At 42.6% G+C, this 64,910-nt stretch overlaps 1 protein-coding gene, 2 non-coding genes and 1 pseudogene across 9 annotated transcripts; 2 read left to right on the top strand and 2 right to left on the bottom strand.

Annotated features, from left to right (window-relative positions):
* Positions 1-8,977: 8,977 nt before the first annotated feature.
* On the top strand, positions 8,978-9,050 carry TRNAK-UUU (transfer RNA lysine (anticodon UUU)). The gene has a single exon. It is a non-coding gene; the product is annotated as a tRNA-Lys (tRNA).
* A 430-nt stretch (positions 9,051-9,480) lies between these two features.
* Positions 9,481-9,553, bottom strand: TRNAK-UUU (transfer RNA lysine (anticodon UUU)). The gene has a single exon. It is a non-coding gene; the product is annotated as a tRNA-Lys (tRNA).
* Positions 9,554-19,148: 9,595 nt separating this feature from the next.
* MDM4 (MDM4 regulator of p53) lies at positions 19,149-55,305 on the top strand. Of its 7 annotated transcripts, none has more exons than XM_032136276.2 (12): positions 19,149-19,248; positions 21,190-21,269; positions 31,073-31,185; positions 31,948-32,022; positions 36,268-36,401; positions 37,774-37,829; positions 43,012-43,079; positions 43,791-43,890; positions 48,383-48,543; positions 50,127-50,276; positions 52,381-52,461; positions 54,695-55,305. In XM_032136276.2, exons 3-12 carry the CDS (start codon positions 31,108-31,110, stop codon positions 55,262-55,264), a joined length of 1,473 nt encoding a protein of 490 aa, XP_031992167.1. In that variant the 5' UTR covers positions 19,149-19,248; positions 21,190-21,269; positions 31,073-31,107; the 3' UTR covers positions 55,265-55,305. The 7 variants fall into 7 exon arrangements, with proteins under 7 accessions (XP_031992167.1, XP_031992166.1, XP_031992164.1 ...); XM_032136275.2 differs by having other exon boundaries at positions 19,149-19,358; XM_032136273.2 differs by lacking the exon at positions 21,190-21,269.
* Positions 34,426-35,577, bottom strand: LOC116457255 (peflin-like; annotated as a pseudogene).
* Positions 55,306-64,910: the final 9,605 nt, after the last annotated feature.

Genomic DNA, 64,910 nt, shown 5'->3' with positions numbered 1-64,910 from the left:
TGTGCCAGAGCTGTGGCAGTGGGGATGAAAAAAACCGGGCAGATACAAGAGATACTTATGAAGAGAAATCAATAATATTTGATAAATATATAAAACGTAGGAAATTAGGGAAGAGGAGGACTCTGGAATTACTCCCCATGTGAAGCCTTAGAAATTGTTGGCAGGTGGTACCATTCCCTAAGTTAGGGACAATTAGTAAGACAGGGCCCAGGTGTTGGCAGAGGGATCTTGAGCTTAATTTTGAACATGTTGGGTTTGAGGTATCTGTGGAATGTCTAGATGGGGATGTCTAGTAGACAGCAAACTTATGAAACTAAACTCATATTGGGGTGTGGACAAGTGATAGCAGCTTTGGATTCTGTAGGTTATAGGTAGTCAGTGAAGTTATAAGCCTGTATGAGGTCATCCAGATGGGCATAAAGAGGAAAGAAGAAAAAACCAGAGAGGTAAGAGAAAAACTGGAGGCCACAGAGTGTCAGAAACTAGGGTGGGAGAATCTCAGAAGAGAATGACTGGATAACCAGTGCAGCAGGAACCTCCAGGAGGGTAAGGCTGGAAAATGCCCTTTGGGTGGGCAAGAAAGTCACTGGTGCTCATGGAGTAAGAGTGGTCATAGTTAAACCAGCCTCCAGTGGGTTCTAGGCCTGATTCATTCCCTGATTCAAAGCTGGTGCTCAATAAATTATTGGTCAGTAAGTGAATGAATGAACCTGGATCTAGAATAAAAGGGACATGCTTTTTCTAGAAGCTTGGCAATTTAAGACAAGGAGAAATATAAGGCAGTGGGTAGAGGGGAATGCAGGATCAGAGGAGAGATTTTTTTTTTTTTTCTTTTCAGGATAAGAAAGGCTAGAGCATGTCTATATGCTGAAGAGTAAGACCAAGGAGAGCGAGATCATGAATAGGAAGGAGTTGGGACCCAGGCATATGGGGTGGAGCTGCCTCTGATATCTTTGAGAGGAAGGCTGTACAAAAGCAGAGGCATTTGTAGACTGGTAAAGAGACTAGAACTTGAGACTAGATGTTGAGAGGACTGGTTGCTGCCTGGTAGTCTCTAAGCAATCTGCTGAGAGAGAAAGGCTCAAGATGAGGTTAAAGGCTTAAAGAAAGTGGTTCAGGTTGCTGGGCACGGTGGCTCATGCCTATAATCCCAGAACTTTGGGAGGCTGAGGTGGGTGGATCACCTAAGGTTGGGAGTTCCAGACCAGCCTGACCAACATGGAGAAACCCCGTCTCTACTAAAAATACAAAAATAGCTGGGTGTGGTGGCGCATGCCTGTAATACCAGCTACTCAGGAGGCGAAGGCAGGAGAATCGCTTGAACCAGGGAGGCAGAGGTTGCGGTGAGCCGAGATCACGCCATTGCACTCCAGGCTGGGCAACAAGAGTGAAACTCCATCTCAAAAAAAAAAAAAAGTGGTTAAGGTTAAAATAGAAAGGAATAAGGAATGAGAGTGGTAGCTCCAGAGAGAGGAGAAAGAGAGAAAATTGTCAGCAGAGTTGAAGATACAGCTGGCATTGGATACTCTAATATGTTGTGGCTATGAATAAAAACATCCGAATGTTTTCATCATTTTCTTCTGCAGCACTTGAAAGCCCAGGTGACCTCATGAGGTCAGATTTCCAAGACAGGTACAGTAGAGGCATAAAAGGACAAGAGGGCTCCTGACAAAAGAGGAAGTCCTCAAGGAGGAAAGTGAAGCTCAGCAAAGGCTGTGAATCTTGAAGAAGGGGGAAGAAAGGGACTGGGCTACCTCTAGTCTTATTTCCCTTCCAATCTTTTCTCAAGTAACCCAGCCAGGGTGATGTTTCCAAAGCAAATATCTGCTTCTGCTTAAAATCAACTAACATGTAGGACATGGGATTTTTTGACTTTGGTTTTTAAACATCTGTATTCTCAGAGCCTAGAACCATGCCTGGCACTTGTGCTCACAAAATTTTTGGCAGATGAATTAATGCGTGACTTTCTCTAACTCTTAAAGTCCAATCTCCTAAGGAAACTCTGAATCCTCTCACAATCAGCCCTTGCTTTTCACTCTAGCCTCAGAGAACAAGGACTTTGTCTTGTGCATCCCTGCATCTCCCAAACTGCACCCACCACATAGTATTCAATAAATATGTATTGAATGAATAGCCTCCCACATTCCAATGTAAACTTCATACTTGGGCTTACAAAAGTCCCTACGGTTCCTAGAATGCACAATATTCTCACCTAAGGGCCCTTCCACATAGTTTCCTGGAAAGGGCCTCCTACCTCCAATCCCCACCTCTACCCACTTCCCTTTATGCAGCTGTCTCTCTACATGGTAGGCAGAATAATGGTCTCCCAAAGGAGGAAATGTCCACTTCCTAATCCCTGGAACCTATGGCTGCACTATTTTACTTGGCAAAAGGATTTTACCTATGTGATTAAGTTAAGGCCCTTGGGAGTGGAAGATTAGCCTGGATTATCCAGGTGGGCCCAATCTAATTACGTCAGTCCTTAAAAGCTGGGAACCTTTCCTAGCTGAAGTCAGAGAGAGATGTGATGACGCAAGACTGGTCAGAAAAATGCAACATTGCTGGCTTGAAAGTTGAAGCATGGATGTCCTGAGCCAGAGGGAGTGAATGGCCTCTAGAAACTGGAAAGGTCAAAAAACAGATTCTGCCCTAGAGCCTCCAGGAAGGAACATGACCCTGCAGATACTTGATTTTAGCCCAGTGAACCCCATGTTGGGCTTTTGATCTGCAGAACTGTAGGATAATAAATTTGTGTTCCTTTAATCCACTAAATTTGTGGTCATTTGTTACAGCAGCAATAACAAACTAATACATCCTACAACGAATTCTCTGCAAAGTTTCCCTAGAGTGCCTCCTAAGAGTGTCTAGGCACACCCAATAGCTACTTGGATTATAACACTGATCACTGGTGTTATAATTGCTTGTCCACTTTTTTCTGAATTGCGGAGGGGACAGAAGAGGAGGGCAACGGACTGTAAGCTCCTTAAAGACAAGGAATCTCCATTATTTTTACCTTTGAATTTCTAGGCCTAATTCATTGCCTCATTCAAAGCTGGTGCTCAATAAATTCTTGGTCAATAAGTGAATGGATGAAAACCCGGATCTAGTTTACGGGAAGACAGAGTGACCGAGCCAGAAAATGAAAAGCTTGAGAGTCTAAGATTTCAGTGGTGACTGGGTGTGATGGCTCATGCCTGTAACCCTGGCACTGTGGGAGGCCTAGGCTGGTGGATTGCTTGAGTCCAAGTTCAAGACCAGCCTGGGCAATATGGCAAAACCTCATCTCTACAAAAAACACAAAAAATTAGCTGGGCATAGTGGTGTGTATCTGTACTCTCAGCTACCCAGGAGGCTGAGGTGGGAGGATCACCTGAGTCCAGGAGGTTGAGGCTGCAGTGAGCCATGATGGTACAACTGCATGCCAGCCTGGGCAACAGAGTGAGGTCCTATCTTAAAAAAAAAAAAAAAAAGATTTCAGTGGTAATAATAAGTAGATTACTGGTCAAGGAGCAAATGGCTGAAATCAATGGAAGGAGATGATGATAGTATCTGTTTATCTGTGCTATATTCTCTCATAGCCCTGCTCTAGGCTAGGACTAATCCGTAATAGAACTCCAAACTAATATTTTGAAAGACAGTATTTATAACAATTTTATTTTAAAATCCTTCAGTAGGCTTTCTTCAAAAATATTCAAATATCTTTGAAAGATGAATGGATGTTAGAGATGGGGTGGGGTGCTCTGTAAATATTTTATGGATAGATTGACTTCTTCAATCCTTTGACTCTTACTGGCTTTGAAATCAGTCCTACTTCTTCCCTACACCTTTTCAATGATCCATGACATTTGAGGGCTGCGTTGTTTAGGGAGTATTTATTCCAGTATCTGAGCTCTTGATGCTGCGTAAGATTCTTGGGCTCAGCCAGGCATGGTGGCTCATGCCTATAATTCCAACACTTTGTGAGGCTGAAGCGGGAGGATCCCTTGAGCTAAGGGAGTTCAAAAGTAGCCTGGGCAACATACCAAGACCCCATCTCTACGAAAACATTTTTTTAAAAAATTCACCAGGCATGGTGGTGCATGCCTGTAGTCCCAGCTACTCTGGAGGCAGAGGTGAGAGAATCACCTGAGCCAGGAGATTGAGGTCACAGTAAGCTATGATTGCAACACTGTCTCAAAACAAACAAACAAACAAAAACAACCTGTACTATACATCTTCTTAGTACCTTGTGACGGTGTCAGCTCCAAAGACTCTATGCACTGTACTGTGACGATAGAAGACTGGGCCCCAGAGTAGGTAGCTACGACTTGGTGTTGGTTTGGGGAACTCTGGGAAGGAAGGGTCCACAACTTCCCCCCTCTGTGCCTAGCTCACTGCTGTAGGAACAGTGGGTAATCAGATTGATGGTGATTTTTTTCAAAGGCAGTAAGTCTGATGAGAAGGAGGGTAAAAAACATCCCTTTAAAAATTATTATAGTAGGAATCAACAAAATGAAAAGGCAACATACAGAATGGGAGAAAATATTTGCAAACCATATATCTGATCAGGGATTAACATATAAAATATATAAGGAACTCATACAACTCAATAGCAAAGCAAAACAAAACAAAAACAAATAACCAGAATTTTTTTGAATGCGCAAAGGACCTGGATCAACATTTTCCCAAAGAAGACATACAAATGACCCACAGGTATATGAAAAGGTGCTCGACATCATTAATCATCAGAGAAGTGTAAGGCAAAACCATAACGAGATATCACCTCACACCTAGTAGTGTGGCTACTCTCAAAAAGTCAAAAGATTACAAGTGATGTCAAGGGTGTAGAGAAAAGGGATCCTTGCACACTTTTGGTGGGAATGTAAACTGGTACAGCCATATGGAAAACAGTATGGAGGTTCCTTTAAAATATTAAAAATAGAACTACTGTAAGAACCAGCAATCCCACTTCTGGGAATATATCCAAAGGAAATGAAATCAGTATGTTAAAGAGAGATCTGTGCCTCCATGTTCACTGAAGCATTATTCACAATAGACAAGATGTGGAATCAGCAGAAGTATCTGTCTACAGGTGACTGGATAAAGAAAATGGAGGCCGGGTGTGGTGGCTCATGCCTGTAATCCCAGCACTTTGGGAGGCCCAGGTGGGCAGATCACCTGAGGTCAGGAGTTCACGACCAGCCTGGCCAAAATGATGATGAAACCCTGTCTCATAAAAAATACAAAAATTAGCTGGGCATGGTGGTGGGCACCTGTAGTCCCAGTTGCTTGGGAAGCTGAGGCAGGAAAATCACTTGAAACCAGGAGGCAGAGGATGAGGTTGCAGTGAGCTGAGACCATGCCACTGCACTCTAGCCTGAGCAACAAGAGTGAAACTCCGTCTAAAGGAAAAAAAAAACAGAAAGAAAGAAAATGTGATACATAAGGAAATCCTGCCATTTGCAACAACATGGACAAATCTGGAGGACTTTATGCTGAGTGAAATAAGCTAGAAACAGAAAGACATATACTATATTATTTCACTTATATGTGGAATCCAAAAAAGTTAAACTCATAGAAACAGCAGAATGGTTACCATGGGGCTGGCAGGTGAGGGAAACGAATAGATCTTGATCAAAGAGTACAAATTTTCACTTGTAAGATGAATAAATTTTGGGGATCTAACATACAGTACAGTGACTATAGTTATTAATAATGTATGGTGTACTTGAAATTTGCTAAGAGTGTAATCTCAAGTGTTCTCACCACACACACACACGCACACACTTTAAAAATAGTGGGAGAAATTAAATTTAAGAACTAGGAGAATCACCAAATATATAGAATCTGTGAGTTTAGCCTGCCCTCTAGTGGGAAAGTTAAGTTCAACAGTCTGCATAAAGAAGCTTCAAGAAGCACTCCAGGAAGATTTTATGCTAAAGTACAAGATGGCACTTGTGGTGTTTTTGATGCAACATAAATGAAGCAAACAGATTCATTTCATGCTATCTTGGGTGGACTTTGCAATGTTAACAAGCCAATCTTTCAATAGCTCACCATTGCCTGTAGGATAAAATTGTTTGCCTTAGCCTGACAGAAGTGTAGTCTCCAATGTGACCTTACTCCTCTCTATCTCCTTCTGCTCCAACAAGATTAAGTTATTCCCCATTCTCTGAATACACCTTGCAGTCCCCACATTCCTTCCAGATTTCCTGTTTTTCTCCCTACTGTGCCTAGCTCACTGCTGTGGAAGCAGCGGGTAATCAGTAAGCAAGTTTTTGATTGATTAATCCCATCCAGTTTATTTAATTTTAAACAGCAGGTTTTGTTATCCCGGAAGAAAGGGAGTATGATGTAACAAAGCCTTGGGGAGGAAAACACTTGAAGACCCTTTATCTATTCTTGCCCTTTTAAGGAGGCCTGGATAGACACCATTTCCCTTCCTTAAAACTTAAGTGGTATAATTTATTTCCACATCTCATTCATAGAAATAGTGCTAGCAGTTTTTCTTTATCTAACACAGTGGGTGCTGAAAAAAATATGTCTAAATAAATAAATGTCTGTGTTTTGCTCATTACAATTTCTTCAGTACACCTCTAACAGCTACTTGTTTAAACTGAATTACAATCATGCAGTTTCCCTGCTGAAAACTCAAGGGCCCAGCCACCCTTATTTTATAAACCCTGCTTTCCTGTCCATCTTCATCTGCCGCCACTCCACTTTATATTGAAATTGTTTCTGTGTGTGTCTTCTTTCCTAGACTGTTAGCAGGACCCATGTCCTATTCATCTCAGACTCTAGGGCTAGCACAGAGCCTAACCTGTAATAGACGATCAGTAAATGTTTGTTGAATTAAATCACTCCATTCTGGCACATTTTGAGTCTGTTCCTTCTAATCTTATTCACAATGGAAAAAAGTAGCAGAATGGTTAAACTTTAGATTTACAAGTTATCTCGAGGCCGTCTAATCAATTTCCCTTATTTTATAAATGTGGAAACCCAGGCCTGCTCAGGATCACACAGTTTGTTGGTCTTTGTTCTATAAGAATCAGACAATTGTAGGAAAGAAAAATTCCTCCAACTGAGGCTGAGCTATTTTGTTGTTCATTGTGTTCAGAAGCCACTCGTTCCCAGAAACTAAACTAAATTCCCTTATCAGTATTTGAAATTTCATAATCTTGTGTTCCACACCCCACGTGTCAGGGTTGATGAAATTGATTTTAGGTGGCTGGGCGCAGTGGCTCATGCCTGTAATCTCAGCACTTTGGGAGGCCGAGGCGGGCGGATCACCTGAGGTAAGGAGTTCGAAACCAGCCTGGCTAACATGGTGAAACCCCGTTTCTACTAAAAATACAAAAAATTAGCCAGGCGTAGTGGCTCGCGCCTATAATCCCAGCTACTCGGGAGGCTGAGGCAGGAGAATCGCTTGAACCGAAGAAGTGGAGATTGCAGTGAGCCGAGGTTGCGCCATTGTACTCCAGCTTAGACAACCAGAGCAAGACTCTGTCTCAAAGGAAAAAAAAAAAGAAGAAATTGATTTTAGGAAAAACTAAGCTGATCTGGAGATTTGTATTCTTAATACCCTATGTTGCTCCCACTGGTGCACACTGCTTTGGGAGGATTCATCTTGTGAGACTGTCTTGAAAACTGCAACTTGAGGCCGGTGCGGTGGTTCACACCTGTAATCCCAGCACTTTGGGAGGCAGAGGCAGGCGGATCACCTGAGGTCGGGAGTTTGAGACCAGCCTGGCCAACATGGTGAAACCCCATCTCTACTAAAAAAAAATTCAAAAATATTAGCCGGTCGTGGTGGCAGGCGCCTGTAATCCCAGCTACTCGGGAGGCTGAGGCAGGAGAATTGCTTGAACTTGGGAGGCAGAGGTTGCAGTGAGCCGAGATCCTGCCACTCCGCTCCAGCCTGGGCGACAGAGTAAGACTCCGACTCAAAAAAATAAAGAAAAAAGAAAACTGCAACTTGCCTGAAAGGGGAGGAAAGGCAAAATTCAATCTAAATTTAAATTAAAGGTCTAAACTCCTTTTCCCGCAATCTTAATTCAGACCTTTCCACAATCACGTCTATTTTCTTACAGTATTAGCTCCTCTGTGCATAAATCAAAAGTGTCTTTCCTTCTTTTGTGCTAAGTAATGCTTATCTAACAACTACATCATCTGATGAATAGAAATGTATTTTTCATTAATGGGAGAGATGTTGTAATCTAGTTTGGTAGAATAATTAAAATTAAGAGATCTTATCAGGGAAGTGATAAATAGAAGGCAGAAGTATAATAAAAAGAGGTTGCTTCCTGGCACAGCTGCAAAGATTGAAAGAAAAAAAAAGAAGAAAGGAAGGAAAGAAGGAAGGAAGGAAGGAGAGAGGTTGTAACCCCATGTCTAAATTTTGAATATTCATCTTGGTTGCCCATTTTTCTGTCATTTACTACCATTAATTTCCTTTTAGAAAAAAAATTTTCCTTTTAGAGAGTTTAGTAAATACTGGTAACTTATCAAACACGAAACAGCTGAAGAACACATGTTTTAAGTGAATGGAACAAAAAGAAAAGCAAAGGAAAAGGGGGGCCCCGCTTTAAAAAAAAAAAAAAAAAAAAAAACCTAAATGTAGCTACTTAAAAGGAAGCAGGCCGGGCGCGGTGGCTCACGCCTATAATCCCAGCAGGCGGATCATGGTGGTCAAGAATCAAGGTGGGCGGATCATGAGGTTAAGAAATCGAGACCGTCCTGGCCAACATGATGAAACTCCGTCTTTTCCAAAAATACAAAAATTTTCTGGGCGTGGTGGCGCGCGCCTGTAGTCTCAGCTACTCGGGAGGCTGAAGCAGGAGAATCACTTGAACCCGGGAGGCGGAGGTTGCAGTGAGCCGAGATCACGCTACTGCACTCCAGCCTGGCGACAGAGTAAGACACCATCTCAAACTGGGGGGGGAAAAAAAAAAGGTGGCAACCTATATGAAGTAAACAGAAATAGGCTTTGCTAGGGAGCGCCCGGATAGCTCAGTCGGTAGAGCATCAGACTTTTAATCTGAGGGTCCAGGGTTCAAGTCCCTGTTCGGGCGTCTGTAGTTTTCGTTACTTTAAGCTAATAAATATTATCCCATCAAGTTCCAAGTGTAGACATTGTAAACCCTTACATTTCAAGTTGAACCCAAATCATTTTTCACTGGTTTCAGAGTATGCTAGATAGACATGTTTTCAGGGAGGGAAAAGAAATGACTGAAAAGTCATCTAATTTCTTGGCGAGTATCGAAGTCTGGCACGGTGGTTTCCCAGAAAAATATTTGTTTTTTGATGGCTCATAATTGAGAAAGGAAGAAAAAAATCTTAAAAGCAAGCACCTTGTGCTGTCACCACAACAAAAAGTATGTGAGGTAATGCATACCCTTATCAGTTTGAATTAATCATTCAACAATATATACGTATTTCAGAACATGGTGTTGTACACCATAATGTATACAATTTGTATTTGTCCATTAAGAAAAAAAAAGACGCCCGAACAGGGACTTGAACCCTGGACCCTCAGATTAAAAGTCTGATGCTCTACCGACTGAGCTATCCGGGCTCCCGCCAACACTCACTTCTTCTGCTATTTCTTACATAAGAATAAGGACCCTTGAGTGATTGCATCATCCACACTGTGAGACTGCTTTAACGCCAAGGAAGTTCGTGATTCGTGCGTAAAATGAAAAATAGAAGGCCCAAATTCTGCGCCTTTCACCAGCATCACCAGCTAATTCAGAATTGCGAGATATTTATGCGCCTAGTAAGCATGATTAGGTAGGCTTTTTTTGTTTGTAATTAAATAGGTTCAGGATTAAAAGAATGGCGAGGTTTCACTTTTGAAGTGCTGTAATAACCTTCGATCTATTTTACCATTGATAACAGGATGGGCATCAGTGCTAAAACCTATCCAATAATAGAAAAAAATGAATCTGTCTAAGAGACTATGAATATGCCGTTCTGAAGCTATCGGGTTGCACTGTGCGATATAAAGTGAGAGAAAGGAAGGATGGTGAGGTTATCCAGTAGGTCCCCTGAAAGCATCCAAGTTTTTTTTTTTTTTTTTTAGACGGAGTCTCCCTCTGTCGCCCAGGCTGGCTTGCAATGGCGCGATCTCTCGGCTCACTGCAACCTCCGCCTCCTGGGTTCAAGCAATTCTCCCGCCTCAGCCTCCCGAGTAGCTGGGATTACTGGCGCCTGCCACCATGCCCAGCTAATTTTTGTATTTTTAGTAGAGACGGGGTTTCATCTTGTTGGCCAATCTGATCTCGAATTCCTGACCTCCGGTGATTCGCCCGGCGCATCCAAGTAATTTTAAGGGGCGCAAACTCTGGAGGAGTTCACCAACAGCGACCTTGGGGACAGAAGCCCTACTAAGCTAGAGAGACAGGAAAACGGAATATGGCATTGAAGAGAGATTGTTTTGATCTTGGCATTGGAGGTTCTTCCCTTCCGTAGCCATAAGTAATTTGAGCACTGCCCTTTGCTATGGAGCTGGTGTTGAGAATGACCACGGTAGAGCTTTGAGAGTGGGACATTAAAGGTCTTTGTTAGCTGATGTTACTTCACCTTAATGCCATCCTTAACTTCTTTCGGGGTGATTGCTCTGGTCCAGCAATTCCACTTTTAGGAATTTGTCCTGAAGAAATAATCAGGGGTGACCGGGTGTGGTGGCTCACGCCTGTAATCTCAGCACTTTGGGAGGCCCAGGCGGGTGGATCACGAGGTCAGGAGTTCGAGACTAGCATGATCGACGTTGTGAAACCCCGTCTCTACTAAAAAATACAAAAAAGTTAGCCAGGCGTGGTGGTGCACTCCTGTAATCCCATCTACTCAGGAGGCTGAGTCAGGAGAATCGCTTGAAGCTGGGAGGCAGAGGTTGCAGTGAGCCGAGATCATGCCACTGCACTCCAGCCTGGGCGACAGGGCGAGACTCTGCCTCAAAAAAAAAAAAAAAAAAAAAAAAAGAAGAAGAAGAAGAAGAATCATGGGTGTACAAAAAGATCTGACTACAGGAGAGATCGTCATGGCATTTTAATCAGAAACAAGAAAAATAGCTACATAAATTATGGTACGGCCTTAATTATTATGCAGCCATTAATAATCATGTTTTGGAAGAATAGGATTTGGGAAAAAATAGAAAACATTTTTAAGTTAGGAAACATTTCAACATTTCAAATCAATAGTGTTTTGTTTTGTATTTTCAAGAAAAGGGTGCATATATGTGCACTGAAAAACAGAGGATAAAAAAGACAACAAACAAACAAAGGATACATGCTTATACAAAACCCGGGTTCTGAAGTTAGGTGCCCTGTTTTTGAATCCTGACTACCATTGTGTAACCTTGAGCAAGCTATTTCTCTGTGTGTCAGGACAATAGGATGACTGTGAGATTTAAATAACATAGTATATAGACATTGTTTGCAATAGTGTCTGACATGTAATAAGCATTCATGCAGGCACATAAAGATTTAACGGCAAAAATGTAACAAGAACAGACCCTATGAATCCTGCTCTTTCAACCTTCTCTGACACCATTTACCTTTCTACAAAGAATTAACATATTTGATTGAAGTGGAACGAGATGTATAAAGCTGATTTTTAAGGCTGGGCACGGTATCCCAGCACTTTGGGAGGCCGAGATGGGAGGACTGCTTGAGGCCAGGAGTTTGAGAGCAGCCTAGACAACATAGTGATACCTGCCCCCTCCTGCCGCCACCATCCCCCCACATAATCAATCAATAAACTGGGCGTGGTGGCACCTGGCTGTGATTCCTGCTACTGGGGAGGCTGAGGTGGGAGGATTGCTCTTGCCCAGCAGTTCAAGATCAGCTTGGGCAACATGGTGAAACTCCCTCTCCACAAAAAAATACAAAAATTAAAAATTAGCTGGGCATGGTGGCGTGAGCCTACAGTTCCAGCTACTTAGGAGGCTGAGATGGGAGAATCGCCTGGGCCCAGGAGGTGGAGACTGCAGTGAGACAGGATGGAGCCACTGTGCTCCAGTCAGGGCACTGTATGTTGGATCTGCATGTTACAACATGCACAAAAATAAATTCTGAATACATTAATGCCCTAAATGTGAAAAGCAAATCTTTCTAGCTGGCCCTTTGGACCCTTAAAAAAAGAAAAGCAACTCTTCAGAACTTTTACAAGAAAATATATGAGAGTATCTTTATGACCCAGAGATGGGGAAGAATCTCTTATATAATAAATTTTTAAAAAGCACAAAACATAAGAAAATTAACAAATTTTATTTCATTAAAAATTGTTAATCAAAGACAATGTTTAAAAAGTGAAAAGCTACATATGTGAAATCATTATCTATAACACATATAACCAAGAAGGATTAATATCCAGATTATATGGAAAACTCCCACAAATCAATAAGTAAAAGACGGCCGGGCGCGGTGGCTCATGCCTGTAATCCCAGCACTTTGGGAGGCCGAGGCGGGCGGATCACGAGGTCAGGAGATCGAGACCATCTTGGCTAACACGGTGAAACCCCGTCTCTACTAAAAAATACAAAAAAAATAGCCGGGCGAAGTGGCGGGCGCCTGTAGTCCCAGCTATGCCGGAGGCTGAGGCGGGAGAATGGCGTGAACCCCGGGGGACAGAGCCTGCAGTGAGCCGAGATCGCGCCACTGCACTCCAGCCTGGGTGAAAGAGCGAGACTCCTTCTCAAAAAAAAAAAATAATAAAATAAGTAAAAGACAAGCCTGCTGTGGTGGCTCACGCCTATTATCCCAGCACTTTGGGAGGCCGAGGCGGGTGGATCACCTGAGGTCAGGAGATTGAGACCATCCTGGCTAACACAGTGAAACCCCGTCTTTACTAAAAATACAAAAAATTAGCCAGGCATGGTGGCGGGCGCCTGTAGTACCAGCTACTTGGGAGGCTGAGGCAGGAGAATTGCTTGAACCCGGGAGGCAAAGGTTGCAGTGAGCCGAGATTGTGCCACTGCACTCCAGCCTGGGCGACAGAGTGACACTCTGTCTCAAAAAAAAAAAAAAGAAAGTAAAAGACAATCCAATAGAAAAATGGGCAAAATGTCTGATTAGGCAATTCATATATAGGAACCTTAAGTCAGCCGGGTGTGGTGGCTCACACCTGTAATTCTAGCACTTTGGGAGGCCGAGGCAGGCAGATCACAAGGTCAGGAGATTGAGACCATCCTGGCTAACATGGTGAAACCTCGTCTCTACTAAAAATACAAAAAATTAGCCAGGCGTCATGGCGGGTGCCTGTGGTCTCAGCTGCTCAGGAGGCTGAGGCAGGAGAATGGTGTGAATTCAGGAGGTGGAGTTTGCAGTGAGCCAAGATCCCGCCACTGCACTCCAGCCTGGGTGACAGAGCGAGACTCTGTCTCAAAAAAAAAAAAAAAAAAGGAACCTTAAGTCGATAAATATGAAAAAGTGTTCAACCTTACTAATAATCACGGACCTATAAAACAAACCACCATGAGAAACCATTTTGCATCTATCAGATTGTTTTTTATAATTTGAAAATGCCAAGTACTGGCAAACATATGCAGCAAGATAATTCTTTTTTTGAGACAGAGTCTCACTCTCTCCCCAGGCTGGAGTGCAGTGGCGGGATCTCAGCTCACTGCAACCTCCGCCTCCCGGGTTCAAGCGATTCTCTTGCCTCAGCCTCCCGAGTAGCTGGGACCACAGGCGCATGCCACCATGCCCAGCTTATTTTTGTATTTTTAGTAGAGACAGGGTTTCACCGTGTTGGCCAGGCTGGTCTCAAACTCCTGACCTCAGGTGATCCGCCCGCCTCGGCCTCCCAAAGTGCTGGGATTACAGGCGTGAACCACTGCACCCGGCCAAGGTAATTCTTATATACATCTGTCAGGAGTGTGTATTTTTCTACGATCACTTTGGAGAGCACTTTGGCATGGTCTAATAGGGTGGACAACATACATAGTCTGTGACTCAATAATTTCCTCTAGAGTACACATGGAGATAAGCATGAGAATGATAACAGCATTGTTTGCAATGGCAAACAATTGAATAATGCCTAAGTATTTATTAAAGGAGGAGATGAATAAAAATTGTGGTGCATCCATTACTATTATGGGCTGAATGTGTCCCTCTCAAACTTCATGTTGAACACCACCCCCAGTACTTCAGAATGGGAAGGTATTTGGAGACAGGGCCTTTGAAGAGGTGATTAAGGTAAAATGAGGTCACATGGATGGGCCCAATATGATTAGTGTCCTCATAAGAAAAGGAGATTAGGATACAGACAATGGGCAACCACACGAGGACACAGGGAAAAGACAGGCTGCACTCCAGCCTGGCAACAGAGGGGAACTCCACCTCAAAAACACAACAAAATAAAACAAAGCAAAACAACCACACACAAAAAATTAGCTGGGCATGCTGGTGGGTGCCACCTGTAGGATTACAAGGTTACACCTGTAATCCTAACACTTTGGGAGGCCAAGTGGGGAGGATCACTTGAGGCCAGCAGTTCAAGACCAGATTGGGCAACATAGTAAGACCCTGTGTCTATTTAAAAAAAAAAAAATTAGAAGATGAGCAGTTACTCACAAATCAGTATCAACCATGATAGGAAAAACTCTATTCTTCACCATGGCCTAGTCAACATATTTATCAAGCCAAGGAAAGAGGGCAGCAGGAGAAACCTAACTTGCTAACAACTTGATCTTCAACTTCTAGCTTCCAGAACTATGAGAAAATAAATTTCTGTTTAAGCCATTCAGTGGTATTTTGTTATGGCAACTCTAGAAAACTAATACAATTACTATATAACAATTCATTATACATTTATACAATTCAGTATATTACTATAGAACAACATTACAACATTAAAAATGAATTAACCAGGGCCAGGTACAGTGGCTCACACCTGTCATGCCAGCACTTTGGGAGGCTGAGGTGGGCGGATCACGAGGTCAAGAGTTTGAGACCAGCCGGGCCAACATGGTGAAACCCTGTCTCTACTAAGAATACAAAATTTAGCCGGGCGTGGTGGCGCGTGCCTGTAATCCCATCTACTCCGGAGGCTGAGGCAGGAGAATTGCTTGAACCCTGGAGGTGGAGATTGCAGTGAGCCAAGATTGTGCCACTGCACTCCAGCCTGGGTGACGGAGCAAGACTCCGTCTTGAACAACAACAACAAAACTAAATGAACCATAACTACACGGTTTAACAGCACTGAACTTCACAATGCTGAGCAAAAATGTAAGTTGCAGTAGACCACATATAGTTTGACGCCATTTATAAAAATTTTAAAAGCATAAACACGTTTTTAAGGAATATATACACATATAAACTCTAAAAGTCTAAAGAAATGCATGGCAGGGGTAAATATCAAACTCAAGATAGTGGTTCCCAGAGGATGAAGAAACGAGATACCATAGAGGTGACTACAGGGAACTTCTTTGTATGTCTATTGTTCTTAGGAAGAGGAATGGGAAAAGGGAGATCATATTCTTTTTTTTTTTTTTTGAGACGGAGTCTCACTCTGTTGCCCAGGGTGGAGTGCAATGGCGCCATCTCAGCTCACTGCAACCTCTGCCTCCAGGGTTCAAGCGATTCTCCCGCCTCAGCCTCCCGAGTAGCTGGGATTACAGGCATTCGCCACCACACCCAGCTAATTGTTTTGTATTTTTAGTAGAGATGGGGTTTTGCCATGTTGGGCAGGCTGGTCTTGAACTCCCGATCCCAGGTGATCTGTCCCCCTCAGCATCCCAAAGTGCTGGGATTACAGGTGTGAGCCACTGCGCCCAGCTGGGAGATCACATTCTTTACACCTTTTGATATGTATAAAGTCATTAATTATATTTTTTTTTCAGAAAGGCTATGACCAATAATACTGACTTTTAATTTTTTTTAAAACTAGAAGGGCCATAAGAAATGGCTGAATTCAGCCATTTTATTTTACAGATCAGGGAACTGAAGACCGGAAACCTGTGTAACTTCTTCTGGTTTCTAGAAATAGCTAGACTAGAACCCAGATTTCCTGTCTTTTTAATCGCATCAATGGTTCGTGAGCATAGTTCTTAAAGAAGGAAGTGGTGATCTCTCAGTCAGTTGAGTTTTTAAGCCAATTTCCAATTTCATTTCTTTCTTTCATTTCTTTTTTCTTTTTCTTTTTCTTTTTGAGATGGAGTCTTCCTCTGTCGCCCACGCTGGAGCGTAGTGGCACGCGCCTGTAATCCCAGCGACTTGGGAGGCTGAGGCAGGAGAATCGTTTGAATCCGGGAGGCGGAGAATGCAGTGAGCTGAGATCGTCCCACTGCACTCCAGCCTGGCAACAGAAGGGAACTCCGTCTCAAAAACAAAACAAAACAAAACAACCACACACACAGAATTAGCTGGGCGTGCTGGCGGGTGCCACCTGTAGGATGATAAGATTACACCTGTAATCCTAACACTTTGGGAGGCCAAGGTGTGGGGGAGGATCACTTGAGGTCAGGAGTTCAAGACCAGACTGGGCAACATAGTAAGACCCTGTGCCTATTTTTTAAAAAAAATTAGAAGATGAGCAATTACTCACAAATCAGTGTCAACCATGATGGGAAAAACTATATTCTTCACCATGGCCTCGTCAACATATTTATCAACTTTTTTTTTTTTTATTGATTGACTGAGATAGAGTCTGGCTCCATCACCCAGGCTAGAGTGCAGTGGAGCAATCTCGGCTCACTGCAATCTCCTCCTCCCGGTTCAAGCGATTCTCCTCCCTCAGCCTCCCGAGTAGCTGGGATTACAGGCACCTACCACTGCACCGGGCTAATCTTTTTTGTATCTTTAGTAGAGACAGTGTTTTACCATGTTGGCCAGGCTGGTCTCAAACTCCTGACCTCACGTGATCCACCTGCCTTGGCCTCCCAAAGTGCTGGGATTACAGGCATAAACCACTGCGCTGGGCCCTCGAAGTTTTAAATGAAGGCAAATTAAAGATGTTGGTCAATATTTTGCCCAAATTGAAAAGGCTCATCTCTCTTAACCTAGAGGAGGAGGTTAACTGCAGCTCATCAATCATTGCACTTACCACATTCTTTTTACCTGGACAGTCTGACTCCTCCACTAGATAGATTTCAGGTCTTGTTTTGGAATCCTCTAGATTGGTGCTTGGCACACAGTAGGATGCTCAGCTAATTATTATTATTTTTTTTTTGTAGAGATGGGGTTCTCACTTTCTTGCCCAGGCTGGTCTTGAACTCCTGGGCTTAAACGATCCTCCCATCTTGGCCTCCCAAAGGGTTGGGATTACAGGTGTGACCCACTGCACCTGGCCTCAGCAAATACTTGTTGATCTCACAGAAACTGAATTCCATGAACAGATCATATTCCAAGATTCCAGGAGACATTAGGAAAGGATCCAAACTAACCAGATGCTATTTAAAAGTTACAAAAAAAAAAAATCCTGTTGAAAGTTTTAAAAAATACTAATTGCACAAAAGGACAGGGGAAATAGTTGACAGTGGTTCACCTTAAAAAGCACCCTTGACTTTTTTTTTTTTTTGAGTGAGGTGGTTGCAGATTTTTATGAAAAAGAAGTTAATTCTTCAGCTCCTTAATGGAACCCTGAATCTCCCAGCTATGCAGGAGGTTATGCTAGAAGTAGAACAAAGTGGAATGTACAAATTTAAGGAAGGTTACTGCCCTATGTTCTTTTGCATGGGTCTGTATCTAGCATTGGGAGCCACGTTTTGTTGTTGCTTATTGGGAGAGATAAGAATGGTATTACACGAATAACTAAAAAAAATACGGGGTAAATGCTAAAAGACAGGTGCAAAGAACACCGAGATGGAGCTTTCTTGGGTTACACAACCAGTTTTAATGTTTCGTAATATAGAAGAGCTCTCAACAAACCTCTCAGGCAGGCTGTCTTCAAATGACATTACTTCCCCCAAATACCTAATTTCATTTATTTCAGAACGACTCTAAATGTTAGAGGATTTTCTGAGCTTAAATATACTGCCTTGTAATTTCTATTGGTTTTAGTTCTGCACTTGGGAGAAGAGAATAAGGCTCCGTTATTTCCAATATTATACTATTCAGTTATTTGAAGACACCTTCCAATTCCTATGCTCAACCCTTTCCCTCTTTTTTTTTTGAGATGGAGTTTCACTCTTGTCGCCCAGGCTGGAGTGCAATGGCGCTATCTCGGCTCACTGCAACCTCCGCCACCCGGGTTCAAGCGATTCTCCTGCCTCGGCCTCCTGAGTAGCTGGGATTACAGGCGACCGCCATCACGCCCGGCTAATTTTTTGTATTTTAGTAGAGACGGGGGTTTCGCCATGCTGGGCAGGATGGTCTCAAACTGCTGACCTCAGGTTTTCCGCCCGCCTCGGCCTCCCAAAGTGCTGGGATTACAGGGGTGAGCCACTGCGCCCGCCCTCGTTTATATGCAGGTTAAAAATTCCCTTGAGCCTTCAACTATTTTTTTTCTTTTTTCTTTTTTTTTTTTGAGGAGTTTCACTCTTGTTGCCCAGGCTGGAATGGCGCTATCTCGGCTCACTGCAACCTCCGCCTCCCAGGTTCAAACGATTCTCCTCGGTAGCTGAGATTACAGGCATGCGCCACCACACCCGACTAATTTTGTATTTTTAGTAGAAACAGGGTTTCACCATATTGGTCAGGCTGGTCTCGAACTCCTGACCTCAGGTGATCCGCCTGCCTTAGGCCTCCCAAAGTGCTGAGATTACAGGCGTGAGCCACAGCGGCTGGTGCCTTCAACTATTTCTTATTTGACATGGCTTCAAGCTTCCTTACCACCCTAGTGCCGCCATCGCTCCGTTTCCCCTCCCTGCCATCCTTGGGGAGTAAGGGTGAGTACTGGGGAATGGCAGAGGAAGCGTAGTTTTTCCGAAGAGCTGAAGGCAGACTGTGATTATGACCTTAGCTCTTCCCCTTCTGTTTTCTCATCTCCTAATACACGTCTGCAAATATCACAAGACCCTGCAAGTCCCTCACATATTATCTCTTTAAATCCGACGACTTTCAACCGTTCGGGCCCCACGACTCTCTCCCCGGACTAGGATCTACTCTATGGTAGTGAGCTCAGCCTTTCTAGCTCTCTAGTCCTCCCATTGCTCCATCTATGGTTTCCGGAGGCCTCACCGGAAGCCCTCGTGTGAGGCCGTGTGGAAGGCCGGAAGTTGCGGCTTCATTACTCGCCATTTCAAAATGCTGCCGAGGCCCTAGGATCTGTGACTGCCACCCCTCCCCCACCCGGGCTCGGCGGGGGAGCGACTCATGGAGCTGCCGTAAGGTGTGGCTCTTGGCCTTCGTCGGCGGAGTGCCGGGAGCGGGAGCTGGAGAGTGAGGAGCAGGCAGCCGTACCGCCAATTGTGCGGGTAGCGGGCGGGAGGAGCTTGAGAGGTGGGTCGGGCGGCGTGAGGAAGGCCGCGCCAGGCGGAAGAAGGGCTCGGGGGGAGGGGAAGAGTTGTGGGATGAGGGCTCGCGGAAGATAAAAGTGGAGGTGGGGTGACGTGATGTAACTTTGGCCAACAGGTGACAAACCTAAAGTCGACGTAGTTGGATTGAGTTTAAGTGGACACAACATTTGAGGACTCTTGAGGCAATTTAGAGAAAAGAGGTGGGAGAGAGGGAGGCGGAGAGAATGACATTGACGTGTCTTCAGTTTTTAAGTTAGTTTTTAGGGCTGCAGACAGTCTACCTTAGAGGCACTTGAGTGCTTGTTCGAAAATGCTTATTTTGGCTTGGCGCGGTGGCTCACGCCTGTAATCCTAGCACTTTGGGAGGCCGAGGTGGGTGGATCTACCTGAGGTCAGGAGTTCGAGACCAACCTGGCCAACCTGGTGAAACCCCGTCTCTATTACAAATACAAAAATATTAGATGTGTGTGGTGGCGCATGCCTGTCATCCCAGCTACTCGGGAGGCTGAGGCAGGAGAATCACTTGAACCGTGGGCGGGGGTTGCAGTGAGTCGAGATCGCACCACTGCACTCCAGCTTGGGCTACAGAGGGAGATTCCGTCTCAAAAAAAAAAAGAAAGAAAGAAAATGTTCGTTTTGGGGCCACACTGAAACCTACAGACAGTATCGAGATGGGGCTCAGAGAAATACATTTTAATGAGCACACCTTCCAGTGATTTTTGTATACCTTAAAGCTTGAAAACCACAGGTTTTTTTTGTTGTGTTTTTGTTTTGTTTTGTTTTGTTTGTTTTTGTTTTTTTGAGTGGAGTTTCGCTCTTTTTGCCCAGGCTGGAGTGCAGTGGCGCGATCTTGGCTTACTGCAACTTCTGCCTCACGGGTTCAAGTGATTCTTCTGCCTCAGCCTCCCGGGTCCCTGGGATTACAGGTGTGCACCACCACGCCTGGCTAATTTTGTGTTTTATTAGAGATGGGGTTTCACCAGGTTGGCCAGGCTGTTCTCGAACTCCAGACCTCAGGTGATCCACCCACCTCGGCCTCCGAAAGTGTTGGGATTACAGGCGTGAGCCACCGTGCCTGGCCGAAAACCACAGTTTAAAAGCGACACCCGGAGAAAATGCTGCAGCTCTGTGGTGTTGGCACGTGGAACTATTATCTGTCAAAGATACTTGAAACCTCTTGGTGTTAAGTATTACTATATCTCAGTTTAGATTTAGTCTTCTCTCTCCTCATACTTTTTTTTTTTTCAAATAGATGGGATTTCGGCCAGGCCCAGTGGCTCACACCTTTAATCCCAGCACTTTGGGAGGCCAAGGGGGCAGGATTGCTTGAGTCTAGGAGTTCGACACCAGCCTAGGCAACAAACTGAGCCCCATCTCTGCAAAAAATAAAAAAATCAGTGTCATAGAGCGAGCTTCTAGTCCCAGCTACCCAAGAGACTGAGGTGGGAGGATCGCTTGATCTCAGGAGGTAAAGGCTGCAGCAAGCCGGGATGGAGCTACTGCCCTCTAGCTCAGGCGACAGCGCTAGAGCCCGTCTCAAAAAAAGAGATGAGGTCTCACTGTGTGCTCAGGCTAGAGTGCAGTGGCTATTCACAGGTGTGATCATCACACACTACAGCCTGAAACTCCTGGACTCTAGGGATTCTCCTGCCTCAGCCCTCCAGAATAGCTGCGACTACAGGCACAGGCCACCGGCCGCAGTTGGTTTTTCTATAACAACTGTAGAATAACGATTCTATAACAATCGTTAATCTTTAATTAAAGATTTAATTTTCCCTTTAATCTTCCCACTTTAATCTTCCCTGCCACCCCAGGTCCTGTAGAACACCTGCATTCTGGATTTGACTGATTAACTGCTTGCTCTCCGTTTTCCCTAGTAACTTGCAGTTAGTAGGTAGGTCTGGATTTGGATTATTTATCTTTTGGTCAGGAATACTTAACAGGTGGTGTGCTGGTTTCTTGTTGCTTCATAATCAAGTAGTATATGGTGTGTGAATGACCCTCTTTTAGTGATAAGGTTGGGGATGGTGGAATGGTCAGCCTACTCCACGTGTTTTCTTTCCACCCCAATCTTTCACTCAGTTGGCTTTAGCATCCCCTACCCCTGCCACTGGAGTAAAGTGATATGATCTTGGCACACTGCAACCTCTGCCTTCTGGGTTCAAGTGATTCTTCTGCCTCAGCCACGCAAGTAGCTGGATTACAGGCGTTGTGCTACCACGCCCAGCTAATTTTTGTATTTTCAGTAGAGAGGGGTTTTCACTATGTTGGCCAGGCTGGTCTTGAATTCCTGGCCTCAATCTGCCTGCCTTGGCCTCCCAAAGTGCTAGGATTACAGGTGTGAGCCACTGCTCCCGGCCTGGAATCTCTTGATGACTGTTGAAGAGGTGACATTTAACCTGAGACTTGAAGGTTTAGGATGAATCAGTTTTGTACAGAACTCACAGTGCTCCAAATGAAGGAACAATTTGTGCAAAGGTCCTGTTTGAGAAACTAAAAGATCAGGGTGACTGAGGCTCAAGATATGACTAAACAGTGCAAGATAAGACTGAAAATGTGCTGAGGGGATAGACCATGTGTTTATCTTTACAGCAGTAGCAAGCTGTTGAGCAGGGCCTGACACTACAGGATTTTTTTTTCTTTTTAAAATGCTTTTGGCAGGCTGGGCTAAGGTGGGCGGCTCATGTGGTCGGGAGTTCGAGACCAGCCTGACCAACGTAGAGAAACCCCGTCTCTACTAAAAATATAAAGTTAGCTGGGTGTGATGGCGCATGCATGTAATCCCAGCTACTCGGGAGGCTGAGGCAGGAGAATTGTTTGAACCCAGGAGGCGGATCGCGCCATTGCACTCCAACCTGGGCAACGAGAGCGAAACTCCGTCTCAAAAAAATATGTATATAAAAAAGAAAAATACAGTGGTTGAAATAAAGAACATTGGCCCGGCATGGTGGCCCATGCCTGTAATCCCAGCACTTTGGGAGGCTGAGAAGGATTGCTTTAGCTCAGAATTTAAGACTAGCCTGGGGAACATAAAAAAAACTAGCTGGATTAGGTGGTACATGCCTTTAGTCCCAGCTACTCCAGAGGTTAAGGTGGGAGGCTTGCTTGAGCCGGGGAGGTTGAGGTTGCAGTAAGCCGTGATCACAGCACTGCAGTCCAGCCTGGGCGACAGAGTGAGACCCTGTCTCAAAACATCTGTATTCATTGTGTTGTTTATTCCATCTGTAATGTAATGGAATCACAGATGGAATAAATAACAGAATGGATGCAATTGAGAATGAATTAGAATTTTAGAAGGAGAAAATCTAGAAAAATGAAAGAGAAAAATATAAACGAAAAGTTAAGAGATAAGAAAGAACTACCATTTTAGGCCTGGCGCGGTGGCTCACACCTGTAATCCCAGCACTTTGGGAGGCCGAGGCGGGCAGATCACCAGGGCAGGAGATCGAGACCATCCTGGCTAACACGGTGAAACCCCGTCTCTACTAAAAATACAAAAAATTAGCCGGCCGAGGTGGCGGGCACCTGTAGTCCCAGCTACGCGGGAGGCTGAGGCAGAAGAATGGCATGAACCCCGGGGGTCGGAGCCTGCGGTGAGCCGAGATCGCGCCACTGCACTCCAGCCTGGGCGACAGAGCGAGACTCCGTCTCAAAAAAAAAAAAAAAAAAGATTAGGTACAGAGGTACTGACATCTGAGTAATATAAGTCTTCGAGAAAAATAAAGAGGAAGTGTTTGAAGAAATAACGGCGTAACTCCTTTATAATAAAAAGATGAAATATCTCAGATTCAAAGGTCTCTTACAGTGCTAAGGATGAGAGATAAGGAAACTCACTCTTGGACACATTATAGTCAAATTTAAGAATATCAAAGCAAAATAAAATTTGTAGGGGCCTCAGAAAAGATCACATACAAAGGAGCAAAACTGAATTGACTTCAGAGTTTTCAACAGCATCACTGAATGCAAGAAGCAAGTGTTTTCACAGTATTAAAAGGCAAACTAAAATTCTATAGTCAACCACATAAATTTAAATAGGAGGGAATGATAAAAATATTCTTAGGTATATGAGGTCTTGGAACTTTGTACACAAAAGACCTGCACTGAGAACAGTGCCGGATGAAGTAGTGAGAAACTCAAACCTGAGAACCGTTACAATAGATACATGAAGTAAAGATTATCTGATTCCTTGGTCTTGTTTATTGTTTTAAAGGCTAAGGCAAAAAAAAAAAAAAAAAAGAAAAGACAAAAAACATATCTAAGAGTTTAAAGTCCATATTATATTATGCTAAAGTTCTTTTTTTCTTTTGAGATGGAGTCTTGCTCTGTCACCCAGGCTGGAGTGCAGTGGCATGAACTCGGCTCACTGCACCCTCCACCTCACAGGTTCAAGCAATTCTCTTGCCTCAGTCTCCCGAGTAGCTGAGATTACAGGCGCGCGCCACCATGCTCAGCTAATTTTTTGTATTTTTTTAGTAGAGATGGGGTTTCACCACGCTGACCAGGCTGGTCTTGAACTCCTGATCTTGAGATCTGCCCACCTTGGCCTCCCAAAGTGTTGGGATTACAGGCGTGAGCCACCATGCCCAGCCTTTTCTTTCTTTCTTTTTTTTTTTTTTTTGGACAGGGTCTTGTCTGTCACCTAGGCTGGAGTGCAGTGACGTAATCATGACTCACTGCGGCCTCAGCTCCCCAGGCTCAAGTGATCCTCCCATCTCAGCCTCCTGAGTAGCTGGGACCACAGGTGTGCTCCACCATGCGGGGCTAATTTTTATATTTTTTGTAGAGGTGAAGTTTGGCCATGTTGCCCAGGCTGGTCTTGAACTCCTGGACTCAAGCGATCCGCCTGCCTCAGCCTCCCAAAGTGCTGGGATTACAAGCATGAGCCACCACACCCAGTCTAAAATTCTTATTAGCAGGGAGACATACAGGTTTTTAAAAAGGTAGTGACATATCAAAAAGAAACATAGAATAAGACAAAATGTTAAATTATAAGATGATGGAAACAGATCCATATATATCAATTACACTAAGTGAACTAAACTTACCAGTTAAAGGTAAAAATTGACAAATCAGATTAAAAAGAACCCCAAAGTCTAGCTACCTCTTACAGGCCATACCTCTCAATACTGCCACATTGGGAATATTCAAACCATAGAAGGGAGTAAGAGATTGCTTAAGCCATGTACAGGAACGTTAATATAAGACTGAGCATCCTAAATTTGAAAATCTAAAGTCCTCCAAAATCTGAAACTTCATTTGAACTCTGACATGATGTTCAAAGGAAATGTTCATTGGAGCATTTTGGATTTTGGGTTTTGGACTTTTGCATTAGAGATGCTCAGCTAGTAAGTATAATGCAAATATTTCAAAATCTGAAAAAATCCAGAACGAGAAACACTTCTGGTCCCAAACATTTCCAATAGGGGTACTCAGCCTGTAGCACTGTTCATAACAGTAAAAGCCTAAAAACAACTCAAATGTATATCACATACAAGGATATCATACAAAAGTCAAAATAAATGAAAACTGAACGAAAGTGCGCTACAAGGATGAACCTTGAAAACTTGCTAAGTGAAATAAGCCAGATGTAAAAAGGACAAATATTGTATAATTTTACCTATGTGAGGTACCTAGAATAGGCAAATTCATAGAGACAGAAAGTAGAATGGTGGTTACCAGGTGCTAGAGAGGAAGCTAATGGGGGAACTAGTTAATGAGTACAGAGTTTCAGTTTGGGATGATGAGGAAGTTCTGGAGATGGATTGTGGTGATGGTTGTGTAACATTAGGAATATACTTAGTGTCACTGAATTGAACACTTACAAATGGATAGAATGAGTTGGGTACAGTGGTTCACGCCTGTATTCCCCGGGCTTTGGGCTTTGGGAGGCCAAGGCGGGAGATTGTTTGAGGCCAGTAGTTCGAGACCAGCCTGAGCAATATAGTGAGACCCTGTCTCCACACACAAAACAAAACAAAAACTAGCTGAAGTGAGCTGGTGCCCACCTGTAGTCCTAGCCACTTGGGATGCTGAGGCAGGAGTTGAGGAGTTGAGCCTAGGAGTTCGAGGTTACAGTGAGCCTGGGCAACAGAATGAGACCCTATCATTTAAAAAAAAAAAAAGATTAAAATGGTAAATTTTAGTATGTATACCACGATAACAGAAATCTATAAAAAATGAATTTTGACATGACAGTAGGAATTAATCTAAGTGGAACAAAATTTCCCAAATTACATTTAACATCCTGTTTTTGTTTTTTTTTTAAATAATTAAGAGCAACTAAACTAAAAATACTTTTTAGGAATCCATTTTGATGCAGTAAAATGTATAAAAAGGAAAGCAAGAGAAATGAAAACAATAGGATTCAGGATGATTATTGCAGGAAGGCAGCAAAATGGAATGGGGGATATTATGGTTAAATATAGGTTATCATCAGAGTCTTAGTTTGTGGATGATTATTGCGTTAAAAATAATCCAGGCCAGGTGTGGTGGCTCATGCCTGTAATCCCAACACTTTCGTTGAGAGAATCACTTGGGGCCAAGAGTTTGAGACTAGCCTGGGCAACATAGCAAAATCCTGTCTCTACAAAAAATAAAAAAATTAGCCAGGAATGGTGGCGCATGCCTGTAGTCTCAGATAATCAGGAGACTGAGGTGGGAGGATTACTTGAGCTCAGGAGGTCGAGGTGGCAATGAGCTATGTTTGTGCCACTGTACTCCAGCCTGGGTGACAGAACAATACCCTATCTCAAAAAAATTATGAAAATAAAAAGGTAAAAATAAGTAAAATGGGCCATGTGTGGATGAATAATCAGCGTATGTCTTGAATGAAAGAATTACGATTAATTCTGTGTACTTGAGGTCTAATGGGAAAAAATGCTGCTAAATGGGGATGTTAGTGCTTGTCTGAGTTTGAAATCTTGACTCCAACAATTCACTCATTGGGTGATCTTGGACAAATAACTTCTGTTTCTCTTTCCTGATCTGTAAAATAAGGATAATATCTACATAATAGGGCTGTTTTGGTATTAAATGCATTTATATGTATGCCTGGTATATAGTAGGCTTGATGAGTCCTTACCATTTGTTTCAATTATCTAATGCTATGGAATAAACCACCCCAAAACTTAGTGAGTTGAAACAGTCATTTTATTTATTTTTCATTCAGTGGGATGATAGGCTGAGTTGGATAGTTCTGGTGGTTTTGTGGTTTGTCATGCAGCTGTAAGTCAGGTGCAGCTGAGGCTGGAACGTGTGTGGTGCTTTGTTTTGTTTTCTTTTTTTTTTAAGGACACCTCGAGACCGTTGAGTAAGTGCTTTGTTGTAGTCAGGTGGCAACTGGGGCTGGAAGATGTGTGGTGCTTTGGAGGGTATGGCTAAGAGTCTGGGCTCAGCTGGGCAGCTGCATCTCCCTCTCCTTGTAGCCTTTTTGTATAGTCTCCAGTAGAGTAGCCAGATTTCAGGCACCTCCAAAAGTACAAAACATGAGCCTGCCAGGCCTGGAATTGTCACATTATCACCTGCTGCATTCTATTTATTAAGTCATAGGGCCAGTTAGGGAGCGTGGTTCATTGGGAGCCATTTGTGGAAACGGTCTGCACGTTGTAATTAATGTTTGTGTCTGCCATGTTGCTCTACCATGTATGTAGTTGTCAGATTTAGACACTGGAAATGTATGAATAAACAGTTACAAATTCCTGTCCACTTGTAGCTTATGTTTTACATAATAAATAATTAAAATAGGTAGTGTTTTGGTTGGTAAAAAGGTTGGCAGGGAAAAATAAAGCAGGGAAGGAGATAGGGAATACAAGCGGTTGGGAGTTTTAGTTTTAAAAACGGGTGTTCATATGAGGCCTTGTTGACAAACTGTCATTTGAGCAGAGACAAAAATAAGGATAAGAATTAGAGGGTGGGCTGGGAGTGGTGGCCCATGCCTGTAATCCCAGGGATTACAGCACTTTGGGAGGCTGAAGCAGGAGGATCACTTGAGCCCAGGAATTTGAGACCAGCCTGGGCAACATAGCAAGACCCTGTCTCTACAAAAAATAAATTAGCTGGGCATGGTGGCATGCACCTGTAGTCCCAACTACTTGGGAGGCTAAGGTGGGAGGACTGCTTGAGCCCAGGAGGTTGAAAGGCTGCAGTGAGCTGTGATTGTGCCACTGCACTCCAGCCTGAGTGACAGAGTGAGACCCCATCTCACACACACACAGAAAAAGCGAATGAGGAGGTAGGTGATGAGATCAATAGCCACCCATTGAAAGCCAGGTTTTAAATTTTTTTTTTTTTTTGAAACAGAATCTTGCTCTGTCACCAGGCTGCAGTGCAGTGGCACGATCTCGGCTCACTGCAACCTCCGCCTCCCAAGTTCAGGCGATTCTCCTGTCTCAGCCTCCCGAGTAGCTGGGACTACAGGCATGTGCCACCACACCTGACTAATTTTTGTATTTTTAGTAGAGACGGTTTCACCATTTTGGCCGGGATAGTCTTGATCTCTTGACCTCATGATCCGCCTGCCTTAGCTGGGGAGTACAATCCCAAAGTGCTGGGATTACAGGCGTGAGCCACCATGCCTGGCTCACTTCTGAATTTTAAATTGTGCTTGTTTCCTGTTTGACTTATTTATAGCAAAGTAAGGTAATGGGAGAGGGAGGAATTTATACTTGGTTACAGCTATAAGCCTTTTCAGAAGCATGAGGGATCTTGTTATCTTCAGCCAGTGTATTTATTGATTGTCTTTTTTTTTTTTTTGGAGACGGAGTTTCACTCTTGTCACCCAGGCTGGAGTGCAATGGCATGATCTCAGCTCACTGCAACCTCTGCCTCCCAGGTTCAAGCAATTCTCCTGCCTCAGCCTCCTGAGTAGCTGGGATTACAGGCATGTGCCACCATGCCCGGCTAATTTTTGTAGCTTTAGTAGAGACGGGGTTTCACCATGTTGGCCAGGCTGGTGTTGAACTCCTGACCTCAGGTGATCCACTTTCCTCAGCCTCCCAAAGTGCTGGGATTACAGGCATGAGCCAGCATGCCTGGCTGATAGTCTTAAAAAAATTTTTTTTTGGCTAGGCGTGGTGGCTCACGCCTGTAATCCCAGCACTTTGGGAGGCCGAGGTGGGCGGATCACGAGGTCAGGAGATCGAGACCATCCTGGTTAACATGGTGAAACCCTGTTTCTACTAAATATACAAAAAATTAGCTGGGCGTGGTGGCGGGCGCCTGTAGTCCCAGCTGCTCAGGAGGCTGAGGCAAGAGAATGGCGTGAACCCAGGAGGCGGAGCTTGCAGTGAGCCGAGATTGCGCCACTGCACTCCAGCCAGGGCAACAGAGTGAGACTCCATCTAAAAAAATTTTTTTTTTTTTTTTTTTTTTTTTTTTTGAGACAGGGTATCGCTTTGTCACCCAGGATGGAGTGCAGTGGCACAGTCTTGGCTCACTGCAACCTCCACCTTGCCAGTTCAAGCGACTCATGCCTCAGCTTCCTTAGTAGTTGGGACTGCAGGTTCGTGCCATGCCCAGCTAGTCATTGTATTTTTAGTAGAGACAGGGTTTTGCCCTGTTGCCCAGTCTGGCCTCTGTTAGAAATAAATTTTCGAAGCTGCAAATGAATATCACTCAAACATAAATTTAATTTTCTCAGCAAGGCAATTTTACTTCTATGGAAGGGTGCATCTCACGGATGGAGCAATGATGAGAGCACACCTGAACAAGGGAGGGGAAGGGGTTCTTATCCCTGACGCAGGTAGCCCCTACTGCTGTGTCGTTCCCCTATTGGCTAGGGTTGGACCGCACAGTCTAAGCTAATACTGATGGGCTATTTTAAAGAGAGCAGGGGTAGGAGCTGGAGTGGCTGGGTGAGTAGTATGGCAGGAAGGACGGTTACAGAACAGGTGACTCAGGGTGACTCAGGTCAAGGGAGGTGACCAGGAGTGACTCAGGACGGAGTAGGTGATAGAAGCTAGGAGGGGGTTGTTTACTGAGACTAGGGGCGAGGAGACGAAGAGAACGAGGAAGTTAAACTTTTAAAGTTTTAAATGAAGAACAAAGAACAGGGGGACTGAACATACTGATACGTGGGTTTTTTGGAGAGCATCTCAGAACTCGTACTTAACAATTTACAGGCTAAAACCTTTGAAGAGGAATTTATTATATCCTGCATCTCAAACTACTGACCTCAGGTGATCTGCCTGTCTTGGTCTCCCAAAGTGTTAGGATTATAGGCGTGAGCCACTGCACCTGGCCTATTGATTGTCTTTCTAGGCGCCATTTACCCTTTTCCTGATGTGGCTTGTTAGTCATCAGTTTTATTTTTTTATTTTTTATTTTTATTTTTTGAGATGGAGTCTCATTCTATCGCCCAGGCTGGAGTGCAGTGGCGCGATCTCGACTCACTGCAAATTCCACCTCCCGGCTTCATGCCATTCTCCTGCCTCAGCCTCCCGAGTAGCTGGGACTACAGGCGCCTGCCACCACGCCCAGCTAATTTTTTATATTTTTAGTAGAGACGGGGTTTCACCGTGTTAGCCAGGATGGTCTGGATCTCCTGACCTTGTGATCCGCCCGCCTCGGCCTCCCAAAGTGCTGGGATTACAGGTGTGAGCCACTGTGCCCAGCCTAGTCATCAGTTTTAATAATTGACTGTTGACTTTTGTTAGAAAAAGCCATAAATGAAGGTTAACTTAAACAAGTTTATTTAAAAATCTATTTTCCGGCCGGGCATGGTGGCTCACGCCTGTAATCCCAGCACTTTGGGAGGCTGAGGTGGGCGGATCACGAGTTCAGGAGTTCGAGACCAGTCTGACCAACAGGGTGAAACCCCGTCTCTACTAAAAATACAATAATGAGCTGGGCGTGGTGGCGCATGCCTGTAATCCCAACTACTCAGGAGGCTGAGCCAGGAGAATCGCTTGAACCCAGGAAGCAGAGGTTGCAGTGAGCCGAGATCATGCCATTGCGCTTCAGCCTGGGGGACAGCGAGACTGTGTCTCAAAATAAATAAATAAATAAATAAATAATCTATCTTCCTTCTCTGTAGCTTTTGTTTTTTTAAGGATAAAAGGTAGGTGAAAGATTTTCATTGAACTTTACTCTGTATTTCAGTTCATGCAACATCTTTTCTTTGATGATATATGTCCATCTTGGTTTAACCCGTTTTGTAGGTTTGTAATCGCTATGTTTTTTTTCAGGGTTGGTACATTTACAAACTGTTTTAACTGGTACTTAAAATGTTGACTCTTAGTTTTCTGTGGTCCTTTGTCAGGACATGTTCCAACATGTTGTAGAGGTTTTCCTAGAAGTCCTCTTGGAATCGTAAAACCTGTGACTTAACCTTGGTAAATCTCCAGTCCTGCATCTAGAGAGTGCTCTACCTGATAACCATTGGGGAGATAATGATTTGACTTTCAGCTAAAACAGTTTACTGATTAACATCAGTTGGAGGTTGGAGCATGCCTGAAACTGTTTCTGTTTCAGGCTTCACCTGAGAGAAGCTTGGATGATTCTTACTCTTAATTAAATCAGAACTAGAAAGTAGTCAGAAGATATGCAGAACCTCAGCAAGGGTATACAGCATTTGTGTAGGGTGCTCCATTATATGTGTCATATGTGTCTTTTACTTCTGCTGGTTGCCTTTGTGTGAATGCTACATAGGGAATTCTCTACATTAGAATAGATTTTATAAATTTTTTTTTTTCTATTTAGTTTTACCAACAGACTGCTATTTCTTCACTGCCAAAATGACATCATTTTCCACCTCTGCCCAGTGTTCAACATCTGACAGTGCTTGCAGGATCTCTCCTGGACAAATCAATCAGGTAAATCATTTTGGGTATTTCTAGTTTTTTGTTGTTTTTTTTTTAATTTTTAAAAAGTTTAACTGTCTCGTGACTGTAATCCCAGCACTTTGAGAAGTCAAGGCAGGAAGCTTACTTGAAGCCAGGTGTTTGAGACCAGCCTTGGCAACATAGTGAGACCTGTGTCTCTACAAAACATTTCTAAAAGAAAAAATTAGCTAGGTGCAGTGGGGTATGCCTTTAGTTCTAGCTACTTGGGAGCCTGAGGTGGGATGATCACTTGAGCCCAGGAGTTCGAAGCTGCAGTGAATTATGATCACAACCAGTGCATCCCAGGCTGGGCAAGAGAGTGAGACCTTGTCTCTTTTTTAAAAAAAGTAGGGGAGGTGGGGGTTGTGCTGGATGAGGTGGGTCATGCCTATAATCCCAGCACTTTGGGAGGCAGAGGTAGGCAGGTCTCTTGAGCTCAGGGGTTTGAGACCAGCCAGGGAAACGTGGTGAAACCCCCTCTCTACAAAAAAATACAAAAATTACCCGGGTATGGTGGCATGCACCTGTAGTCCCAGCTACTCTGGAGGCTGAAGTGGGAGAATCAGTTGAGTCTGGGAGGTTGAGGCTGCAGTGACCTGTGATCATACCACTGCACTCCAGCCAAGGCGACAGAGCAAGACCTTGCCTCAAAAAACAAAAGCGGAGGGAGCTGTTTAAAGAGGTTCTCTTGTTCCATAGTTTCAGAAACCTACTTGAAATGTAAATAGCACATTTATTTTATGTTTACATCAGGTACGACCAAAACTGCCACTTTTGAAGATTTTGCATGCAGCAGGTGCGCAAGGTGAAATGTTCACTGTTAAAGAGGTAAGCCATCAAATAAAATTCTCTTTTTTTTTTTGAGACAAAGTCTCCCTCTTTTGCCCAGGCTGGAGTGCAGTGGTGGGATCTCAGGTCACTGCAAGCTCCGCGTCCCGGGTTCACGCCGTTCTCCTGCTTCAGCCTCCCGAGTAGGTGGGATTACAGGTGCCTGCTGCCATGCCCGGCTAATTTTTTGTATTTTTAGTAGAGATGGGGTTTCACCATGTTAGCCAGGATGGTCTCGGTCTCCTCACCTCGTGATCTGCCCATCTTGGCCTCCCAAAGTGCTGGGATTACAGGCATGAGCCACCGCGTCCAGCCAAATTCTCAGTTTTAAGAACAGTTGAGAAATAGAAGCCAGTGAATATGTAGTTTTGAAATCAGGCCTAAGAAAGAAGTTCTACTCCTGAGGTATCGGAGGGGCAACTTTTACTCTGTTTTAAAGACTGTTAAGTTGAACATCATATTTCCTTTCTTTTGAAGTGTGTTATAAGATAAACATAAGATGAACCATGAATTCATCGATCGTAGAGTTAAAATGCAGAGCAAGTAAAGATTAAAAAGACACTGGGCCTAGCACCATAGCTCACGCCTGTAATCCCAGTTTTTTGGGAGACTGAGGTGGATGGATTGCATGACCCAGGATTTTGAGACCAGCCTGGGCAACATGATGAAACCCTGTCTCTAAAAAAAAAAAAAAATACAAAAATTGGGCAGGCGTCGTGGTCTGCTCGTTTAGTCCCAGCAGCTACTTGGGAGGCTGAGGTGGGAGGATCACTTGAACCCAGAAGGTGAAGGTTGCAATGAGGTGCACTCCAGCTTGGTTGATAGAATGAGAGACCCTGTCTCAGAAAAAAAAGACACTGCTGATTTACAGGCTGTATTTTGAGGCAGGAATTAAATGCAGTAGTTTTTATTATAAATGTGTCAGATATGGTGGTTCATGCCTGTAATCCCAGCACTTTGCGAGGCTGAGGTGGGCGGATCACCTGAGGTCAAGAGTTCGAGACCAGCCTGACCAACATGGAGAAACCCTATCTCTACTAATAATACAAAACTAGCCGGGCATGGTTGTAATCCCAGCTACTCGGGAGGCTGAGGCAGGAGAATTGCTTGAATCCGGGAGGCGGAGGTTGCGGTGAGCCAAGATTGCACCATTGAACTCCATCCTGGGCAACGAGAACGAAACTCCGTCTCAAAAAAAAAAAAAAAAAAAGTGTCAAGACACTCAGTTCTGAGCACTGTGAGTTATTTTAAACACTTATGCATTTAAATAACTTACTTAGCTTCTGAAGTTTTTTAAAAAACAAATTGTATTCTTTAAGTGGAAAAGACTCAGTATTAAAATGTTAATCTATCGGAACTGCTTTCATTTGGTGGGGTAGATATCTAACTCTTCCTAAAGAGAAGAAACAAAATTATCAGGCTTTTTTTTTTTTTGAACTTAAAACCTTCACACCTATCAACACTGCCACACTCCAGAACCATTACACTTCTCAAGGAGACAAATCTGGAGACATTTCTGATTTTTTAGAATACCTATATTACTTTTACAATTTTAAAGTAAGCACATAGTTTTGGAGTATAAAATTTGACACATAAGACCTTTTTTTCCCCGAACTTATTAAAGTCTGGATTTTTTTTTTTTTTTTTTTTTTTAGTTTTATCCTTTTATTGAAGCTTGCAATCTCACTGAACTTTTGGCCCCAAATGAAAAAAATGCGAATTAAAAAAAGTATTGGCAAGGAGAGGTGACCACTGTCCCCTGGAGATCGAAGCTGAGCAGAGCGTGGCAGGCAAGTGAGGGATCCCAGCTGCGGAGGCAGTAGCCTGGCCAAAGATGCCCGGGGAGCAGATTTGTCTGAGCAGGGCCAGCCCCAGGCAGCTAGAAGTTAACACCCAAGGATTTATGGGTGTGGTGGAATCCAAGCCACTGGTCCCATGGGCAAGTCTCTCTCATGCTTGGTCAGATTCCACTTTGGAGAAAATGGGCTCATGTGACAGGATGGCCTGGTGAGGGAACACAGGTGCTAATGGTAACAGGCCAATGAACACTCACCACTGGCATCAGGGTGGAGCTCAGCTGACTGGACACTAACTCCATTACAAGGACCAGAATCTCCTGCTCCTGGTGCCAGGCTGTGCCACTCAACTGCTCATGGCCATCAGGACATTCAGCTTTCATCCTCCTTCATCAGTCCCCTACCTGTGTGGCCTCAGCCCTGGTCCTCACTATTTGGTGGCTATGATGCAAGACTCTCAACCCTCTTTTGGAACAGTGTTGCATCAAGCAGGGGAGAATGTTCTTCTAGAGGGACAGGAAAAGAAGAGAGAGGTCCACGTACTTCTGTCACTCTAGGAAGCCAGGAAAGGTCCCTGGTGTGCTCCACTGTCCACAGATGGCTTGGGTCATAGCATCCGAAAAGCTGTCGTGGTAACGACGTCCTTGAAGCTGAGCCGAATGTTGCCTTGTACAGCTGTGTCCTTCTCCCAGAAGGCCTCTGTCGGCACCTGCAGCTGGGTGCACACCTGGATGAAGCGATCAAGCTGCCTGGCAGGATTGGCAGAGCGTGGGCAGTAGCTAGAGACCAGTAGCTGGGTGAACTGGGGGCTCAGGTGGTAGCCCATTTGGGACAGAGCTTGCTGCAGCTCTGTGTAGCTAATGGAGCCTGAGTTTTCCCGGTCATAACTGCTGGAAGAGCTGCTTCCACTGCTGGATGAATTTCCACAGGGCTGAGAAGCCATAGACATTGATGTGGCCTGATTAGGTCTTGTCAAACATGTTTATCATCATGAGGCAGGTCCCATCATTGAACAAGGACCAGTTGCAGTTGACCAGAGCCTGCTTCACCTTCTTCATGGAGATAAAGCCACTGTGATCAGAGTCACCGACTGGAACCAGGAGTAGGCCTCATCCATATTGGGAGGAGAGCCACCCTGTCCATAAAGCCTGGGCTGCCGGGCACCATAGGAATTTGGAGGTGGCTGACCATAGGGGCCCCCTGGAGCTGCACCGTCATTTTGTCCTCCTGGAATTCCAGAGGGGAACATCCCAGGATTGAGGTGTCCATAGGGCCCTCTACCAGCTGGTGGTCCATAAGGCCCTCCGGGGCAGGACCCCTATAACCACCACCAGGGGGTAGCACGCTGCTATACTGCCCTCCACTATTGGGGGTTCAGGATAGTAGCTACCCGGAGGGGTTCCTGGCGCTTGTCCTGCATCTCCGGGGCAGCCCTGCCCATACAGATAGCTGGCCATGGCGATTCTGACATCACACGCAGGCAAGGGGTAAAGTCTGGATTTTTATATCATTATAGTGGTTATGATGAGTTATGCCATCTCCTTCATTTAGCATGGCAGAGTTTGCCTAAGTTTACATGATGAGCTTTCTGTTATGAACCTTGACTCTATCTATTGCGTAAAGGGAATTTCCTGATTTTTATTGTTTATTTATTTAGAGCCAGGGTCTTACTCCATCACCCAGGCTGGAGTGCAGTAGTGGTATCTCAGCTCACTGCAGCCTCCGCTTCCCAGGTTCAAGTGATCCTCCCGCCTCAGCCTTCCTAGTAGCTAGGACTACAGGCATGCCTCACCACACTTAGCTAATTTTTGTATGTTATGTAGAGACAGGGTTTTGCCATGTTGCCCGGGCTGGTATCAAACTCCTGGGTTCAAGCAATTTGCCCGCCTTGGCCTCCCAAAGTGCTGGGATTACAGGTGTGAACCACTTCAGCCGACTAAATTTTTATTTGATAAACACTTGGATTTTATGTTTTGTCCACTTACAGTGCTCATGGCTCTTATTAAACATTGTACTTCATTTGCCAAAAGGAATTATTATGTGAACACATATCAAAAGCCTAAAGTCGTTGTTTATGTGCCCTGGACTGGGAAAATATTTTTATAATCCAGGCAAATTACTTCTAGTAATAGAATAGACTTCTTTATTTGGACGTCTGAGAAAATTTTTAAGAGGATACTAGGTAAATTCACAGCTTTTTCTCATTGTCAGATCAGTTCATTTCTGTGCTCAAGAGTCTGGGTCTGTTAATTGTCAGAAAGACAATGAGTAGATGGACCTAGTAGTTGGGAGCGGTTTTTCTGTTGTAGGACCCCTTACACAAACATTGACAGTCTTGTAAATACGTTATTTCTTTCTCTAGCAAACTAACTTACCTTACCTCCTCTAATGAATTTGTGTTTTTGGTAGCAGCTGGACAGATCATAACATGGTATTTTATTCCACGCAGGTCATGCACTATTTAGGTCAGTACATAATGGTGAAGCAACTTTATGATCAGCAGGAGCAGCATATGGTATATTGTGGTGGAGATCTTTTGGGAGAACTACTGGGACGTCAGAGCTTCTCCGTGAAAGACCCAAGGTAAAAAGAGTGAGGGCTTGCGTATCTTTTTGGGTGCTTATACCTAGCCACTTAATTTCTATGGGTTATTAATATTTATTACTTTACTCAACAAATATATAAGGGCCTACATATATTAGGTAGCCTGTGAGGCACTGAGAATATGGTAATGAGCGACACACAGTCTGATTTTATGGAGTACACAGAGTAGTGAGTCAGTAGATGCTCTTGCCCATCTTAGTCAAATAATGACACTAATTCATGGTAAACCTACACTATGGTAAGTGCTACAGAAAAGAGATACATGAAGCAGGGAGTGGGTGGGATTTAGAGTGTTAGAGGTCAAGAAAATGTTCTTTTGAGGAAGTGAAATTTGAGCCAAAAGCTGAAAGATAATTAAGTAGTTGATCAGAGGGGATTAGTTGAAAGAGAGTTTGAGGTTGATTGAACACCATGTGTAAAGGCCTGGGTAGGAGGAAGCTTGATGTGACTAGGTTAGAATTTTGTGAAATAGTTGGAGAGAGGAAGAGTGAGCAGATGAGAGAAATGTAGAATTGCTGGGCAGTTAGAGGTTGCCTAGTAAGAATCACGATAGGGCTAACCTGACCTATTACTTTTCTCCAGCTGCATGGGGTATAAGTTATTAGCTTATGTAGTCAAAAGCTAATTAGTAATTTAGAAGCTCTCTTTCTCTATAGCTTTGATGACTGCTGCTTCTGAGCTCATTCTGTCTTACACTAAGACTTTCCTTAGCTGGGTCTGGTGGCTCACGCCTGTAATTCCAGCACTTTGGGAGGCCAAGGTGGGTGGATCACCTGAGGTCAGGAGTTCAAGACCAGCCTGGCCAACATAGTGAAACCCCGTCTCTACTAAAAATACAAAAAATTAGCTGGGCGTGGTGGCGGGCGCCTATAATCCTAGCTAGTAGGGAGGCTGAGGCAGGAGAATCGCCTGAGTCTGGGAGGCAGAGATTGCAGTGAGCCAAGATCGTGCCATGGCACTCCAGCCTGGGCAATAAGAGCAAAACTCCGTCTCCAAAAAAAAAAGACTCCCCTCCACCCCCACTCTCCAATTAAAATGTGAAACTTAACTCCTGGAAGGAAGGAATAGTTTCCAAAAGAGATTTCCCTACTTGGATTGCTGTTCGCTAATGAAATAAAATGTAAATTAATCAGTTTTTTAATGGGGGCAGAGTAACACAGGGGCCTGGGCATTAACATCTTAATATTTAAATAATTAAAAACTGTTCTGGGAAAAAGATTCTGCCTCTCTATGCCTTACAGAGAGACTTGGGAGATAACATCAGAAATACATTTAATATTTAACGGCAAACCACTGATATCTTCATAGTGGCATTTGGGGTTGTTAATTTTTTATCTTCTCTCTTTAACAGCCCTCTGTATGATATGCTAAGAAAGAATCTTGTCACTTTAGCCACTGCTACTACAGGTATGTCACATCATATTTCTTCAGTCTATATCACAGCTTTGAGTTCAAGGGGGCAAATGATGGGAAAACAAAGAAGATGAAGGTGGAAATGGAATGCTATCTTTGGCATGACTGGGAGAAATACATACTAGCTGTCACACAGAATGTTACGTTATTAACTTTTTACTGAAAAATCAAACATAGAGTAGAAGGATTTCCACTTTCTAGACGTACTGTTAACATTTTGTCATATTGCTTCATCTAGACACTTAAAAATCTCTAGCAGATAAGGACTTTTTTTTCAAACATTCAATATCATTATTACACATAACAAATTTAACATGTAATTCCATAATCCTGTTTCATAGCCAGTTTATGTATCATTTCCCCCAGTTATCTCAAAAAATACCTTGTATTTTTGTCTTACTTGAATTAAGATCCAAAGCCCACACATTGCCTTTGGTTGATATGTCTCATAAGTGTCTGTAATCTGTAAAACTTAACTTTCCTTTTGTTTTCATGTCATTTACTTGTTGAAGAAATGGGTCATTTGTTCTGTAGGATTTCCCACATTCTAGAGTTGGCAGGTGGTATCCTTGTGATTTTGTTTAATGTGTTTCTTTACCCTCTCTATTTTTGGTAAACTGGTAGTGCTTGAATAAATTCAAGTTTAAATTTTTTGCCAAGAAAGCTTTATAGGTGGTGCTTTGTACTTCTGTTTAATCACATCAGAGTCATGTAAGGTCTGCCTGTCTCTATTTTAGTCAGTCATGTTAACAATCTGTGGGTTCAGGTGGTATCAGTCTGATCCGTCTGTTACACAGGTCACTCAAGAACCTTATACCTAATGCCTTTAGCCATCTCTTATCTGAACGCCAATTTGTCTAACCCTTTGCTTGATTCTAGACCTTCTAAATACTGCTCTTTGAGTTTAATCTATTAGGTATGTATAGGAAACTGGCTGTACTGGAGTCTGGAGTCTCCAAAATGGTGGTCTGTAAGAGATAGGTAAATAAACTGGACAGACTGAACGTAGCCATTTCCAAATAATGAAACTTTTTCCCTCTCCACTACTACATAAAGTCCTTTTGTGAGCTTCATATTAACATTGCCCTTTGAAGAAAGCCCAAGTTAGTAATCTTTTTAGATTGACCATCTTTTTTTCTTCTGAAACAGGGTCTCTGGTTGCCCAGGCTGGAGTGCAGTGGCACTATCTCAGCTCACTGCAGCCTGGACCTCTCGGGCTCAGGTGATTCTCCTACCTCAGCCTCCTGAGTAGCTGGGATTATAGGCACGTGCCACCATGCCTGGCTAATTTTTTATCTTTTTAGTAGAGACAGGGTTTTGCTGTGTTGCTCAGTCTGATCTTGAGCTCCTGGACTCAAGCAGTCCACCCACTTTGGCCTCCCAGAGTCCTGGGATTATAGGTGTGAACCACTGCACTTGGCCAAGATTGACTATCTTTTGATAGTTTACTGAAATAAGTAGGTTGAGGAGAATCCATTCCTTTTTATCTTTTTCTTTCTTTCTTCTTTCTTTCTTCTTTCTTTCTTTTTTTTTTTTTAAATGCAGAGAGTCTTGCTCTGTCGCTCAGGCTGAAATGCAGTGGTGCAATCATGGTTCACTGCAGCCTCTACCTCCTGGGCTTAAGTCATCTTCCTGTCTCAGACTCCCAAATAGCTAGGACTATAGGTGCGTGGCACTGCACAGCACCTGGCTAATTTTGTTTTTTTGTAGAAATGGGGTCTTGCTATGTTGCCCAGGCTGGTCTTGAGCTCCTGGCCTCATGTGATTCTTCCACTTCAGCCTCCCAAGGTGTTGGGATTACAGGCATGAGCCACCGCGCCCAGACCTAAATCAATTCCTAATAAAGATTTATTCTTTAAAGGCAGAGAAAGAGACATTGTTCTCATACTGAAACATGATTTTGAACTTACTGAATTTTGAAGCCTGTTAGTCTCATTGAGTCATATGCCCACTTCACATAGCTGTAAATTTGAGAGTGAAGATCCTGCAAATGATATGGCAGCTTTATTGAAATTCAGTCACTTGTAAAATAGCATGGCTTTCCTGTGATAGTCACTAAAGGTTTGAGATACATGGAGGATTTTGTAATTGCTGATCTACTTTTTCAGTAAAATTTGTTTTTGGATTGATCTGTTCTCTGAATATCTATATTTCTCCCTTTTTTTTTCTCATTTTCTTTCTTGTACTTTCTCTGCAGAATTTAACATGCCATATAAAGAATATTTTGTTGGTTTTGTTTTGTTTTGTTTGAGACAGGATCTCTCTGTCGCTCAGGCTAGAGTGCAGTGGCAAGATCTCGGCTCACTGCAACCTCCGCCTCCATGGCGCAAGCAATCCTCCCACCTCAGCCTCCTCAGTAGCTGGGACTACAGGAGTATGCCACCACACCTGGCTAGTTTTTTGTATATTTTTTTGTAGGTACAGGTTTTCCCCTTGTTGCTTAGGCTGGTCTTGAACTCCAGGACTCAAGTGATCCCCCTTCTTTGGCCTCCCAAAGTGTTGGGATGACAGGCGTGAGCCACCACGCCTGGCCCATTTTTATTTTTTAACTTGTCGTTTTGAAAAAATTTCAGACTTAATAAAGTTGCAAAAGTATTGCATAGAGTTTCCCTATACCCTTTATCCCGAGTCCCCAAATGGTAACATCTGACATAATAATAGTATGATGATCAAAACCAGAAAATTGCCCCAAGTAATTCTGATTGGTTATCTGTTCTGACTTGCAATTGCATTGGTGCTTGTGGATGGCCATCTCTGTTGATTTTTATGATTTGGGTTGCTTGTGTTTTATTTGAAAGGACAGATGAGAGAAGTGCTTTTCATATAATTTTATACCTTTGCAAATGGGTTAAACTTTTCATTTTGATCAAGAAGATGCCATTGTTTAAAATGGTAGTTTTTTTTTTTTTTTTTTTGAGACGGAGTCTGGCTCTGTCACTCAGGCTGGAGTGCAGTGGCATGATTTCGGCTCACTGCAGCCTCCACCTCCCAGGTTCATGCCGTTCTCCTGCCTCAGCCTCCTGAGTAGCTGGGACTACAGGTGCCTGCCATCATGCCTGGCTAATTTTTTATATTTTTAGTAGAGACGGGGTTTCACCATGTTAGCCAGGGTGGTCTCGATCTCCTGACCTCGTGATCTGCCCACCTTGGCCTCCTAAAGTACTGGGATTACAGGCGTGAGCCACCGCTCCCAGCCTGAAATGGTAGTTCTAAATTATTTCTCCAAATTTTCCCATGTATACAAATGAAATAAATATGACGAACTTTGTGTGTGTTTATTAATTTTTGAGACTGAGTCTCACTTTGTCGACTAGGCTGGAGTGCAGTGGTGCGATCTCAGCTCACTGCAACCTCTGCCTCCTGGGTTCAGGTGATTCTCCTGCCTCAGCCTCCCAAGTAGCTGGGATTACAGGTGCACACCACCATGCCCAGCTAATTTTTGTGATTTTAGTAGAGATGAGGTTTCACCAGGCTGGTGGGTTGCCCAGGCTGGTCTCAAACTCCTGGGCTCAAGCAATCCACACACCTTGACCTCCCAAAGTTCTGGGATTACAGGCGTGAGCCACCACACCTGGCCAATTTTAAAACTTCTTTTTTACATTGTGGTTTCCCCAGATAATTTATTTTTGCTTGTAACCGTTTTAATCTAAGTAAGGTAGTAAGGCTTTAGAAATATAAATGACAGTAATAGGATTGCTTTATTAAAGAATTGCTCCTGGCCGGCGCGGTGGCTCATGCCTGTAATCCCAGCACTTTGGGAGGCCGACGAGGCGGGTGGATCACAAAGTCAGGAGTTTGAGACCAGCCTGGCCAAGATGATGAAACCCCGTCTCTACTAAAAATACAAAAATTAGCCAGGCGCACGCCTATAATCCTAGCTACTTGGGAGGCTGAGGCAAGAGAATCACTTGAGCCAGGGAGGTGGAGGTTTTAGTGAGCCGAGATTGCACCACTGCTCTCCAGCCAGGGTGACAGAGCAAGACTCCGTCTCAAACAAACAAACAAAAAAATTGCTCCATCTGCATTATATGTTAGTCGAACTTGGCTTTGAAGACCACTGTGGTCAGAAAATGCTGTCTCTCAAACTTTTCATTGTCTCCATTTTGTCCACAAAAATGTTTCTGGAAATAATGTTTTTTATAATTAGGATTTTGAAAATGTTTGCTTTTTTCAATAGAACTGCATTGACAGATCAGTTGTAGGATCTGTATCCTTCCTCTAGCAGCCTTTATCAGATGGTGATGATATTTTCCATATTTTATCTCTGAACCTGATAGTGGTTGGTGAACCTGGCCCACAGTAGACTTATTTTGGGTGTATCTCATTTACATAGCCTCAAATAATGAATAGTCCAGATTATTAAATTGTTTGCAGCTTGATCTTTTCCTGTAGCCAAGTTTTTGTCTTTTGTTCTACTTGAAAAATTTCTTTGTAAGTCCTTGGAATGCATTTCTCTTTTAGATTAATGTAATATCTAAGAATTTCTCTCTATTGGGTTGTTTTCCTTGGTTCTTTTCATTGGCCTTGAGAAAAACTTTATTTGCTGCTGCTGCTTAGGAAATGTTTATAGTAACTGGGAAAAATAAGACAATGAAAAAAATTAATTTATATACAGGTGATGGTGATGGGAATTTAAACCATAAAATTATCCTTGACACTTAGAATGTCACTTTAGATGAAAATGCTATTGTTTTATGAAGCAAATGGGGAAAAATCCAGATTTTAAGATCTCATAACCCTGTATGACGTAACACTTGAAAGTTGAAATTAAATGTAAAAAGCCACACACTTTTTTGCTATTGTTTGTGAGTTAGGCGAATTTGGTAATATAGGAAGAGATCACAAAAATGGTCTCCATTATGTCCTGCTTGGAACCAGTTTTCATATAAAAATTTAAAAGCTTGATATGGAAGCTTGACATTTTTAGCTATTTTGCACTGTTTTTTTTTCCCAATTATATTTTGGTAATATATTTTGGATATGGCTTGTCTTGATCTTTGTCATTTTTATCAATTTTGATTTTTCCCTTGCAAATGAGAGCTTTGTCCAGCCAACATGGAGAAGTGCATATCTAGGGACTAAACCTGGCTCCCGGGTTGTTTGCTGAGGTCCTTTTTGTGTGGAAAGAATGGTTATTACCAGGGAAGGTTTTCCTTTTGTTTTACTTGCTATCCAGATGCTGCTCAGACTCTCGCTCTCGCACAGGATCACAGTATGGATATTCCAAGTCAAGACCAACTGAAGGTAAAATCACCACACGGTGACTTCTTTTGTTGTACAGAGTGGCCCCTTCTCTGTACCTATGGATCTTGGACTCCCAAGACCTTTCCCTGAATGTGGTAAGAATTTAATAAGAAAGGTTCTTGGGAGTTCACAGACCAGGGACAGAGTGAACCTTCTCTGTTCTGCCCATAACAGAGTTCCAGTCTCTGAACCTTTCTTTGGGATGTAGCACTTCTGATCTTCAGTTCTTCCAGTTGCATTTTTCTTTGGGTTTGTGTGTACCTGTGTGTGTGTGTTTGAGGAAATTGCTTTATTAGATTTTAGTAGGCTTGTTGCAGTTAAGTTCATGTCAGGCCATTTCCTAAAGCTTCCCCAAACCTGGGGAAACTTTATAGTCATCTTGGTACGTGGTGAGGGTTTCATATGTTTTCTGAATTATGCCTAATTTTGTAGTAGACTTGAGGGTTTATACAGATAGCCTGTTTTTAACAGTAGATTTTGGCCTTTGTACAGAGGTTTTTTTTCCCCCCAGGTTTGGGATTCTTCTAGCTTTGCTCACAGTGGGTTGAGGAGAGGTGTTGCCTTTATTTGATGACTGTTGTGAACTTGAGTTCTCTTTCTTGTGTGTAACCCATTGTGTTGCACACTAACTGGTGAGCCAGAATGGAACTGCTACATCCCCTGGTCTCAGTTATTTCTACTGCACTGATGGACACCTTTCCCTTCTTTCAGCAAAGTGCAGAGGAAAGTTCCACTTCCAGGAAAAGAACTACAGAAGACGATATCCCCACACTGCCTACCTCAGAGCATAAATGCATACATTCTAGAGAAGGTATGTTTTGGTTTAAAGCTATATAGACTTTTGTTCTCTTCCTCTTCCCCCAACCTTTTTTTTTTTCTTTTTTTAAATCTCTCCATATGTGAAGTAGGAGAGGCATATGTCATAATTTCTCATCCTTTTCTGAAAACCTTTTTAACAACCTAGTTACTACCATTGTTAACTTTGAAGATGGTAGTGCTATTTTAGCAACGCATGAGTACTAGGATGGTGCAAGACCCTTCCATGAGCTAGCATGCTACTAGAAAATAGCTACACATTTATTGATTTGCCACCAGGTGAATTTTCTGTATACATGAATTCAGCTGCCTTAGACTTTTCAATCTTAGTATTCTTGTATGTATATGATTTGGTTAGAATTTTTATTTTGATTTATCTACTTGAGGCAAAGGCTAATTTTCATACTTTTTTTTTTTTTGAGTCAGAGTCTCTCTGGGTCACCCAGGTGGGAGTGCAGCAGTGCGATCTCAGCTCACTGCGATCTCCACCTCCTTGGTTCAAGTGATTCTTGTGCCTCAGCCTCCCGAGTAGCTGAGATTACAGGTGTGTACCACCACGCCCGGCCTTTTTTTTCTTTTTCTTTTTTTTTTTTGAGATGGAGTCTCACTCTTGTTGCCCATGCTGAGTGCAGTGGCGTGATCTCAGCTCACCGCAGCCTCTGCCCCCCAGGTTCAAGCGATTCTTCTGCCTCAGCCTCTGCAGCCTCTAGAGTAGCTGGGATTACAGGCGTGTGCCACCATGCCCGGCTAATTTTGTATTTTTAGTAGAGATAAGGTTTCCCCATGTTGGTCAGGCCGGTCTCCAACTCCTGACCTCAGGTGATCTGCCTGCCTCGTCCTCCCAAAGTGCTGGGGTTACAGGTGCACGCCACCACGCCTGGATAATTTTGGGGTTTTGCCATGTTGGCCAGGCTGGTCTTGAACTCCTGGCCTCAAATGATCTACCCACTTCAGCCCCCTAAAGTGCTGGGATTACAGGCGTGAGCCACTGCACCTGGCCAAATTTTTACACATTTTGAAGTTTGCAAAGATGACATAATATACTTAATCACAAAGTCAAGAATGAGATATAAGAAGCCTCGTATAAGTTGAGCATTCTAAATTTGAAATGTTGAGCATTCTCAATTTGAAAGATGGTAATGCTCTTTTAGCAACTCATGAGTACTAGGATAGTGCAGGACCCTTTCAGAGGATCTTAGAATAAGTTGAGCATCCAAAATCTGAAAACTTTTTTTTCTTTTTTTGAGATAGTCTTGCACTGTCGCCAGGCTGGAGTGCAGTGGCTCAATCTCAGCTCACTGCAACTTCCGCCTCCCGTGTTCAAGCGATTCTCCTGCCTCAGCATCCTAAGTAGCTGGGATTACAGGCATGCACTACCACGCCCAGCTAGTTTTTGTATTCTTAGTAGAGACGGGGTTTTACCATGTTGGCCAGGATGGGTTGACGTCATGACCTCATGATCCACCTGCCTTGGCCTCCCAAAGTGCTGGGATTACAGGCATGAGCCACCACATCCAGCCGCTGAAAACTTTTTCACATGACACCACAAGTAGAAAGTTTAACACCTGACCTCATGTGGCAGGTTGCAGTGAAAACTTTGTTTCATGCACAGAATTATTTAAAATATTATATAAAACTATCTTCAGGCTATGTGTACAAGGTGTACATGAAAACTTGGGTCCCGTTGGCCGGGTGCAGTGGCTCACGCCTGTAATCCTAGCACTTTAGGAGGTCGAGGCGGGTAGATCACGAGGTCAAGAGATCGAGACCGTCCTGGCCAACACGGTGAAACCCTGTCTCTACTTAAAAAAAAAAAAAAAAAATTAGCTGGGTGTGGTGGCGGGCGCCTATAGTCCCAGCTACCCGGGAGACTGAGACAGGAGAATTGCGTGAACCCGGGAGGCGGAGCTAGCAGTGAGCTGAGATCGCGCCACTGCACTCCAGCCTGGGCGACAGAGCGAGACTCTGTCTCAAAAAAAAAAAAAAAAAAGGAAACTTGGGTCCCATCCCCAGGATATCTCATTATGTATATGCAAATATTCCAAATCCAGAAAAATTGTTTTTGCCCTTGGATGGTAGTCAGAGCTTTGCCATTCCATTAAATATGCCATGGTCAGGCTAATGAGTTAATCCATATTTTCCCCAAAACTCTACTTTAAAAAACACTTTCTAGGCTGGGCTCAGTGGCTCATGCCTGTAATCCTAGCACTTTGGGAGGCTGAGGCAGGCCGATCACCTGAGGTCAGGAGTTCGAGACCAGCCTGGCCAACATGGTGAAACCCTGTCTCTATTAAAAATACAAAAATTAGCCGGACATGGTGGCAGGCGCCTGTAATCCCAGCTACTCGGGAGGTTGAGGCAGGATAATTGCTTGAACCCGGGAGGCAGAGGTTGCAGTGAGCAGAGATCGTGCCATTGCACTCCAGCCTGGGGGACAAGAGCAAGATGTTGTCTCAAAAAACAAACAAAAAAAACCACTTTCTAAAATTAGTTTTTTGTTTTTGTTTTTGTTTTGGCGAAGATGTGTAAAATAATAAATTCCCCAAAGTCATTTTATGGCATGATGGCTTCTAGTCTAGGCATGTGGACCAATAGCAAGTTAAGCCTCTAGTTATGTCTGAGAAACTTTGGCTGCTGAAGTTATTTTAAAAGCTTAAATTAAATTTGAATAAGTTTATCATGCTGGATTGTTTTCTTTACATTGCATTTAAGCATAAACTGAATTTTGGTCTACCTAGTTACTTTGCAACTGTTCCAGTCTATATGATATTAAATGTGTAATTTTATTCCTTAATGCAAATCCTTGCTTATTTTGTACTCAAAAGGCAATTTTAAGATATATAAGAACGTGGCTGGGCACTGTTAGAAAATCAAGGCTGGGCATGGTAGCTCATGCCTGTAATCCCAGCACTTTGGGAGGCCGAGGCAGGGGGATTACTCGAGCTCAAGAATTCGAGACCAGCTTGGGTAACATAGCGAGACCTCGTCTCTACAAAAAATTAGCCCAGTGAAAAATTAGCTGGGCATGATGGTGCACACCAGTGGTACCAGCTACTCAGGAGGCTGAGATGGAAGGATCACTTGAGCCCAAGAGGTGGAGATTGCAGTGAGCGAAGGTCGCAGTGAATCAATATCATGTCACTGCACTCCAGCCTGGGCAACGAAGTGGTGCACTGTCTCAAAAAAAAGTTGAGGACAAGGGCAGGTATTTAAGAATAGCCAACTCAAGGGAGGATATGTAGTTTGTGCTGAAAATTTGGGAATAAATAATAGTATTTTCAGGAAGACCTATAGGTAGAAGGGACAGAATTTTTATTTGTGGAAAGAATTACCTATTTTCATTTCCTTCATAAGTTGTAGAGCTCGAGTAGGAAAGAATGACTTTAATATGGCACCATTTCAAGAATTTGGTTTCTGATAATTTCAATAGTGAATAAGTACAAACATAATTGAAGTTTCCCTGGCCACAGATAAGCCTTTTAGTCAGCATTATTGACATAATTTATAAGTAAATAGGGTAACCTTATGTTCTGGCAAGGACCCATGTATTTCAGAAATTCTTTCACCATATGTACTTCAGCACACGTTAACGCCCATGGTTGCTGTGGGCAGGCCTAATGTATTGGGAAGAGGTGGAAGAGAATGAGAAAGTAAGAAAGGAGCAGTAGAGCGTAACAAAAGACTGGAGTATGGGAAAGAAAAGAGTATCGTGGTAACAACAGACTTATGTTATTAGCTGCCCTCAGTGTCATTCAGATGTACAATGTGAGATCTTTTACTTGAAATAATGTGGGGTCTTAGTATTTGTGGTATGTCTAGATGCTTAGCTCTAAGAGCCCATTGATCCAGCAAGGGCATATGTATGTATTTGGACAACCTAGAGTTTAGTGTTTTATAGTGGTTGTTACCTACTAAAACATACAAATTATTGAGATATGACCCAGAATATGTGGTACCAGTGAGATTGCCTGGACAACCTTGTGATCGCCTATTATGGTTTGTATTGCCTTGCTTTGATCTTAAGGGTTAGACCACTATGTTACCATCATTTGCAGTGCTGTTAATCAAACTATTGTCAGGCACTATGTATTAGAGCAAGTAATTCTATAGTTTATACATGGTAAGAGTGTTTAAAATGCCAGTAAATGCCCATGTAGAAATTCTTTTAGAACAAGGTCATTGTCCAGATGCTTTTAGAGTCTTTTTTTTTTTTTTTTTTCCTGTCTGCTCATAGAAGACAATGCTTTTAGAGTTTAAACTTGATCAACGATGATCTACTTGTAGTGTCATTACTTGCTAATGAAGCCTAAACAAGGGAGGAGATTTGAGCTCTGCCACTAAGACAGATACTTGATTTCTGGTTCTTTCTTTCTTAGAACAGGAATTTCTTTTTACCTATTTTATAAAGAAGTTTTAAGTATTCTAAAGATAGTCTTGGTTATTACGTATTGTGCATAGCTATCATCCTTTTCATTTGACTTGTATAGATGAAGACTTAATTGAAAATTTAACCCAAGATGAGACATCTAGGCTGGACCTTGGATTTGAGGAGTGGGATGTAGCTGGCCTGCCTTGGTGGTTTTTAGGAAACTTGAGAAGCAACTATACACCTAGAAGTAATGGCTCAACTGATTTACAGACAAATCAGGTAAATTTCACATTTGAAGGGGAGTGGTTTTTTTTTTCTTTTGAAAGGGTAACATTCTTGGTTACTCTTGGCCACACATTATATTCTCTAAGAATTCTTATTTACTCCTATGGCGTTAAATACCATCTGTATTCATGTGCTACCCAAATCTGTATCTCTAGTCCTTACCTCTTCCCTAAATGCCCAACTTCAGTTTCCAGATGCCTATTTAACTAACAACTCTACTTAGAGGATTTGACGTTGAACAATTTCAAAATGGAGCCTTTGGCTGTGAGTAGTGGCTCATGCCTGTAATCTCTGGGAGTCTCAGCCTATAACACTGGGAGGCCGAGACAGCAGGATTGCTTGAGCCCAGGAGTTTGAGACCAGCCTAGGCAACACAGACGCCATTTTTACAAAAAATAAAAAATTAGCCATGTGTGGTGGCGTGCGCCTGTTTTACTATAGTAATAACGGATTCAGCCCCCTCCTTCCTCACTTCCTGTCATTCTTCCTTGTTCACTACATGCGTTTTGGATATACCAGGCTCCCTTCTGACACTGTAGCCCAAAATTCCTGCCTTCCTCAGGCACCTTAAGTTTGTTCTTTACTCTTTCTGGAACACTGTTCCCCCATATTCTTTCTTTGCCTTCTCATGATTTAGGACTCACCTCAAATGTAATTTCTTCAAAGAGGTCATCCCTGGCCACCAAGGCTATTACTAGTTACACAGTTCTAGTAGGATCCATTCACTTCTTGTTTTGGAGCTGTGTAGTTATAGGTGGTGGCCCTGCAAAACGCATCCCTAGTTAAAATAGCCTCTCTAGCCACTCTTCTCTTTTATCCTATTTTATTCTCCATAGTACTTCTCACTTTGTAAAAATATTGCTATATTACATGTATGTGTTGTCTGTTTACCACTGAAATGTAAGGCCAGGGCTTTTGTATTATTCACTATTTTTTCCATTACCTAGTACCAAGAACAGTATGTGGCACATAATAGGTATTCAGTGAGTATTTGTTTAATAAATGAATGACTATATAACAGTGGCAAAATAATAAATTGTCTCTCATGAATGTTGTAGAAAAGCATGTCATGAAATATTCATAGATGAATACAGAAAGTTAGTTCTATATGAAGTTCAGAAAGTGTCAGGGCAAAGGTTTGGGTGACCATCAGTATTTCTCATATTTCTTTAATAAGCATCCTTGACCATTTTAGGGGAAAGAATATGTCAGAACTAATGGAATGTTTTCTAGCTTCTTAGAGTGTCAACTATAGAAGGGAATTCAGGGAATAGATTCTGTTTACTTGAGCAACTACAAGTCCTTACCTTTTAAATTGTTCAGTACTGTTTCTTAGGTGTTATACCTGATTTAGTGTTAAAAAAGTCCATGCCTGGCACAATTATATCCATCCATTAGTTTATCCATAGTAGGTGTCAAGTAGATATATGTTGAATGAATACATGTCCACTGAATAAAGGCAAGATGTTCTTTGGCGATGTAGTGTGATGACATTGAGTTTTGGGTTCATTTGTGTTGTTTCAACATCGCTGATAAACCTCTGAATACAGAAACTCATGTTTGTTTTTTTCTATTAGGATGTGGGTACTGCCATTGTTTCAGATACTACAGATGACTTGTGGTTTTTGAATGAGTCAGTATCAGAGCAGTTAGGTGTTGGAATAAAAGTTGAAGCTGCTGATACTGAACAAACAAGTGAAGAAGTAGGGAAAGTAAGTGACAAAAAGGTATGTTGTGGAAAAATTCCATGTTGATTCTGTTTGTGTGCTTATAGTGTAATCTGTTCAGATCTCTCTGTATCTGTTTGTACAACGGATTGCTCACATAATCCCCTTTTTAACTTTAATTAATTTTTCAATCCAATTTTAAGATTCACATTAAGTATTAAGTTAACCAGGGCTGCCTTAAAAGCCCCTACTTAGTCAAAAGCAGTAAGCTACTCTTTTTTCCCCTGCTTATAGCGACGAGCTACCGTTTCTCTCCCTTTGCTAACAAGGTAAGGTGCTAATCAAGCTTGTCCAACCCACAGCCTGTGGACCACATGCAGCCCAGAACGACTTTGAATCAACACAGACTGATAAACTTTTTAAAAACATTTTGAGTTTTCTTGCGATTTTTTTTCCTTTTAGCCCATCAGTTATCATTAATGTTAGTGTATTTTATGTGTGGCTCAAGACAGTTCTTCCAGTGTGACCCAGGGAAGCCAAAAGGTTGGATACCCCTGTTCTAAATGAGCAGCAGTCTGTAGGAGAAAACTTATTTCTTGGAAATCTTGATAGCTTCCATAACCATGTTATACCTAAATGGAAAGATAAGATTATTTCTTTATAGCTATTTTAGTGTTAAAATAGTAGAAAAGAGGGGAGATTGAACTCTGAGTACATATGGTATATACTCGTGAAGTACTCATGCATATGGTATGTACTCATGTACAGATGAGTCATACAGGCAACTTGCTCAAGACTCAGAAGAAATTGGGGAGGAGATCCAGTGGCCAGCATGTAGAAGAGTGTTGGTAAACATCCATCGGATAAATACAGCAAAGAAAAAATTGGGTCATCCTTTTTAGTTATTTAAGGGATTTTCAAAGAATTTTGAGTTCCTGAAGGATACCCTAGTATATTCGTTGTAGTCAAATGGTACTTGGGTTCTCTTAGACTAGTTATATGGGTAGCATTAGAAGGAATGCAGGTGGCTTGAATTAAGACAAAAGTGACATTTGGAAACTTTTATTTATTTATTTTTGAGATGGGATCTCACTGTTTTGCCCAACCTGGTCTTAAACTTCTTAGCTCAAGTGGTCCTTCCTCTTCAGCCTCCCAAGTAGCTGGGGTCACAGGCATGTGCAACCATACCTGGCCTAGGAAACTTTTATAGAGATGGGACTTAAAATACTTGACCATTTGTGAGAAGGTTGCTGTACAGAGGTTCATAATTGTTTCATAATTGGTTTTATTCTTTTTATTGGACCACAAAACTAGGGCTTTAAATTTTTAAGTTCTAAATTTTAAAATTTAGAACATGCCTCACTTTTGAAATGGACTTTTTTTGTTTGTTTCTGTTTCTATGGGCATGTTTCTATAGGACAGCCAGAGTATCACATGACTAGTTTTACTTTTGAATGTGAAAAGTAAATTTTTAAAATACTTTGTTTCATTCTTCCTGTCTGCTTAGATAAAAAATTTCACGTTTAACAATTTGGAGCTTTTCTACTCTGAAATTATTTATTTATTTATTTATTTTTAAATTGTTTTAGAGACAAGCTGTTATTGTGTCACCCAGGCTGGAGTGCAGTGGTGAGATCATAGCTTACTGCAAGCTGGAACTCTTGGGCTCAAGCGATTCTCTTGTCTCAGCGCCCAAGTAGCTGGGGCTACAGGTGTGCACCACCACACCTGGCTAATTCTTTTTATTTTTTGTAGAGACAGGGTCTTGCTCTGTTGCCTAGGCCAGTTTCAAACTCCTGGGCTCAAGCGATCCTCCTGCCTTGGCCTCCCAAAGTGCTGAAATTATAGGCACCTGGCTGTAAAATAGCCACCACGCCCAGCTATTTTTTTTAAAGTCATAAATATGGGCATCTTCTCTCTTCTGAATGCAGAATTTATTTGGTAACCCTTCTGGGTGCTTTTCTGTCGTTTGTGCTACTACTGAAATGCCAACTAGATGTGCAGAATCATGTGTTTGGTCTTGCATTTAAGCTGTCTCCTTAAGTGCTAGAGATGGGAGAAGAATGTGAGTTTTAAAATGAAGCAGTTGTCTGTTTTGCTTTTGGGTAATTAGCCTCATCTAAAACAAGTAAACATTACTAATGAGATGTTTTTGCCTTCACAGGTGATTGAAGTGGGAAAAAATGATGACCTTGAGGACTCTAAGTCCTTAAGTGATGATACTGATGTAGAAGTTACCTCTGAGGTATGAATCTTTAGCGAAAGCTATTTTGCACCAGCCCCATCTTCAGATGATGTAATCCCAGCAGTTCATTTGTGTTGAAGAATGCTGTTTCTCCCCCATTTCTATCTCCCTTGCCTGGTTGCTAAGTGATGTTGGTTTCTTTACATTTTTTAAGAGGTTTTTATTGGAACTTAAGAAGGGAAGGGGATAATTTGATCTTATCCTCTCCCTACCTTGAAAAGGATGAGATAAATGCCTCTGTGTGCCTTTCTCCCTGCCATCAAATCTCTTTGGAGACACAAAGTTATTCAAAATAGTCTTGCGCTGCTTTCCCTGACTCAACACTTCTCTGCAATCCCAAAGACAGACCCATAAGCTATCTAAAATTATTTGTTGAATATAAAAATAATATTGTCATTGTTTTCTTAAAAAGCAAATGGAAAACAGCTTAATTTTCACACAGATTAGTATTAATGGAGGACTATTAAAGAAGACTCGATATTCCACTCTTAGGTTAATAGGGATGGATTTGTCACTAGTTGACAACTCAAGTCTAGACCCAAATGTATACCTTGCTTTTTTCTTGCTATTTCCCCATGTTTCTTTTAGTCTTGCCACAGGTAACACACTATGAGAAAAAGGTTGGTGGAGGAAGCATAAGAAGGGGATTTTACATTTTGCTGCTTGGAAAGAGAAACATTTTTAGGTTGTTTCTGGTATTGATCCTTCCCCCATTCCCACCACATCAGTGTTGACCATTATGGTAGTTCATTGCCAATGATCTGTGTGTAGCTTAGTAATAAAGTGAAATATATTGGTCCAGTAAGTGTTCTTGACCATAATACAAATAACAGAGATAAATGCTTCCATCTGTTTTTTTTTTGAGATGGAGTTTCGCTCTTGTTGCCAAGGTTGGAATGCAATGGCATAATCTTGGCTCACTGCAACTTCTGCCTCCCAGGTTCAAGCGATTCTCCTGCCTCAGCCTCCCGAGTAGCTGAGATGACAGACATGTGCCACCATGCCCGGCTAATTTTGTGTTTTTAGTAGAGACGAGGATCTCCATGTTGGTCAGGCTGGTCTCGAACTTCTGATCTCAGGTGATCCGCCCACCTTGGCCTCCCACAGTGCTGGGATTACAGGCATGAGCCACCACTCCCGGCCATGTTTCTATCTTAATCAGACTTCTGTGGCTACTTGGGCGCAGAAAACCTGTTAAGCAAATGGACTGTATTTCATCAAATCAAAGATGCCATTGAATTTAATAAGCCCTATTATTTTATGTCCTACTAAGAAAAAGTGATGCCAGTTAAAACTGTGGCACACCATCAGTCACAAATTCCAAATCTTTATGAAGTTCCTTTGATTATTTGTATAGCATTTTAAATGAGATTGGAAGATCTTAGATTGGCAAGAGTGTTTTGAGGCCGTCTGGAGTCCCAGTTTAACACATGGTTGTGCCCTTGCCTCTCAGTCTGGACAATTGAGTTATGACTTCTAGACTTGAAGTGCTTGGCCTTTGACCTGAAAGTAATCAAGTTCAGCTTATGTCAAATCAAAGCCTGTCAAAGCCAGTTAACCACATTAAATATTCTTTCTTGTTCCCCGTAGCTATTTTTGAATTAAGCAAAGCATTTAAAATTCATTGAGATCTAGTGTCTCCTAATTTGAATATGGAGAAGTAGGGAAAAATTACGTGGCATTCAAGGACAATAACATTTATTTTTCAGAGGGCATGATTTAGGCATACAGTTATATCTATAATCCTGGGTGCAATGAGAGTGCGTGAGTAAATTTAGTAGTTTTCAAATCTCATTTGTTTTAGGTTTCTTTTTTGCCAAACTTTATAACATTTGCTATTAGTGTAGAAAAGAATGACAGAGTGTTCTCTTCATTCTTCAGCCTCTTGCCCGATAAAGGAGTAAGTTGTGCAAAGAAAAATAACTCCAAAGAAGCCCATAAGGTACAGCAAACAATGTAGATTTCACCGAGATGAGGTAGAAAGCCAGAATAATTTAACTTTCTTAAAGATAGCTGTATCAGATTTTGGCTTGAAAATAGCAGTTGTGGCACTATTGGTGTAAAACTTCCAAAGACTTTCCTTCATGTGGCTGTAGAATTTGCTCAAATCCTAGGCTAGATCACTGATGTGGAATAGCTTAGTGAGAGGATGTGAATGGATTTGACCTTCTTTCCTTTTTCTCAGCATCATATTAACCCCCTGAGTATTAATTGGCTTCACTTGTCTTTGTAGGATGAGTGGCAGTGTACTGAATGCAAGAAATTTAACTCTCCAAGCAAGAGGTACTGTTTTCGTTGTTGGGCCTTGAGGAAGGATTGGTATTCAGATTCTTCAAAGTTAACCCATTCTCTCTCCACGTCTGATATCACTGCCATACCTGAAAAGGAAAATGAAGGAAATGATGTCCCTGATTGTCGAAGAACCATTTCGGCTCCTGTCGTTAGACCTAAAGATGTGTATATAAAGAAAGAAAACTCCAAACTTTTTGATCCCTGCAACTCGGTGGAATTCTTGGATTTGGCTCACAGTTCTGAAAGCCAAGAGACCATCTCAAGCATGGGAGAACAGTTAGATAACCTTTCTGAACAGAGAACAGATACAGAAAACATGGAGGATTGCCAGAATCTCTTGAAGCCATGTAGCTTATGTGAGAAAAGACCACGAGACGGGAACATTATTCATGGGAGGACGGGCCATCTTGTCACTTGTTTTCACTGTGCCAGAAGACTAAAGAAGGCTGGGGCTTCATGCCCTATTTGCAAGAAAGAGATTCAGCTGGTTATTAAGGTTTTTATAGCATAATGGTAGTACGAACATAAAAATGCATTTATTCAATTCACTTACCACATTATTTGAAAATCAACCCTTTATTTAATTTTATTTCCAACCTGTCAGAGAATGTTCTTAGGCATCAAAATCCAAGGTAGCTGTACGAAAAATACTGGAGCTAACAATGAAGAGCAGAAGTAATCTGATTAGTCAAATTATGAAGTGCCATGGATTACTTTATGCAGCAGTCAGATACATAGTTAGGTGAACCCAAAAGAAAAACTCTTGAAAACAAGAGATTTCTTCCATGCCCATTTACAATATTGAGGTATAATTAACATGATAAAGTGTTTCCTTCTAACGAGTTGTAGAAATCTGAGTAACCACCCAAAAAAAGCAATAGAATGTTTCTGTCACCCCAAAATACTCCCTTCTGCCCCTTTCAGACAGTCCTTCAGCTATTTCATGGCTCTCACCCTAGATTAGTGTTTTTTTGCACTTTTTTTTCCAGGGGTATAGGGGAGGTGTGGGGTGACAGGGTCTGTCTTGTTCTGTCTCCCAGGCTGAAGTACAGTGCAGTGGTATGATCATGGCTCACTGCAGCCTTGGTCTCCTGGGCATAAGTGGTCTTCCCACTTCAGCCTCCTGAGTAGCTGAGACTATAGACTAGCATAACCACATTGGCTAATTTTTTGTGGAGATGAAGTCTCACTATGTTGCCCAGGCTGGTCTTGAACTCCTGGGCTCAAACAATCCTCCCGCCTCAGCCTTCCAAAGTGCTGAGATTATAGTCATGAGGCAACTAGTCTGGCCCTTTTGCAAGACTTTAATCTGAAATCTAAATTTTTAAAATTTAAGTACTTACAAAGGATATGCTATCCAACATATTGCGTATTATATATGTGCTTTAAAGATTTTTTTTTTTTTTTTGAGAGACAGGGTCTCACTTTGTCATCCAAGCTGGAGTGCAGTGGTGCAAACATGGCTCACCTCCTGGGCTCAAGTGATCCTCCAGCCTCAGCTTCCCTCACAGGCATTCACTATCACACCCAGCTAATTTAAAAAATTTGTAGACAGTATCTCATTATGTTGCCCAGGCTGGTCTTGAACTCCTGGGTTTAAGTGATTCCCCCGCCTCAGCCTCCTGAAGTGTTGGGCTTACAGCCGTGAGCCACTATGCTTGGCTTAAAGATATTTTTATGAAAGCCCTGGGGCTATAGATTTAGCTGATTAAATTTATAGAAAAAGTCCTGTCATATAAACTGGCAAAGCCTGTTCTTAATTTAATTAGCCAAATCAGACTTAACTTCCTTCAGAACATGTCTTGGTTTTAATTCAGATAAACGCACAAACATACTTCTCTGGCACAGCCTTCAGAAGGATCAGTTTTTTTTGTTTGTTTTTTTTGTTTTTTTTGTTTTTTTGAGACAGGGTCTTGCTCTGTTGCCCAGGCTGGAGTGCGCTGGCACAATCACAGTTCACTGCAGCCTCGACCTCCCAGATCCAAGCAATCCTCCCACCTAAGCCTCCCAAGTAGCTGGATCTATAGGCGTGTGCCACCACCATGCCCAGCTGATTTTTGTATTTTTTGTACAGACAGCGTTTTGGCATGTTGCCCAGGCTGGTTCCAAACTCCTAGCCTCAAGCAACCCTCCTGCCTCAGCCTCTCAAAGTGCTAGGATTGCAGTCCTGAGCTACTGCCCCCTACCCTCTTTGCCTCTTAGGAGTCATTTAGATTTTTTTTGATCCTTTTGTTTAGTGCCTCTGGAGCTGCTTACACCAAGGCAATACCCCTTGATACGATACTGGATGGTTTGAGAGGCAGCCTTTTTTTTTTTTTTTTTGAGGGTAGGGAGTGTGGCTGTTGTGAAAAGGGAGTTAAAGAGAAATGGTAGATCTGAAGAGGCCTCATCAGAGCACATATTTTAGGACAACACATATGGAAATTGGACATCTTTAAGTTGGTTTCCATAGAGCTATGCATGTACCCTTATCCCATGGGAAAACGTTGGTGTGTTCTCAAGGGTATGCATGTGTTATTTTGAAGACCAAGGCCCTAGAATTGTCAAACTTAAGGATCATAAAAATCACAAGGGTTGCTTGTTAAAAATGCCCAAACCTGCAGAGACTGATCCTTGAGATCTGGACCAGGAATTTGCATTTGAACAAGTGTTCCTGGAATCCCTATGCAAGTTGTATATAGAACATTTGGAATCCTTGCCCTAGACAGGGGTGTCCAATCTTTTGGCTTCCCTGGTCCACCATGGAAGAAGAATTGTCTTGGACCACACATAAAATACACTGACACTAACAATAGCTGATGAGCTGAAAAAAAAAAAAAAAAAAAAAAAAAATCGTGGGCCAGGCATAGTGGCTCACGCCTGTAATCCCAGCACTTTGGGAGGCCGAGGCGGGCAGATCACCTGAGGTCGGGAGTTTGATACCAGCCTGACCAACACAGAGAAACCCCATCTCTACTAAAAATACAAAAAATTAGCCGGGCCTGGTGATGCATGCCTATAGTCCCAGCTACTCAGGAGGCTGAGGCAGGAGAATCGCTTGAACTTGGGAGGTGGAGGTTGCATGAAATGTCTCAGAAAAAAAAAAAATTTCATAATGTTGTTGCTTTTTTTTTTTTTTTTTTTTTTTGAGACGGAGTCTCACTCTGCTCACCGCAACCTCTGCCTCCCAGGTTCAGGTGATTCTCCTGCCTCAGCCTCCCAAGTATCTGGGACTACAGGCACATACCACCATGCCCGGCTAATTTTTGTATTTTTAGTAGAGACGGGGTTTCACTATGTTGGCCAGGCTGGTCTTGAACTCCTGACTTCATGATCCACACACTTTGGTCTCCCAAAGTGCTGGGATTACAGGCGTGAGCCACCGCACCCAGCCAAGTTATAATTTTTAATAAAAAGAAGAATTAAGCATTTTACTTATGTTTATAGGTATTTGATGCTAAATTTGGCACATCATTGCCCATGAAAGTATCCTCTTATGCTGCTCAGCTTTACTCCTCTTCCTGCTTGCCCACCGGGGTTTTTCACTGCTTCTGTTAGCACTAAGTACTTGGACAATCCTAAGATATGTACTTGAGCTGAATTTCGTCTTTACTTGTAGAAAACTTTATTTCTTTTCTTTTCTTTTTTTTTATTTGAGATGGAGTTTTGCTCTTGTCGCCCAGGCTGGAGTGCAATGGAGTGATCTCGGCTCACTGCAACCTCCGCCTCCCAGGTTTAAATGATTCTCCTGCCTCAGCCGCCTAAGTAGCTGGGATTACAGGTGTGCACCACCATGTCTGGCTAATTTTGTATTTTTGGTAGAGATGGTTTCACCGTGTTGGTCAGGCTGGTCTTGAACTCCTGACCTCAGGTCATCCACCCACCTCGGCCTCGCAAAGTGCTGAGATTACAGGCATGAGCCACAGTGCCCAGCTTAAACTATTTTCTTGATCTGTTTTTGATTTTCTTTTTTCCTTGTCACTGCGGTACAGATTTTTGTTACTCACTGCCACTAAACTAAAGCAAGGCATAGTTTATATGTGAAGTGTTCAGAGTTTACTGCTATAAGGAAACTTCCAAATACTGACACTCACCTTTTAGCTGTAGTTATTGGGACCATGTGCTCTGATTTTCTGGAGATTGCTAAATTGCTCCCATTTTTCTGCATCCCACCTGGTTTCTTTCTACCTGTCCCCTTTCACTTTCAGATGTCTTCATTTGGATGTTAAATTATGTGGTCACCTAGTTATAGGTAAGCCTTGTTCGAGTTGAAATCTTGATTGTGAGGAAGGATCTGTGTCATTGGAGCTCGTTGTTTCTGCTGCAACATGCCGTAGACTGAATAATGAAATCATACCACATTACCATCAGATTTCTTGTTTTAGTTGTCATTTAAATTAATATTTATGATTGTTATCTTGGGCAAAAAGTTCAGAGCAGAGATGACAAATCATTAGAACAACGATGAATTTCAGTATTACGGCTAAAACGTTCTTCTGTCTCAATATTAACTCACTCTCCTTGCAGTGTACTTCACAGTAATTGGTATGCTTTTTAATTTAATGCTTAAATCAGACTTTATAAAAATCTTAGACCGGATCTTTAATATGGTATGCCATTTCCCCAGTCTACCAATGGAATAGTATGGGTTGCTAATCCTAGGCTTGTACAGTGGATTGGAGTTGAGCCATGCCAGCCTCCACACTGCCACTAACTTCTGTAATGTAAGTTTGAGTCACTGCCAAGCATTTGAAATATGCAATTGTGTTTTAATTATAATTTATGTATAGTTAGATGTATGTAACGCATTGTGTGGTATTATTTGGTTTGTAAGAATTTATTTTTAAGGGTCAAGGTCATTTGTAACATTTTTTGTGTGTCAATTCAATGCAATGTTGGCTCCCTTTTGAAGTCTTTGATATATTGGTGAATATTCTTTTGTTCTATAATACAAAGCTATGTAATGTTACCTCTTGACTCGCTTTTGAAAGGAAGACAATTGTTAACTAGATATTTGAGTTTTTTCCCCTCAGAATTATGTGAATTTCTGGTATATGGCTTTAGATACTGTGAATCTGTTTTCTATTTAGTCAGTTATCTTCTTAAATTGTTCAGAACTGTATCCTAAGGAGCAGTTTGTTCTGATGGTTCTCCCACTCATGAGTGTGCACGTGTGCAAGCATGTTTTGATCCTGATGCTACCTTTGCTAAAAATGGCCATAGATTAGGAATTAGCTATGTTTTTAGAATCAAAGATGAACCAGTAAGCTCTCTCATGTACCAAACGTGAAATGTACAGTGTTTACAAATGTCTGGAATTTTGCACTGCCATAGGGAATGTTAAGGTTACTTGGCTGGAATTTATCAGACTTGTGAGTAAACAAGTTGAAGTTTAGCAGATGAGGGGGAATATTGAGGCCCCTAAGGCTAAACAAAATAATCAGTATCTGAGATAGTGGCTAATGTGGCTCCCCAGGCCTAATTTGGGAACAGTTTTTCCTGATTGCTTTGAGAAGTACTTTCTTTTGACAGAAATTTTCATTTTGCTTTCCATTGCTGTATTTTCCCTTTATAGGAGCGACTGGGTTTCTTTCCTTTTGTGGGAAATGTCCCATTAGCATTTTCAGATCTTCTGATGTGCACTAATGCCATTATTGGTAATGCCATTATTGGTGAATATAGCATAGTTGAATAAACTTACAGTAAATCTACACTTGGATTTACTGCACCTCTACCAATAGCCTTTTGAATGACTGAAAGTGTCACTGAGAAAGAGGCATGTCTGCAGAAAGAGATAGCTAATATTTTTTGGTACTTTATCTGAAATCCAAGATGCTGCTTCTCCTACAGGTTGTTTTCCTTCTTACGATCCTCATTGAATCCCCTCTGGGAGCACAGGACAGTTAGTAGAACTCTCCATTTCTTTTTTTTTTTTTTAGACGGAGTTTCTCTCTGTCGCCCAGGCTGGAGTACAGTGGCGCAATCTCGGCTCACTGCAACCTCTGCCTCCCGGGTTCACGCCATTCTCCTGCCTCAGCCTCCCTAGTAGCTGGGACTATAGGCGCCCACCACCACGCCTGGCTAATTTTTGTATTTTTAGTGGAGATGGGGTTTCACCATCTTAGCCAGGATGGTCTCGATCTCCTGACCTTGTGATCTGCCTGTCTCAGCCTCCCAAAGTACTGGGATTACAGGTGTGAGCCACCGCGCCCGGCTGGAATTCTCCATTTCTTAAGGTAAAGAGGGTCAAGGATACCTAAAAAGGGTCAAATAATGCTAGAAGAGCAATTCCTCTTTCAGAGCAGTTGCTGTAATTTGGCAAATGCTTTATTGAAGATTGATATTAGGCTGGGGTGGTGGCTCATGCCTGTAATCCCAGCACTTTGGGAGGCCGAGGTGGGTGGACTGCCTGAGCTCAGGAGTTCGAGACCCGTCTGACTAGTATGGTGAAACCCTGTCTCTACTAAAAATACAAAAATTAGCCGGTCAGGGTGGCGTGCACCTGTAGTCCCGGCTACTTGGCAGGTTGAGACAGGAGAATCGCTTGAACCTGGGAAGCGGAGGTTGCGGTGAGCCGAGACTGCACCACTGCGCTCCCACCTGGGTGACAGAGTGAGACTATGTCTCAAAAAAAAAAAAAAGGACGCTTATCATTATAACAGCTTATTAGAGCCCCTAATTTCTTATCTGAAGGCATTGTTTTTTTTTAAACAGTGAAGTACTGATATCAACAGACAAATATTTCTGTCAGATAGTCCCTGTCAACAGTAGCAAATATGGTTTCATAAAGTGGGAAGAAAACAGCATTTTAAAATAACTTTTTGGGAGACTGATTTGAGTAATAATAAAACTCTGGTCTCCCTTAAAAAACAAAACCCTTTCTTCCACCTTTACTGTGTCATTTATATCCCCTTAGTTCCAAAGTTATCTTATTTCTGGATATTGCTTTTATACCAAAGACCCTTATCAGCCCTTGTAACTACAGTATCTTTAGATAAGATTCCTCTTTCCAGTCAGTCCTGGGAAATGTTTCTGTTGCAGAGTTAGGCGGTAGATGGGAAGCTGTGACGGCAGAGCTACTATCTAATAAAGTAACAACTTGTAATTGAGGCTTCCTTTCTGTGCATGATGGAGGATAGGGAGTTAGCTCCCCTGTTGTCTCAGCACTAAGAAATTGAGGTCAGACTAGGTGCGGTGGCTCCCTCCTGTTATTCCAGCACTTGGGTGGCCAAAGTGGGCAGATTGCTTGCGCTCAGGAGCTCGAGACCAGCCTGGGCAACATGGCGAAACCCTGTCTCTATCAAAAATATTTAAAAAAGCTGGGCATGGTGGGTGCACGCTTGTTGTCCCAGCTACTCAGGAGGCTGAGGTGGGAGGATCGCTTGAGCCTGGGAGGTGGAGGTTGCAGTGAGCTGAGATGGCACCACTGCAATCTAAGGTGGGTGACAGAGACCCTGTCTCAAAGAAATTGAGGTCAGGCTTCCTTCTTACAGAATTATTTTTTTTTCTGTAGTTTGTCTCATTTTTTCACTTCCTTTTCAATGAGAATCGAAGTGTTTCTTTTGGGTTTTTTTCTTCCCCCTTTTAAAATCAACAGGAAATGTTTCAAAGGTTGGATGAAATGCTTCTTGGCTTCCTCAGCACTTGGCAAGGTAGACCTCATAGCAACCTCTGAATATGACTTTCTTTAATCTCTAGCTATGCACTATTCCTCATGGGTAGAGGTAGAGTAAGTATTGAGTGCCAGTCTTGACCTCCGTATGCCTCAGTTTTTCTCATCTATAAAAAGCAGTATACATACCTACCCTTCTACCTCATAGTTTGTTGTAGGGATTAAATATGGGAGAGCAATTCTGAAGCCTATTAATTTCCTTGAAGAGATCTAAGAACCTATTATGCTCTTGGTGTACCAAGCTCTGGGGTATATATTCAGAATACCTCATGTTCTGGAAGCTGAGCACAAGCTCCCCTTTATTGCCTGTCTGGCAGAGCCTGTTTGATTACTGCAAGCCCTTTTACCCATGCTTTTAGTTTAGGTGTTCTTTCTTTGATATGAGGCTCTTGACTAGAAAAGAGTTCTTTCTCTAGGTGTTCTGAGAGAAGTTTGTAAATTTGGATAGTACATTCTGTCCTGATAAAACCACCTTGCTGTGGTCTTGATGTACCAAAAAAAAAAATTTTTTTTTTTTTTTTTGAGACGGAGTCTTACTCTGTCGCCCAGGCTGGAATGCAGTGGCGCAATCTTGGCTCACTGCAACCTCTGCCTCCTGGGTTCAAGCGATTCTCCTGCCTCAGCCTCTCAAGTAGCTGGGACTACAGGCGTGCACCCCCACACCTGGCTAATTTTTGAATTTTTAGTAGAGACAGGGTTTCACCATGTTGGCCAGGCTGGTCTTGAACTCCTGACCTCAGGCGATCTGCCCGCCTTGGCCTCCCAAAGTACTGGGATTACAGGCGTGAGCAACTGTGCCTGGCCCAAAACGTCTCTTTCCACATACACTTCAGTAGGTGGCATAAAATGCACTGCCAATGTGTAGAAAACATGCAATTTTCCAAATATTTCCCATCAGAGAATCACAGTCAAGAGCAGCAAATGTGGTTTCATAAAGTGGGAAGAAAGTGGCAATTTAAAATAACTTTTTGGGAGACTGAATTGAGTAATAATAAAACTTCAGTCTTTCGAAAATAATAATAATAATAATAGCCTTTGAATGTGGCCAGCTCACTAAATGAGGAAAGAGGAAGGCATTTTCTGCATTCTTGCCTAGTTTTCCTTATAAGCACCACTAAGTTAATAGCTCTGTCTTTTTGGTGTTTGCACTATGTAATGCTTTTAATACTTTTTAATTGTGCTTTTTTTGTGTATTAAATATTTTTCCTTTTGCCATTGTGTGTTGTCATTATTTTTGAAATAGGTAATTTTGTGTGTATACAGTTAAATCTCATTGCTATTAGATCTTTTGGTCTGATACAACAGACCAAAGATACAACAGAAAATTACTTCTGTTACTTCTTTGGGGAAGCTAATGGACTTAAAATCAGCAGCAATGGATATTTTCCCCCAGTTACCTTTTAGAGCAATTGCTATATTTTATTTTCAGGGTCCCAATCCTGAAGAAATCCATCAAATTTTACAGAGTATTTTCTAACATTGAGCTTGTTCTGGTTTTGAATTGGGGCTAGCACGAGAGGTACTGAGGGTTTGTCACACCATATACATTAATCAGTTGGTATGCCTAGCATCTGCTAGGGTCTCTAATGGTGGTTCTTAAACTTTTGGGGATTATAGTGCTCCTTGAAAAGCTAATGAACCTCATGAAACCTCTCCTTATAAGTAGCACAATATTAAACATCAATTTCAGGGCTTCATTGAAGCCACTGATCCATGACCCTCAGGTTCTGTTCTTTGGCAGGATACCAAAGAAGAGTGAATGGCCCACAACGAGCTTGGTAGCACATACGCTTTCAAAAGGTCATTCACTTACAGCTAAAGCCATTAAGGTGAGTGAAATATCCAGCTAGTTGTCCTGAGCTTGGGTGGGGGCAGGATTACCATATAGTTGGTACAGATTGGTGTGAACTGTGTAATTCTTGGGGCACTGTTCATAGGCTGCCATATAAATGATATCCTTTAGAGATGTGTAATATATATCTGAGGAGGCCTTGGGGATGGGGTGGGGTGATACTGGACATACCATTGTAACTTTTTTTTTGATACAGGGTCTTGTTCTGTCACCCAGGCTGAAGTGCAGTGGTGAGAGGTTCATGGCAGCCTTGACCTCCTGGCTGAAGCGATCCAGCCATCTCAGCCCCCTGAGTAGCTGAGACCACAGGCATGTACCACTACGTCTGGCTGAATTTTTTGTGTTTTTGAAGAGATGGCGTTTTGCCGTGTTGCCCAGGCTGGTCAAGTAATCACCAACCTCAGCCTCCCAAAGTGCTGGGTTTACAGGCACGAGCCACCATACCGGGCCCCCAGGGTAACATTTTTTAAATGAAAACAAAACAAGGAGCATTGGAAACAATAATGGGGCCAGCTTCTTTGTCTACTTAAGCCTTTTCACATTTTGTATGTGACCTCTATAAGGTACTCTAATGCAATTTCAACTGCATAACGTGTTTCCTGGGGTTTTCCATCCTGCTCACCTTGAGTTCCTGGTGCTGTAGATGTATCATCT

This window comes from Hylobates moloch, unplaced genomic scaffold (assembly GCF_009828535.3).
Source record: "Hylobates moloch isolate HMO894 unplaced genomic scaffold, HMol_V3 SCAFFOLD_18, whole genome shotgun sequence".
In the NCBI taxonomy this organism is placed as follows: domain Eukaryota; kingdom Metazoa; phylum Chordata; class Mammalia; order Primates; family Hylobatidae; genus Hylobates; species Hylobates moloch.
This window is presented reverse-complemented; position numbering and strand designations above follow the sequence as displayed.

Excerpts from the sequence above, each read along its gene's own strand:
- MDM4 (XM_032136273.2), top strand. The coding sequence starts at position 31,108 with ATGACATCATTTTCCACCTCTGCCCAGTGTTCAACATCTGACAGTGCT. Across the intron at positions 32,023-36,267 it reads AAATGTTCACTGTTAAAGAG|GTCATGCACTATTTAGGTCA; the intron begins GTAAGCCATCAA and ends TATTCCACGCAG. Across the intron at positions 52,462-54,694 it reads ATGTAGAAGTTACCTCTGAG|GATGAGTGGCAGTGTACTGA; the intron begins GTATGAATCTTT and ends TTGTCTTTGTAG.